Here is a 71,812-nt window from a genome sequence, read left to right on the forward strand (position 1 = left end):
TGGGCCCACTGAAACCGGAAGAAATTCAAGGCCATGGGCCAGCTACACCACGGAAACCCCACAGCCAGCCAAACGTTCTCATTGGCAAATCAAACCCAAAAGCTGTCACCAAATTCTGCTCCCCGGCAGTCCCAACCCAACAATGCACTGAGAGACAAAAGAAGTAGAAACCCAAGTGAAAATCACCAACGTGTTTTTTCGGGCAACCAGCAGATTGCACAGAGGGTCAGCACAGACACCAGCGGAGAAGAACATTCTCCTGGCAGGACTCCATCTCCAAATTAGGCACCACTTCAGAGGATCTCAGCCTCATACCTTATGGGATTTATTTTTTTAAAGATCTAACATTTGTTCTTAATTATTCTTAATAAAATTCTTTCTTAATGTAGCACCATTCATTCACTCACTCACTCATTTATTCACTCATTCAATTAAACCGTTGTCATCTATGCACCTGGCCCTGTCTCTGGCCGCATGTGATGATAAGAACTCTGGAAAGCAGATAAACCGTTTCACCAACACAAAGTAAAGATGAGGAAAACCAATTAAGTGCAGATACCTCCCATGGCTCATTAATGTCAGCACTTAGACTAAGACTCAGCTATTCTAACTCCTAATTCTGAGCAGTAGACCCTGGACAAATGATTATTGAGAAATACTGACTCTTACCTGGCATCTTATGGTGTTTTAGGACAAGGTTTGTGGTAGAGTTTTGTAACTCTCAAAATATTGTTTTGGAGTTTTGTAGTGATTTTGCAGGATGGCTTTGAGTTACCTCATGGTGTTACCAATCATCCCAAAATTCTCAAAACAAATCAATTTTAGTTGGCATTACAGTATATGTCATTTAGCCATATTCCCCCCAGGTAGGGGTGTGATGCTGTGTTAGAGAGCACCGTCTTGGCATCATGGGAACGCAAGTAGGGTCCACAGCTCCAAAGTTGGAGGCTCTGGGTCTGAACAAAAGGAAAAGCTAGATAACTTGAGGTGGACAGAGCTTGGAACTACCATAGCCGAGCTTATACCAGAGAAAAAGAGAAACTTGGATTAATAAAAAAAGGAAGGGATCCCAAGTGGGAAGAGTGGCCAGAGAAGGTTCCTGGGAATCTGAAGGAACCACCAGGTTGGAGGATGGTTTTCCCAATTTGGATAATTATCAGAATCACCTGGGGCTCTTTTTAGAGGATTCCTAGGCCTCCCTCCTTAAAGATTCTATTCAGTGGGTCTGGGTTGAGGCCCAGGAATCTGTATTTTTAGCAGAACCCCAGGTGATTTTTATAATCAGGAAAGATTTGGGCAAATTCTGGGTTTGAAGATGCTGTCTCTCAAAGTGAAGAAGCAACTTGACAAAGTTAGTCTAAGAGAGGGGCTTTGTGTCAAAAAGGCAGGAACAAAAACAACAGGAACCTTTAAAAAAATATGAATTGGCAAAGAGCAGTTGTAGCCTGTATTTAATAATTTCCCGTGACTTCCAGAAAAGAGCTGAGTCTGCAGACCCCTGTTTACGTCCAGGATGAATGGAGTCTGTGCTTCTGGGGATGTATCACAACACAGATTATCACCGAGGGGCTCCAATGCGCCATTCCTTACGAGCTCGCTGTTACCCAAGGTAACAGGTTGGATTTTCCTTGGATGCTCTCCCTTCTTCCTTCTCCCTTCTCGAAGACTGGCAGGCTACAAGGGCTGCTGCCTGCATGCCCTCCTTCTTTCATGAAAGCCTCAGCTCTACAACTTCCTCTGATCAAATGACTACATTTCCCACCTGAAGGCCTGGATCTGGGACTCCATTGGGAGGCCAGAGGCCTGAACTGTCTGGGATGACAGAAGCTTAATCTTCACCCCTGTCCTGACCACACCCCCAAACAGCTGATCCCTTTGTAGGTGTGAGGACCAGGGGCCTGTGAACAGTTTGGGGCTGGATCCCAGGAGGCCGTGAAAAATCCTGGGTTTGCTGCTGACCCATGTGCCCAAGAAGGGACCTGGCTGCTGTTGCAGGCAGCCAAGCCCGGACAATCCCAGAAGCAAACAGTGAAATGGCTGAGATCCTCGACGGTGATCACAAAGCAGCTACTGTTTATTAGGCTTTGCCTGTGCTATCCTTTCCATGGGTCTTATTTCATTCTTATTGCAGAGCAATCCTTTGAGGTAGTTATTATTATACCCATTTTACAGATGATGGAAGAACCTTAATATTAGGTAACTTGCCACTGTCACACAGCTAGCAAGCAAATAAATTTTCTAAGATTGGAGTATAATGTACACAAAGAAAGCTGTAGTGTGCTGTCTAATGGATTATCAATGTGAACACAGCTGTGCAACCATCACCTTAAAGCTAGAATAATACCAGCATCAGAGAAATCCCCCATGCCCTCTCCAACAATCACCTCTTCCCTGACGATAATCATTTTTGTCACCAAAGCTTAGATCGCTTGTTTGTGAATTTTATAAAAATGGAATTGTGTGTTATGCATTCTTTTTATCTGGCTTTTTTTCCACTCAGTATTATGTCTGTAAGGTTGAGATAATGTTGTTAAGGATGCCAGTAGCTTTCACATTTTTAATGCTGTAAAAATTCCCATGGTATAAATATAACACAATTTATTTATATATTCATCTGCTGCTGGCCTTTTGGGTAGATTTAATTTGGGCATTTTACAAATTATGCTGCTTGGAACACTGTTGTATATGTTTTTTGGTGTATACATTTCTGTGTGGTATACACCAGGGCATGGAATTGCTGGGTCATAGGGTATGCATACCTTCAGCTTTAGTAGATACTGCTGAAGAGTTTTGCAAAATGGCTGTACCAGTTCACACTCCTAACAAATAGTTATGAGAGTCCGGGCAGATCCACATCCTCACCAACACTTGATGTTGTTCGTCTTTTTTCAGTTTCGCCATTCTAGTGAATGTATTTTAGTTTGCATTTCCCTGATGACTAACGAAATTGAGCACTTTTTCAAATGTTATTGGTCATTTGGATATTTCTTGGCCTGTTTGGGTCTTTTGCCCATCTTTCCATTGGATTGACTGTCTTTCTTCATGATTTATAGGAGTTCTTTATATTTTCATATCTTCTTCTCTGTGGCTTCTCTTCTCACACTTAATGATTTTTTTTTCTTTTTCTTTCCATCTTCTTCTTCTTTTTTTTTTTTTGTGAAAAGAAGGTCCAAATTTTAATGTAGTTCAACTTACAAATGTTTTCTTTTTGGATTCTGCTTGTTGTTTCTGTTATATAAAAATACAATTGACTCTTATATATTGATTTTTTTATCCAACAATCTTGCTTGATTTAGTTATTAATTCTGATAGTTTTTCTACAAATTATTTTGTATTTTCTACATATGCAATCATGTAATCTGTAAATAATGTCAGTTTTACTTCTTTCTTTCCAATTCTTAAAATTTTATTTCTTTGTCTTGCTTTATTGCAATGGTTAAGACCTACAGGATGATAATGGATAGAAGAGGAGACAGGGAGCATCCTTCTGTTTTTCCCAATGTTGGGGGAAAGGTATCAATATTTGAACATTAAGTATAATATTTACCAGAGGTATTTTTGTAGCTACTCCATCATATTAAGGTATTTCCCTTCTATTGCTCATTTCCTAAGAGAGTTCTTTTTGCCTTTTATTATTGCTAGGGGTTTAATTTTATCAAATGCTTTTTCTGAATTTATTGAGTTGATCAATAATCTTCTTCATTATTCTGTTACTGTGGTAAATTACATTGACTGACTTTTGAACACTGAGACAATCTTGTATTCCTGGAATAAAAGCCATCTTGGTTGTGCTGTATTATCCTTTTTATGTTGTGATGGACATCCTGTCCAGCATGATAATATATTTTTTAGGATTAAGCATCCATGTTCAGGAGGAAGAAATGGCCTGCAACTTTCTTTCCCAGTCAGGTTTTGATATTAAGGTAATATAGCTCTCAAAAATGAGTTGAGAGGTCACTTGTTTTCTATTCTTTGCAAGGGTTTGTGTAAGATTAATGTAATTTCATCCTTAAGTATTTGGAAGAATTCACTGTTGAAGACGTCTGGTCCTGGAGTTTTCTTTGCAGAAAGATTTTTTTCATTATGGATTTCATTTATTTAATAGATATAAGACTATAAATTGTTTCAGAACAGCCTCTTATCTTATTTAATAGCTGTAGGCTATATTGTTATGTCTTCTCTTTCATTTCTGATATTGATTATTTTTGCCAAATCCTTTTTTTTTATTGCAGTAACATTGGTTTATAACATTATATAAATTTCAAGTGTACATCATTATATTTCGATTTCTGTGTAGATTACATCATGTTCACCACCCAAAGACTAATTACAATCCCTCACCATACACATGTGCCTAATCACCTCTTTCACACTCCTTCCTCCCCCCTTCCCTTCTGGTAACCACCAATCCAATCTCTGTCTCTATGTGTTTGTTTGTGGCTGTTGTTATCTTCTATTTTTGAGTAAGATCATACGGTATTTTACTTTCTCCCTCTGACTTATTTCACTTACCATAATACCCTCAAAGTCCGTCCATGTTGTCACAAATGGGCAGATTTCATCCTTTTTTTATGGCTGACTGGTATTCCGTTGTGTATATACACCACATCTTCTTTATCCATTTGTTCCTTGATGGGTACCTAGGTTGCTTCCAAGTCTTGGCTATTGTGAATAATGCTGCAATGAACATATTTGTGCACGTATCTTTACGCATTCGTGTTTTCATATTCTTTGGATAAATACCCAGCAGTGGAATAGCTGGATTGTATGGTATTTCTATTTTTAATTTATTGAGAAATCTCCATACTGTTTTCCATAATGGCTGCACCAGTTTGCACTCCCAACAGCAGTGTATGAGAGTTCTCTTCTCTCCACGTCCTCTCTAACACTTATTATTTCCTGTCTTGTTAATTATAGCCATTCTGAAGGGCGTGAGGTAACATCTCATTGTAGTTTTGATTTGCATTTCCCTGATAATTACTGATGTTGAACATCTTTTCATGTGCCTGTTGGCCATCTGTATATCTTCTTTGGAGAAATATCTCTTCAGATCTTTTGCCCATTTTTTGACTGGGTTGTTAGTTTTTTTGTTGTTGAGATGTATGAGTTCTTTATACATTTTAGATATTAACCCCTTATCAGATATATGGTTTGCGAAAATCTTCTCCCAATTGTTAGGTTGTCTTTTCATTCTGTTGATGGTTTTCTTTGCTGTGCAGAAGCTTTTTAGTTTGATGTTGAGGTGAAAGATCTGTACACTGAAAACTATAAAACATTGTTGAAAAAAATAGAAGACACAAAGAAATGGAAGGATATTGCATGCTCTTGGGTTGGAAGAATTAACATAGTTAAAATGTTCATACTTCCTAAAGAAATCATCAGATTCAATGCAATCCCTATCAAAGTTCCAGTGACATTTTTCACAGAAATAGAACAAAGAATCCTAAAATTTATATGGAACAACAGCAGACCCCGAATACCCAAAGGAATCCTGAGAAAAAAGAACAAATCACACTCCCTGATTTCAAAATATACTACCAATTGATAGCAATCAAAACAGCATGGAACTGGCAAAAAACAGACACACAGATCAATGGAACAGATTCAAGAGCCCAGAAATAAGCCCACACATCTATGGACAGCTAATTTTTGACAAGGGAGCCAAGAACATACAATGGAGAAAGGAAAGTCTCTTCAATAAATGTTGTTGGGGAAACTGGACAGCCACATGCAAAAGAATGAAAGTAGACCATTATCTTACACCATACACAAAAATTAACTCAAAATGGGTTAAAGACTTGAATGTAAGACCTGAAACCATGAAACTTTTCTAGAAGAAAACATAGGCAGTACGCTCTTCAACATCAGTCTTAGCAGCATATTTTCAAGTACCATGTCTGATCAGGCAAGGGAAACAATAGAAAAATTAAACAAATGGAACCACGTCAAATCTTTTTTAAAAGAAATCAGTCTTGGCAGGATCTTATCAATTTTATTAGTCTTTTTAAAAGACAATTTTTAGCTTTGTTGGTTTTCTTTGTCGTATTATTGTTTCCTACTTCACTGATTCCTGCTGTTTATTATTTCCATCCTTGCATTATCTTAGGGTTTAATTTGCTGTTCTTTTACCAAAATCTTAAGATGGAAACTGGGTTCATTGTTTCTTCAGCCTTTCCTCTTTTCTAATGACACATTTAAGGCTATAAATTTCTCCTAAGCATGCTTTGGCTGCATCCCATAAGTTTTGATATGTTTTATTATCTTTTCATTGAAATATTATCTAATTTCCATTGTGATTGCCTCATTGACTCATGGGTTGTTTAGAAATGTGTTGCTTCATTTTACATCACGTTAATCCAATCAAGGACTGAGCGCTTTAGAAATGATTCAAGCTTTCTGCAGGCTGATCTCTTTCTGGATTACCCCTTCGTGGGGAGTCTCAACTGAAAGCCTGAGGTATTTAACCTGACCTTTCTTCCTTGCTGGACCCTGAATTCCGTTTTTGTCGCCCCAGCCCCATAAGCCTCCTGGAAGCTCTGCTCAACTTCTCAGCTTCTCAGCTGCTGGTTGGGAATCGACAAGTGCCAAGGAGAAAAGTGGCTGAAACTCATGTCCCTGCTCACGCTCTGTTTCTGGGATCTTAACTCCTTACTTTCTCACTGCATTGGTAGTTTTTTGATGCCTTCAACTGGATTAAAAAAAATATCTTATCCATATTATCCAGTGTTCTTGGCAGGAAGGTAGTCTGAGATGAGCCAGTCTGCCGTTACCACCAGAGAAGATGCCCTGGAGGCAGGATGTACGCACAGGTCTGTGCATGCCCGCACCCCAGAGCCGAAGCTGGCTCGTGGCAGGTGGAGCCTTTGGAGTGGGGGGGGGGGGGTGGAGACCAATAGTGGAGTTGAAAGGAGTGTTAAGCCGTCCTTGCTGCCCAACTTTCTCTTTTATCTTCCTTATTAGTCTTGATCTAGTCCTTTGGATTAAGCATAGCCATTTATCTAACCTCAGTTTCAAAATGTGCTAAACACAGATTTTTAAATTTCTTAATAAATTTTATCTTTTTGGGCCACTTACTTTCTGATGGTTGTTCACAGGGCCTCTGCAACCCCTGCTACCTCTTTCCCAAGTTTATCCTTTGCTGGTCTGAAACCAATATGTGGGGGAAACAAAAGCAGAGTCAAACTGTCCTGTAATTCTTTCTCTCCCTTGGTAGACTTGGCCGGCCCCTGAGAGGAATCCTTTGCAGGGTTCACAAGGAGCTGTTCTTAAGGCTCTCCCACAGTGCCTTCTTTTCTGTCAATGTGAATGCCATGACTAGCCACATCTCCCTTTTTTCTTTGCCTGCCAGGAAGCCCAGAGTGTACAGCTAAATTTACAGTTCGAGCAACCATGTCAGTGCACAGAGACTGAACGTGACTTTTCCTCCCCGGCTGGACTTCTCCCTCTTATTTCTCTTTTACCTAGCTCTGAATTTTCTTTATTTTTATATTTTTTACCATTTTGTTGTCTCTCTCTGTGTGTCTTTATATGAAACGAGTTACTTTAATTCTGTCAATCTATGTAAACCTTGGAGTTTTTATTTGTGTTTAAAAATTTTCAACTATGGAGATAATTCAAAATGGATTAAAAACAACAGAATGGATCCTGGAGAAACAGAGATATGGGTAGTATTGCAATTTCTAGAATTTATTGTGAAATTGGATTTTTATGAATCTTTGCCATACGTATTCTGTTAAGATTTTTTCATAACTTGACTGCTTTATGTGAAAGACACTTTTCAAAATTAAAATCAAGAAACAGTGTTCTGTGATTAACCAGGAACAAAGGTAGATGGACAAATCTGGCTGCACTGTCCATGGAGCATGAAAATATGAAGATCAATTGTACAAAGTCATGGACAGATTAAAGAAGTTAAGTGTCAAAAACAGAAACTATAGTAGACCAATATGTAAATATAAGTGTTTTTCCTTTTTTTCCAAAAAACACATTAATGTAACTAAATATAATTAAAAGTACTAGTTCATTACATTTTTTTCATACTGTAATATTGTATCTTTTTTTTTAGATGGGCATGATCATCTATAGAAAGGTCAGAAAAAGAAAATTTTCACTATCTGCTTTTCTTTTCTATCCATTATTATTGTTGTTGCATTTTTGATTACACTTTTGATTACACAACACTAAAGATAGTGTTGTCCTACAGGAGCAGGGGTGATGAAATATCTTCTCTAGGGGTCAGTCCACCAGGATGCTACTGGGCACCCTGGAGGCGCTGAAGAAATATCTGCTAAGCTGAGTTCTGGTATCTTCCTGTTCTTTTCCTGCCACAGATGTCCTGCATTCTGCTTTCTCAAGGATAAGCCAGTTCTTTGCACACCTTTCCTCGGGCTGATGCTTTTAAATATCATCTGCGCTGGCCTTTGTTGTTGAGTCCAGTCTCCTGTGCGTGTCCCCTACAGGGCCTGGCCAGCGCGGGCTCTAGGCAAGCAGCTTTCTGTTTGTGATCTCCCGGGCCAAGGAGCTCCAGTCAGCTGCCTGGGCCCCATCTCAGCCCAGCCCCTTCTTACTGTGTGGTCTTAAAGCAGGTCACTTCACCTCTCAGTATCTCTCTCTCTGTAAAACCCAGATAATAATACTTCCCAAATAAAGAAAGGGTTTTCTTTAAGCCCTTTGAGCTCCTCAGATGGAGCGCACCACAGAAATGCCCATGCTGCACCGGGACGGGCGCTGCCGCCATGTGATCGGGTAACATGAGACGCGGCTCCTTCTGCTTTGTCTGGAATGAATGCGAGCCCCGCCACAAAGCACTGGGAACTCTCGGTGACATGGAAACCCCGCGGTAAGCTTGGATTGCCTTACACTCTAATAAAGCACACCAGAAAAGAGCAGTAGTTTTGACTAACCCAGTCCTCAGTTAACACTCTCATTTGCTTTCTTCTGCTGAGCACAAGACGTGTAAGACAGACCTGACCCAGTTACAGGTGGAGGCAGCACCACCAACACTTCCAGCCGACTGAGTTGGGGGAAGGGCAGCTTTCTCTGCGAAATGCCTAGCTCGGACTGCTGAGGAGGAGTTGGGCCCAGACGGGGCAGGGCTGGACCTATCGCTGTGCAGGGAGGGGAAAAATCAACAGCTACCATATACTGAGTTCCTACTAGGTGCCAAGAACTGTGCTAGGTATGTCTTTCTATTCTATACCATCAAGACAACTGTACTCAACTCTATTAATATTCTAAGAGCAAAAACAAACAAAAAACACCACCCACTAGACTTTATACATTTTTCACCGCAATGAAAGCCTACTCAGTTGGGTCCACAAGCCTAAGCCCAAAATTTTGGCCTGGGGCCTCCTCGCTGATCTGAGGCTTTAAGACCACACAGCACGGTGTTGCAAACGGCAAAGGGGAGGCTTCCTTTCCTCAGTCTGATCCAGACCTTCAGAGGTGGCCCTGCAGCTACATACAGACGCCTTCCTTATGAGGCCTCGGCCAAGTCTCACTTAACTTGACAAACTTTTACCCAGAACCCTCTGATCCTAGTTTGACTAACGAAATCAAAACCCCAGTGGGTTCACTCATCTGGCTGCTGTATCATGGCCAGTCAAAGGTAAGGTCCTGGTTGTGTTTTCCTTTGAGCGGGTTATGAACTGGGGTTGGGGTAGGACGGTCATAAGGAACCCTGGAATCAGAGAAGATGAGGGCAGGTGTCTTTTCGGCCTGGGGTTCCCTGGGCACATTGAGCCATGTATCGTATTGTGTGCATGGAGAGAAGAGTCTGGGGAACAGATTGCTGAAGAATTTCCCTTCGTGAGAGAAGAGGGAGGGTCCATGGAACTGGCTGCTTGTGCCACAGCCTCCAGTGGCCCCCTAGAGGCAGGGGCTTCTGGAGACCCCAGGTAAGGAGTCTTCTCTGCTCCCTTGTGAGGAGTCTATTGTGTTGATTGCTGGGAAACATGCTTTGTTGAACTGACACTATTGCCGTGTGTGTAACCTGTTGTTAGGGAAACCATGGAGAAAAGAGAAGCACAGGCTTTGGATGGGGGCTGCACTCCCTTGGAGTCTGGTGCCGAGTGCTGATTGGTGGGCCCTCCAGAGGAGGTTGCCTGTTATTCAGGGAACTGTTGTTCCCAGAGAGACTTGGGGGGACTTGCTCCCGTGGGAGCTGGTGTTTAGGGAAGGGTGAAAGCAGCTGGCTTATGGAGTCATCAAACAACATGAGCTGCAGAATCTGCCGAATCCCCAATGTTTCTTGCCACGTACCCTTTCTTCTAGATTTCGAACTCATCTGTGTTTCAAAAGCAATTCGTTCAATTGGCTTATTCCCCTTACTCCTGATCCACGGGAAGCTGTAACTTGCAGGCAGTAAAGAGGAGTCCCTGAGATTTATTCACCAAGTCTGCTGTGAGCCCGACATGGGGTGACACTGCACACCACCAAGGGCGTGGTAGACCAGAAGTCAGGCACCTGCGTTCTCAGGAGAGGGGCTGGTGCCCTGCAAGGAAACACAATGTGCGGGTATGTGGCTCTGCAATCCACTGGCCTGGGTCCCATGGCAGACAATTTTGCATCTTCCTATTCCTAACTGAGCAGCATTGTTTGTTACTTGGAACGAGTCATTAAAGTGCAGGGACAGGGACTGTGTCATGTGTTATCTTAACATCTCTTAGAAAGCTTTGAGGCCTCCCTCGGTCAATGCTTCTTGAATGAATGAATGAGCTCATTGTGTTGGCCGTTTGCAAATTCAGGAGCCTGGGGTGGGGGTGGGGGTTCCTCACAAAGATCTTGGTACTAGGGACATACTTACAATGTCTCCCTCCATCATCCTAGGTCTTGTCCAGACTCTAGGAATTCTGTGAGAGAGGAAAAGAAACACCAAAAAACTCAGGAAAAAAATCCATTGTAGGAAGATTCTGCTGCCTCCAGACATTAGGAAAACCACTGGTCTAATTCATTCGCTATGGCAACTTTTTAATCCATAGGACTGGCGCTGCCTGTGTAGTTCAGTCTGTGAAGGCTCCCTTTCAAGTAGACCAGCTGCTCGGCGTTCCGGACTCACAATGTGGAGGGCAGATGTGGCATCCTCTTGGAACACACTTGTTGGTGGGCAGCAAAATCCAAAGGCAAACCCCGACAAAATCTAACCAATGTGTTTTTTTTAACTTTCTAGATCTGAGTACCCATCTGGATACTTCATTGGGATCCTAAGACATCTGGGGACCAGCAATGGAAGAAACTTGCTTATGCTGAGTGCCAATTATATGCTTGCATTGTGCTAAACTCTTTCCCATATGTCATCTCTCATAATCCCCCCAAAAAGCCTGCCAGAATGGAATTATTATTTCCATTTTACAAATGAGAAAACAGAAATTCAGAGAGGCTGAGTTACTTGCCCAAGGTCATATTGATGGGAAGTTGTGGTTCCTGAATTTGAATCAAGATGGTGACATCATTAAGGGGTGGTTTGGGAGGCTTTCAATGCAGCCATCACCTCCTGTAGCCCTCTGCCCTCCAACCCCCACCCTACCCCAAATAAATGTAAAGTGTAAGTAAGAAGAGCATGCAGGGGACAAAATGAAGCTTCAACATATGTTCCCTTACCACCTCCCTTTCAATGAGATTGCTGCCCTAGCCCTGTCTACACAGACATCCTGGAGTCCACACTTAATCAAAAGTTGTTTGGCTCCAAAGACCATGTTCTTCCCAACAACCAGGATGCTTGTTCTCTTAGATTTCTAGCAAGAAGACCTTTGTTTCCTTAAAAATTTTACTCAGAAGAGCCAAATGATCAGCGTAGGATCACCCTAATGGAGCGTGGTGCCACAGGTTCCAAAATGTCACCAGCCTGCCCAAAGTCACCAGCCCATTAAATGCCCCACACTTCCTGGGGTACACTGGTGCACTGCATCTTGGTGGGTAAGCATCATTAGCATGAAGAAGCATGGGGCTAGTGGTGTGGATTAGAGTTTCAATTTACTTTGAAACATCCGCTAGCCGAGGTCCAGTTCATTTGGGGTTCCAACTAATTTTGTTTAGCCTCTAACTGTAGAGACCAGGAGTGTTTAGTGTGGCTGTCCTGACACAGGCTGTTCCCTCAGTGCCACTGCAACCTCCACCCTGGAAGTGTGAAATGGACCCAGGGTTGAGGTTAGCCATGGTCTTGTATTCCAAATGGGAATTAGTTTTCAGAGACTAAACGTTCACTAGTGAACATCTTGTCACGGGCTCACTGAAAAAGACAAAAACAAGCTAAGATTCCGGGAATTCAGAATTGTAAATAGGTATAAGCAACTTCCACCTTCTCCCCTCCTTCCTTCAGGAAGGTTACACCTACAATATTATAATAATTTACATTCACAGATCTCCTTATAATTGCAAAGCATTTCACACACAAGATTCTGTTTTGACTCACAAGTATTATTGTGCCATTTTATAGAAGAGGAATTGGAGACCCCGGGAGGTTAAGGGCTTTACCCAAAGTCGCAGAGCTGGTAAGTCATGACGATGACAGGCTCAGATCTGCGGATTTCACGCCCAGCGCTCTCTCCATCAGATCTGCAGTCATTTATTCCAGTACCTGCATTCTCCCTAAAAGGGCAAAGGGCGAATATGACTTTTGAGGAGCGTAGTTATTTCACTGTCCTGGAAAGTTGCCTTAGCCTGACAAGACCTGGTGCTTCAGAGTTTTGCTCAACGCTCTTTTGCAGCTGTGCGGCCGTCCTGTGCAGGCACCAACCTTAGTTCCAGGTGTGGGTGTGGCCTCTAGAGAAGAGGTGGCTTCTTCTGGTGAGTCACACGCCAGGTCATCTGAAGGTGCTTGGTTGGCCACCATGAGATGGGGGTGACTGAGGTGGGGAAGAGAGAGACAGTGTCTGGGCTGAGCGATGACCTCTGTCAGCTTCTGAATCACCAATATCCTCAAGGGTCCATCAGGCCAACAGGAGGCTGAGAAGGTGGCCTTCTCTGAGGTGGCCTTCCCAGCAAGCAGAAGGTCTCCCAGACCAGATCGTTTTCTGCTGAGGCTGTCTTGGGACTGCAGCTGTGGGCTGCCTGGAGCGCCATCTCAGGAGAGTGAGGCACATTGGTGCAGCAGGGGAGCTCCCTGAACCGCCCCGGGGGCTGCTCTCAGTTACGGACCCGCTGGCAGGGGTCCTGGGACAGGAGCTGAATTAGGCTGCGTGCTGGATGGGGCAGGCTTCGTCGTCCCCTTCCTGTATGCTGGTCCTGCCCAGGCCAGCTCAGGGGCTGCTCTGAGGACAGGGTGCAGTCGGCCATCTCAGGGGCTCACTGCAGGGAGCTACCTGCCCTGTGGGCAGAAGCAACCTGGCACCCCACGGATGTGGGAGGCCCCCAATTCCTGCACTTCTGGCTGCTTTGGCAGATGCCCCTGGAGGGCAGCAGCCCCTCTGGGCCTCTCCCCTGTCTACCCTTCACTCTGGGAGCTCTGCTCCTTGAGACAAGCACCTCGTCCTCCTTCAGCTAACGTGCTGCTCTTCTGATTTCAAAGTCCTTTCATTTCCAGGGATCAACATAGAGTGGGCCTCAAATATTCCACGAGTAGATGAACAAATGTCTCATGTCACACCCATATAGTTCTGTAGGGTAGGTATTCTTACCCTCATTTTTTGGGGATGAATGATGTGCCTCTGGTCTTGTGGCCTGCAAGTTGAAGAGCTGGGACTCAAACTAAGACTTCTGCTTTCTGTTCCCCCAAGTGGCCCCTCATCTACCCAGGTATCAGCTCAACGTATCACTGGGGCCCACAAGGCCCCAAAGGCATCCCTGTCTGTTCTGCCCCTGAGGTGCCCGTTGCCTCAAGTCAAGATACACAGCAGATTCCGAGAGGCTGGTGAAATGGCCCAGGACTGGCAGGAATTCCAGGGAATGCTCCCGGTGTGTTCCATGTGGGTAAACGTTGGCTTACCAAGTCAGGGCTGGGACAGAATGTCACCGGCTGAAGGGGCCACTGGTTGTAGCAACTGGTTGCAGCACTGGCTGCATGCTGGAGGACGCCCACTGAGGGGGCCCGGGAAACGCCCCTGGGCCTCTGCTCCGAACTGTTCCGGGGCTTAGAGGCCGGCTCTCAGGAAGTGCCCTGCTCTTCAGAGCGAGGTTCAGCTTCCGGAGCCAGCGTCACTCCTCGGTGCTCGCTTCCCTTCCCTGCTACTTGCCAGGCCTTCCCCCAGGTTGTCGCAGAGCCCTCTCAGCCCTGACCACACCTCCTCCTTCACAGAGGCAGCCCCACCCCCACCCCAGACTTCCAATCCTTCCAGAGACCCCGTCTGCATCGGGGTCTCCTACTCTCTTGAACATGGGATTGGTGAAATGTGCTCCATCCTGACGTGGTTTCCTCTTTTATTTGCAGTTGAAAACCATGACCATGAAAGTGACTTCCACAGCCCACTGTAATCGGCACTTGCATAATGAGGCTGGGGACTGCGTTTGGGGGAACAGGAGGGGGTGGCTCCGTTTTTTCAACACTTGTCAGATTCATCTTGGTGAAGTAAGAAAGTCTTAGCAAGTCCTCTCAGACTTGGAGAGAGGAAGGTGTTTCCTGCGAGGGAGGCCAGCTTATAAACCTGCCCTTTCTCATTCGCCTTGTGCTGCTTGCATCCCTTTCCCCTCTGCTGAGGGGAGAGTTTTGACATCTTTAGATTCCTCTTGCTGTGCTTTGCGAGATGTCCTGTATTTATCCAACTTAGTGTCAAGGTTAAGCACACAGACCCTGGAGTCAAATCCCAGTGGCGTCACTTACTGGCTTTGTAACCTTGGGCATGTTATTGACCCTGCCTCAATTTCCCCACTGTAAAGTGGGGGATATGGACAGTACTTACGTCCTAGGGTTGTTGTAAGGATTAGATGAGTTAATGCACGGAAAGCCTTTAAAACAGTGCCCAGCGCCTTACTTGCTATTGCTACTATCTACTTGGCTTCTCTTTCTTGGTCTTCACTTTGCACAATTATTTGCTGACATTTAAGACTGTCAAATTCTCAGTAGCCAGTCAGGCTGATTCACCTGTGTCATGTATGTACTGGGCCTTTTTCCCTTTCTGGAACTGAGCAACATCTCCCCAGCCTGTCCACCACAGGGGTGAGTGTAGTGTCTTAACCACTCCCGACAGAGAGGCATTTAGCAGAGACAGAGTACCGAGACCCTCGCAGCCACATGCGTTTGCAATTGCTCGCAGGGGTGGGTGTTGTCACTTGTTATTTATTGCAGGCTCAGATCCTGGTTCCCTTCAGCCATCCCTTCTGCTGCCTGGGTGAAAGATCAGTGTGCCAAGCACCCCTGGGTGGGAAGTGACTTGGTTTCCCTGGGAGACCTGGAGCTCACTGTCTTCCCCAGCCTGTCAGCTACCGTGTGCCAGCACTGCTGCCGAATCAATCCACGGAGCCCGCTGCTCAGCAAACCACAACGACTTCTGCAGGCCAGGGTGGGCTGTCCTTCTGAAAACAACCAAACCTGCATGTGTGTCTGGCCGGTGCTGGGGAAACAGGTGATTTGAATGACGTTAGGCAGCCAAAGCAATTGAAATGTGTCGAAGTGACTCAGTCAACACAGCCAGCTGGTGTTAAGCTATAAAATGTGGGGCCAGGTTATGTGCTGTGAGCATTTCATTCAAGCAGAGCAGTTGGAAGGAACTGCCTCCAGTGCATGCCCCCGGTGCCCATGGCAGCAGTGGTGGCAGCTGGCCTCTCGGCAGGTCGCAGCCGTGCGGGCGCTGACCTTGCGTGGAGTGGGCGCCTGTCCGCAGCACTCCGGCTCCGTGCTGTGACAGTGGACACGCTCTGCACGGCCCGCACGCTGCTTCTCCAGGAGTGTGAGGGGCACAAGAGAGAGGCTCGAGGAGGCACGAAGGCCACGGATACAGCTGTGCCCTCTGTCAAGGCCCGTGTGTCCAGGGACAAATGTGCTGGTCCCGAGGCCCGCGGGGCGTCCTAGACCTAACAGCAGTCTCTTGAGTAACACTCGATGCAGTCAGTCCCTTTGCCTTCTGGATTAGTCGGAATCGTATGAGGAGCATGAGGAGTCAAAAAGGGTCCTGGCCTATAGGACCCTCATGAAGAAGGCTGTCTTGATGATGACATTAATGACACTAAAAGCAACAGTAATAGTAGCGACCACTGTGGAGGTGCCAGAGTACCAGCTGTCATGCTGTCGTGTTCTAACAGCACAATTGTCTCTTCTCAGCATCTCCACGATGTGAGGCCTGCTGTTCATCTCCACTTTGCCCTTAGGGTAACTGAGGCTCAGCTAAGCTAAGTGCCTCGTCAGAGGGACACAGTAAGCAGCTGAGCTGTGATTCAGACCCAGGCCTGTCTGATGCCAGAGCGCATCCTTTCTCCACCATGACAGAAGGCCTCCTCCCCCTGCTCATGGTGCTCAAAGTTCTGGCGAGAATCAGGCAGATTTCTGGGTGAATCGCAAGAAGGCGACTATTCTAGTTACCTAATGGGAGAATTGGCTCTATCACGGGAACAGGCATCTCATGACTCAGAAGTCAGAACCAAGGCTTTCCTACAGCTTTGACATGAGGGTCCTTCTCTGCTCCTGCTTACTGCCCTCCTTGGAGAAGAACCATCTTTCTTCCCTCATAGCCGCTATTTTTCAAACATCAGTTTTAATTTGGGGCACCTTCTCTCTGGGAGGTTGCAAAAATTAAATCGTTTTTAAGCAACCAAACAACACTTCTGGGGTTTGTAATAAACTTGTGAAATTTGCAGAACTTGGCGGTTGAGGTTCTCTCAGTCCTACTTCCCCGGGGTCTGAGGAGCTTCAAGCTGGCTCTTCATTCTCTCTGGTTTAGAGCTCGTCTTGCCAACTGGGGCCTGGCCATTGCATCTTGCACTAAGGAGGCTATGAGTTCTGAAACAATCAGGAGCTCCAGGAGGCAGCCCCCAGTCTGGGCTTCCGGCCCTGCCTTCCCTCTGTCATTGCAGGAAAGTCAAGCCACCATTAGGTGGGTGGGTGGTCCCACCTGCAGAGGCCAGCCTTGTTCCTTTCCACAGGGCTAGACTGCTGAGGGGGGCACAAATGAGTAGCCAACTTCCTCTTGTGAGAATTCACTCTCTCTCCTTCAATCAAGTGACTCCAGGGTCCCCTGGAGCGTGGGACCACACTCCAATTTATGACACTCTGTTTCCTCTCCTCTGTGAAGTTTCCTTCCACTCACAGAAAACAGCAGCAAGACAATTTCCGTGCATCAGCTGTCACTGGGCTTGTATTGTCACTGGGCTTATACTGTCACAGTCTAAGCTGAGCACAAAAGGCAGGTGTGTTTCTGGCTCCTCCAAACTCAGCTGGAAACTCAATTTCACATGGTCAGGACTTGGATGGTGTCAAGGCCAGCAGGATGAACAGAACTTTATAACTCACCTGCCCTGCTGTGCAGGGCCGTTGACATGACAGAGGGAGCCCACTCTTTCCATAGGAGGAGTTACAGGGAAAGAGGGGCCAGGAAAGCTTCTTGTTCTTGCTATTTGGAAGGCGATGTCGCTATATTTACCTATTCATAGTAAAGGACCTGGAGTCTGGGTCAGAAGGCTGGATGCTAACCCTGTCTCTATCCTGCACCAGCCATGGACTTTCTCTGTACGTTTCCCTCATCTGTGTAGTGGAGCGAGTAACAGTATCTACCTCGTAGAACTGTCGTGAAGATTAAATACACATGAAATGCTTAGAATAGTGCCTGGCAGATAGTACATGTGTGTTATATCAATTACATTATTATAAATGAGAAACTGTGTCACGACCAGTGAGACTCACAGATAAAGGATACCACGGACCCTCACAGAATAATGGCCCTGAAAGTTACCATATCCTAATTCCAAGAACCTGGGAAGATGTTAGGCTGCATGGTGAAGGGGAATGAAGGTTGCAGAAGGAATTAAGGCTGCTAATCAGCTGACTTTAAGATTGGGAGATTATCCTGGATTCTCCAAGTGGACCCAGTGTAATCAAGTCCTTAAATGTGGATGAGGGAGGCAGAAGAGGAGCGTCAGAGAAGATGTGACTCCAGAAGAAAGGAACCCAGAGAGGAAACCTTGGTGGACTAAGGAGGCCATGAGCCAAAGAATGTAGGTGACTTCTAAAAGCTGGAAGAGTATGGGCACAGATTCTCCCTAGAGCACTCAGAAGGAACCCAGCCCTGCTGTCCCTTGATTTCAGCCCAGTGAGACCCGTGTCAGACTTCTATCCTACAGAACAGTAAGATGATAAATGTGTGTTGTTTTAGCTGCCGAGTTTGTAATAATTTGTTAACAACAGTGATAGGAGACAAATACACAGAGTTATCCTTTGTATGTGCTGCCTCTGTGACTGGTCCCAGATGCTTGGAACAGCCTGCAGTCCTGTACAATGCCATTCTGAGGAGTGCACATTTCTTGATAAACCCCTGCAAGAATGTGTGAGAACAGCTATCTGATCTCTTGTGGAGCTGCTTATTAGAACTCTAGGATTTTCTTCCATCTGCGAATTCTTTAGGTTCTCTTAGGATTGGGAGGTAGCTAGCATTTGTGAACAGAAGTACTGTGTAATATCTGGGATGCTTCTGTGGCTTACACAGCTCCCAGCCGGTCAGGGGTCTTACCACATGACTGGACTAAGAATGCTCAAGGCTGGGCTTCCATTTCCCAAATGACTCCATCTCTTTAAGAAAACTGTCAATAACAATAAAAACGTCAGAGCAAAATGGATTCTTGGATGAATCCACTGCTCTCCCATATTACCCACTGCTAATATCAGAGGCTGATGTTCTGGAAAGACTTCCCTCCACATAGAGGAAGCTGAAGTTTTCCACTCGGTGCTGAGTGAGGAGGCCAATTGGGCTGCCTCCCTCTGGGGGCTCACCACCTTCAGAAGCTCTGAGTGCCGGAGAGCCCTCGCATCCCACCTCGGGCCTCCTTCCTTTACCAAACAAGGTTAGGATTTGTAACTTCTTTCATGGCAACATCTGGCTCATTTCCCTCAAGTCCTTCTTTTTTTAGTCTTTCATTTAAAGTCATTTCATTTCAGTTCAATTCTGTGTCTTTTTTTTTTTTTTCCCTCTGTGTTCTTTTGGCCTTTGGAGACAGTGAAGCAGAGGGTAAGGACTCATTACCCACAGCTAATGACTTGGGTTAGAAGTGAAAGCGCTGGCAGGGAACTGACTTCTTTATTTCTTTTTGGCCACAGAGCCACAAGGCTGGGTCCCCAGCGGGCCGCCCGAGGACATCTTGTTGCACCATCTGCCTGCCCCTACCTCCCCTACCAACCGCCGGGCTCTGATTGTTGTTGTTGCTGATTTTTTTCTTAAATTTTGTTGGTTTTATAAATTTGCTAGCTCTGTACTTTTTAGACTCAGCTTGCTAGCAGAAAAGCAAGGCCAGGGCAAGGAGAACAGAAAGGGGCTGGCAGACGGCTGGGCCACACGTAGCAAGGCCGCTGAATGCGGGTGGGAGGGTTGCCGGCCAAGCGCCTTAAGAGGCATCTGAAAACTTCTCATGGCCTTGGGGTTTAAAATACCCACACTTCCTGCTCCTCGGAGAGGGTATGCACAGAATGTGAGTGACTCACCAGTGGTGGTTTTCAAATGTGTCTGTCATAAGGAGGTTTCATCAAAAGCCCATCCTGTCTCAGATGTCATCTTTTCCACTCTCAGCTATGCAGTGCTATAAAAGCGGAATGCTTAAAACCAGTGTTTGTTTTGAGTGCAGAAAGTGAAGGACGAATTAATTGTACTGCAGCAAGTAAAAACCGAACTCTTAAGGAAAAAAAAAACAACGTGTAAACAGTGTGGAGATTGAGTTTCAAAGCCCTTGTTTTTGAAAAGTTTAATTATATTTCAACTAAAGCCAAACTGTCAAAACATGGGAGGGTGATCTGCCTGCTTTGAAAATGCATTAGCCTTCTTATGGAAAAGCCCATAATTGATATCCAAGACGGAACTGGAGCTGTGCAGGGAGAAAGAGGATGGCCTCTCAGAACAGCTCTGACGGCACTTCCCTATCGACCACATGTGACTCTTCAGATCTCCGTTCGTGAAGTGGGAAATTGGAGAGGAGAACAAAGAGAAGGCACAGAATGCTCCAGAACGGAGAGGGTTGAAGATATCAGGCCTGGTATACGAAATATGTGGGCCCAGCTTATTGTTCATCATCATTTACGTAAGAGGAGACCTGGGGGAGACCCTCCCAATCTAAACAGCAACGTCATAAATAACAGCAGGCTGCACCTTCTTCCTCCTAAGAAACTGTCTGCTGTCTGTGCCGCCCTCAGGACTGAGGGTTAGCCTGGGGCCTCTCCACTCCAGGCAGACACTCCTGGCCTGGGCTGGTTTCCAGGTCACCTCTCTTCTCCCAGACTTGCCACCTCCTCCAGAAAAGGCTCCTGAGTGGTTGAGACTTTGCCCTCCTGTCTCAGCTCCCATTCCTGCCTCTCCTTCAGTGATCTTCTAGAACTTTCTAGTTTCCAGTGCAGAGATTCTTAATCTTATTCTTTTGATGTCTGAGAGTTCTCTATTTTCCTAAACCATTCTCAAATAAAACTAAATTTGAGCTAAATGAAAGTTAATGGTGTAAGCCATATACCACAGATTTGGGGTAGGGCTGGGGTATACATCAAAGCAGACCATGACAGGACTGGCAGATTCAGAAGGGCTGGGAATTACTGCTCTAAGACTTGGGTTCCCAAAGGTGGGCACCGTCCTCCCTCCTTCTCCTCTGTCAAGCTGCTGGCCTCTGGGCAGACCAAGCTCATTCGGCAGGCCGTTGGTCTGGGCCCACCTCTGTCATTTTCTCCTTGGATGCTGATATTTTAAAACAAGCTTAGGTACCTACAATGTGGATGCCTTTAGGATTTAAAACCCTCTCTCCTTTCTCTTCTTCTATCCTGGTGACACTAGACAGCCATCCTTCTCTTTCTTCCTCTTGGTTTTGCTGCTCTCCCTCAGCCGTGGTACATTCCACGTAACCCACTGTTGGGGAGAGTGGACTTGTTGGTTTATGGTCTGGGACTCTCGGTTGACCTCAGAAAAGAGCTGCCAGATAAAATACAGGACGCCCGGTTAATGTGAATTTCAGATCAACAACAAATCGTTTTCTGGTGCAAATATGTCCTAAATATTATATCAAAAAAAAGTATGTCCCAGGGCCGGCCTGGTGGCGTAGTGGTTAAGTTCATGTGCTCCACTTTGGAGGCCTGGGGTTCACCAGTTTGGATCCTGGGCGTGGACCTATGCACTGCTCATTAAGCCACGCTGTGGCAGCTTCCCATATAAAGTAGAGGAAGATGGGCATGGATATTAGCCCAGGGCCAATCTTCCTCCTCAAAAAAATAAATAAATAATTGCATGTCCTGTGCAATATTTAGGACCTATTTACACTAAAAAATTGTGTGTTGTTGATCTGAAGTTCACATTTAACTGGGCATCCTGTATTTTCATTTGCTAAATCTGGCAGCCCTTCCAGAGCCCCATGTGTCCTAAATGAATGTGGGCTCCACAAGCCATATGAGGGAGTGGGTTCTAATCCAGATCAGAGCCTGGTGGGGCTGTGTGCTCCCTGGAAGGCCCCAGTGAGTGCAACTCACTTGTTGCCTCCTCCTTAGTCCTGCTCTGTGTCCGGGGGTGCTCTGCCCACACCTCTGTTGGTCATAGCACTGGTGTTATTAGTCATGGTTCTAGACCTAAGAGCCTCTTCTGGCTCAGACCATGTTTGTTCATCTGTGGGCCTGGCATGCAGCAGGTGCTCAATACGTGCAAGCAGAACCGGTGGCGTGCAAAGGAGAAGGCGACACCAGGCTCCATGGGCCATGCCTGGACAGTGGAGCCATCCCATTGACAACACCCAAATGACTGGGACGCTGGCAGAAGCCACCATGCAGCTCACATAATGAGAGCTTTCTCCTTTCTTATTCCAGACAGTTTGGAATCTTGAAAAAATCACTTTTGGGAAGCAGTAGAGGGTGCGGGAAACTCAGAAACTGGCCGCCAATGGAAAACAGGAAAGGAGCGCCTCTAATTAGAAGCAGCTAGCTCACAGCTCCATCTGCAGTGCTCAGAATTCAGCTGAGAAGGGGCGGCTGCTCCCCTGGCTGGCTGGCGCTCTGGGCAGGCAGCCTGGGCAGACCCTGAGGAGGAGCACTCGCGGCCCCTCAAAGAGGAGGGTCAGGGTTTGTCAAGCCCTCTCCACAAGACGCCTTCCCCCTCAGACCTCTGCCAAGTTCGCTCCTCCCCCACCAAGGCTGGCTGGGCTCCACGCAGGGTGCTCAGATGCACGAGTATGCGTCAGCTTAGCACTGCTCAGAGCCATCTTCCATTTCTTTCATCACAGACAGAAAAGTCCCCTTTCAAGTTCTCCAAGAAATGCTCTCAGCACACGGCATTTACTGTTGAGCACCACTGTTGGACTCTGCATTTCCAAGATATTCACGCAATAATACATACATTGGAACACAGCCATGCTGTGTGACGGGTCGGCAGTATCATATTTATTTTATAGATCCAGGAGAAGGTCCAGGGATGGTGAATAATTGGCTCCTTGTCACACAGCAAGTCATTCATTCATATAATACATGAGTGTTAGGTACAACTGAGGTATTAGAGAAACCAAGATGAAAAAGATATAGTTTATGGTAAAATTGTAAGGAAAGCAGATACAGCTCAAGCCAACAGGAATACAGTGGGGAAAGGGACAGAACAGTGGCATGTGAGAGGTATGAATTACACCCAGAGGAGGGAGAAAGTAATTTTGCTGGGCAGTGGGGCATGAGGGAGCAGGGTCAGCCATGGCACTGAGGTTACAGGCCAAAGCCAGGGTGTCCGGTGCTGAGGTTAAGCATCTGGGTCATGGCTCTGAGACATCAGGCACATTGTGGTAGTCAAAGGGCCAGTGGCCTGTGGCCATGTAGTATAGACAGAGGAACAGAGGGTTAGTAGTCAGGAGGCCCAAGCCTGGTGTCGCCTCTGCTGTTCGCAAAGTTTGGTCACCAAGCCAGCCAGGGGAGCTGCCGCCCCTTCTCAGCTGGATTCCAAGTGCTGCAGATGGAGCTGGGAGCTAGCTGCTTCTAATTAGGTCATCTTACCTCTCAGGGCCCTCACCTGGGTTTCTCATCTGAAACTGAGGGGCCCTGGATTTGATGGTTTTTCAGATCTCTTTTACTTCTAACATTCCAGAATTCTCCGTGAAGTCCCAAGCTCTGGACCACGACCCACTGCATTGACTCAACCTTTTACCACTTTGGGCTCAGCATGGCCCATGGAGATGAGCATTCAATGCCTCGGCTGGTATTTCCTGAGCACCTACTGTGTGCTGGGCTGCCCTGCACATAGAAAACAAGCTGCAGAAAGTGCTGTTCTTGGAGCTAAGTTCTTGCTGGTCTCTGTACACTTGCTCACCATCACTTCTGCTCCCTGGGTGAGCACAAAGGGATTTCTGGGTAGTTGCAGACATAGAGCCTCAGCAAGTTCTCACTTTGAGCTCAGCAAAGTTGCGTTCTGCAGCTCCGGCGTGCTCAGCTCGTCCTCAGCGCGTGGGAGCTGAGTTTTAAACAGATCAGTGTAAGCAGTATGCTGCTGAAGAGATTTTTCCAAAGCCTGTGGTCGGGAACTTAGGGCAACACCAGTAGGGACAGGCTCCCCCATCAGACAGTCACCTCCCAGCTGGTGGGCGAGTGAAAGTGTACGTAGCACCCAGAAAAGGCCCTTCTCAACGGGAGTGCTCTGCAGCCCTGTGCTGATATTTGATGCAAAAGACTCAAAGGAGAATTTAGACCTTTAGGGAAAAGTTATTGATTAGACCCAGAGACACAGGAAAGGACCAGAGGGAGATGGGGGAGACCAATGGCAATGGTGAGGCTGTACCCTCCAGGAGGCTGGGACTTTCACTTCCTTACTAGGTGCGTTAAAATGCTAGATCACAAGTCAATTCTTCACGGGTAGAAGAGACGGCTAGGGGACCGTGCATCCTGTTCACCTGGACAGTCCCATCCCCACTGTAGTCCTAGCATAACTATGAATAGCTCCCCCTTTCATTCTCAAAAGCACATTTGTTTGAACAATATATTAATTATATGGTCACCCTTGAAGAGCCGAACCAAATGACTATTTTGAAAGCTCAAGGGACTACAATATTCTGAGAATAATGCCCAGCTTCCGCTACATGACCGAGCACTGGCACCTTTACTGCAGCAATTTCTTTCCAAGAAGCTCAAAGTGCTTCTCAGTTAGGACCATTTGTCACCAGGTCTTACCATGTCCTAGTGCCAGGTTTACACTAAAGTTCTGGCCCTTAGAACGAAGATTTTTTTCAAGCTCAAAATAACCAAGTAGCACTTTGGAAGCTGTTTTTGATTCTGCCTCTCCAGCCGCTGCCCCCTCCACCCCTCCTTAAGCGTCCATCTACTCCATTCCATGTCTTGTGATCTTAGGGCTCTGAAGAACACATTTTATCAGGAAAGTGCTGCACAGAGCTACCCTGGACCAATTGCATTCAAAGGGAGGTCAGGGGGCCCTCGGGAGGCAGCCTGATCTGGTGGAGAGGACATGGAGCCCAGAGCTCCAGCCCTGCTACTCTTGGCTGGATGACTGAAGGCCTGGGTTTCTCATGAGTTAAATGGGCATAAGTTCGGTGAGAAGACTAGACAAAGAAAAGAATTACTAATGGTAAAACAAGGTATGGTGATAGGTTAGTTTGTAGTGGAGCTCTTTGTGGGCCTGAGGCCTTCCTAAAAAATTAAAAATCATCTCTGTGTGCACTCTCTACTCTACTGATGGGCTGGCTCTGACCCCGTAGGTTAAGAGTAACTGAGCACAGGCTCTGGAAATCCTGTGTGTCACAGGAGTGGATTTCAGCACTTTCTCCTTTCCTCGTGTCCACAGAACTGAATTGGCCTGGAGACAGAGATGGGCTGATGCCCCTCATGATGGGAAGCGCTTTCTCCCCATTGAGTTCTAAGTTTGGTGCCTGGTGCTATTCCGTGCCCTAGGAGCACAGCAGCCATCAAAACCTCTCCCTGCCCTCACGGGGCATACACGCTGGAAGGAGGGACAGTCAGGTGACGTACCACAGTCAGGTAGTGCCGAGTGTGGGAAGGGGAGGGAAGTAGAACTAGGAGACTGGGAGATGGAGCTGCTGTCTTAGATGGGATTGTTGCAGGAGCCCTCTCAGAGGGGGTGGCATGTGGAACGAGCCGTGTGATGATTTGTGAGAAGCAGCTTCCAGGGCAAAGTCCCTGAGACAGGACCTGGTCGATGTTTGAGGAAGAGTCAGGGCCACTGGGGCAGATGTGCAGATGAGTAGCAGGATGGGAGGCCAGGTGATGGGCCGTCTCATACCCCGTGCTAATGACTTGGGGGTTTTTTTCTAATTATGATGAGAAGCCATTATCAGAGGAGTGAAGTAATCTGACTAAAATTTTAAATGGATCATTCTGGCAGCTGTATGAAAACTAAATGGTAGAAGGGCAAAAGTGAAGACGTTTTAGGAGGCTTTTGCAATCGTTGGGGTGAGAGGTATGGTGGGCTGGGTCCAGTGGTAGCATGGAGGTGGTGAGAAGGGATTTGGTTCTGGCTGTATTTTAAGAGTAGAGCTTACAGGACTTGCTGATGAGTTGGATGTGGAGAGTGAGAGAAAGAGGAGAGTCACTGATGATGCCAAGGGTTTTAGCCCTGGCCGCGTGGTGATTCCATTTATGGAGGTGGGGAGCAGTGGGGAGGAATAGGTTTGGAGGAAATCAAGACTTTGGTTTTGGATACTTTGACTTTGAGATGCTAACTAGACACCCAAGTGGAGATGTTAGCAGTTGTCTGTATTTTACAACAGGAATGATATTAAAAATATTCAGCAGTTCCTTAAAAAATTAAACATAGAATTACCATATGACCCAGCAATTCTATTTCTGGGCATATACCCAAACGAATGGAAAGCAGGGACTCAAACAGATATTTGTACACCTATGTTCATAGCAGCATTATTCACAATAGCCAAGGGGCAGAAACAACCCAAGTGCCCATCAATGGATGAATGGATAAACAAAATGTGGTAATATATACAATGGAATATTATTCAGCCTTAAAAAGGAAGGGAATTATGACATATGTTACTACATGGTTCTATCTTGAAGACATCATGCTAAGTGAAATAATCCAGTCACAAAAGGACAAATATTGTATGATCCCACTTATATGGGGTACCTAGAGGAGTCAACTTCATAGAGACAGAAAGTAGAATGGTGGTTGCCAGGTGCTGGTGGGAGAGGTAACGGAAGTTAGTGTTCAATGGGGACCAAGTCTCAGTTTGGGAAGATGAAAAAGTTCTGGGGACTCATAGTGGTGATGGTCACACAACGATGTGAATGTTATGTGATTTTTATGTTATGTATATTTTACCACAATAAAAAATAATTCAGCCATCACTGTGGCAGGAGTACTGTCCAGTCAGCAGGGGCACTGGCCGTAAAGAGCTGCTCCGATGGTAGCATGTGCTCCACCAACGCCAGCCCTGGATATCAAGTGTAGAGTTCGATCAGAGGCCTGGGCCCCTGTGCAAACCCAGAGTCAAAGCCAGAGCACTGGTCAGATCACCTGGGAAGAGGGTGTGGGTAGAGGGAGGCCAAAAGGTAAAGGAGGCACTCCATCCTCTCCATGACCAAAACTCAAGAACATGAAACTCTAAAATGAAGCTACTGGATGGCAAGTCTGAGATCCACTTTCCTCCAACTGGACACATCCACAATGAAGCACATTGATCTCCACACCGTGTGCTGCTCCTTAGCTAAACACACAAATATTCTTCTACCCATGTCCATCGGCATCCTCTTTGAAGTGTCCCTCCTTTTTGCCGTCTGCATACACTTAGAGGCCAAGTCAGCTTTCTCTCCACTTCGTCCCCTCCATGCTGTTCCCAAGGCTACCGCCCTCTGGAGGCTCTCTATTTCTTGCTGGAATGAAGCCACAGCCTCCTCTTGCCTCCTGGCAGAAAAAGTGCTGGTTGAGGTGAGGTCAGTTCAGGACAGTGCTCCTGAGAGTTGGCACCCTGAGAGCACCACGAGGGAGTGTGGGGGGCGGTTCCAGAAATCATGACCTCACAGGTAAAGCTGGGTTGCAGACACATCAGAGCAGCCAGGATTCAGAGAAAAGGGCCTATATCATGTCCAAGGGTGAACAGCGTCAGGGCTAGTGAGTCAGTGAGTGTGCGTTTCTGTCAAATGTCCTGTGGTTCCTTTCCCAAAGAATTCCAAAATGCAGCGCATAGCCACTGATGCCTCTGAGCTGGTCTCCCTGCCTCCCACCCGCCCATCCCAAATTCATTTTTCCAAAGTTTGGCTCTGAGAGGGGCAGACCCTGCCTTACGCCTTGGCTGTGCGATCTTCAAAGCTTCTTGCTGTACAGTTGACATCAAGATGTCTTACCTCAGCATTTGCAACCCTCTGTGATTTGCACTTGGCCTGCTTTCAGATCTGCATTCTCTTCTGCGCTACTTGCCCACAACTCTTCTGCCAAACAAACTTCTCCCTGCTGGCCCCACGGTCCCGAGCTCTGCACATCTTTGCTCAAGCTTTGCCTTTCAGCTGGAATACTTGATTTCCTTTATCTCTTTTATCAACAGTTGCCAAATCCTTTTCGCAGAGGTGGATTTAGCATAAGGTTAACAAAGTTGAAGCGTCAGGCCCCTCGCTTGCATCATCCCTTCCGTGGACCTGCAGGCGCCGTGGCAATCAGGTCACATGGGCATGTGTTTTGTACAATTTGCAAAAGCAAGATAAGTAGGTTAAGACTTTTGTCTCTTTCCATCCCAACTTTGCCTCTACATGCCTCACTAGTTTCTTGTGGTGTTGAAGTGGCTTTGAGCATTTTTGGGAAATGGCTAAGGGAAAATTAAATTGGAGAGATATTTAATTTGGATTTGGTGGGATATTTATGTAGTTTGCAGTCTCTTCAGTATGTATTATTACCAGCTGTTCTGGTGTAGAAATGGCTTCCAGGGATGTTCCTCCTGCCCCTGTGCTGGCTCGTGTGGCGGTGTCACGTGGAGGTACAGGGCCTGAGGTCATAATGCAGTATAAATAGATCCTGTGGCCTCCACGTCCAGAACCAGGTCAACAGGGAAGCAGAAACAGAATTTGCAATATGTGGGGCCGGAATCTGGCCTGTGGAGAGTTCTTTCAGTTATCAGATGTGTAAAATTATAAGGAGAAAATTCTGTTTTCATTGACACCTAGTCAAAAGGGAAGTTCTCTCCTGTGAGGAATATGCCCAGTAATGCAGCAAATGCAGTTATGAATGTGCAGAGCTGACTTACAGAGGCAAGGACGACATCAGGGGGCCTGTGGCTGATTGAGACATGATGGCTGTGGAGCCCTTAGAGGATTGTGGTTGTGTAGTGGGTGTGGGTGTGTGGGTCTCTGTGTTGAAACACATCATCCTAATGTATATATATGTTATATATTTTGCATATGTTATATATTTTGCTTATATATATAATAGTATAAATATGTATCTTTGTGCACTATACTATATATATATATTTCCCATATGTATAAATTAGGATATATATATATGTGTGTATGTATATATATATGTGTGTGTGTGTATATATATTTAATAAGTTTTATTCCACAACAATGAAGAAGTCAAGGAAGCCCAGTGGAATTTGGGATACTCAGTTCATTCCATTGACAGGCAGGGTTTTCCACACTCCCGTGAAGGTTTCAGGGATGGTTTGATCTTTCCTAGGTGTCAGGAAGGGGCTTAAAAGTGAGGGCGAGAGGGAGTCACTCTCGTTGACTGCCCCACATGACAGCCCTTCGCCTGCTCCAAGAAGGTCTGGGGAACAGTGAGGGTGGGAGACCAGAATGGGGTTTGCTCAGAGCTCTGTGAACGGGGTCACAGGAGAGAGGAGCAGGCAGCACCCCAAATACACATCGACTCAAAGGCAGATCTGCTGACAGGCTCAAGAGCATTTCACCCACCTGAGGGCTAAAAGTGAGTCAGGAAGCCACAGGAAATGGGGAGGGGCATGTATACAGGGACACAATCACATCGGAGCTCCAGAATCCCAAACCTCTCCTAGGAGGTAGGAGAAGACTGGAATGATTCTAGCTTTTGAAAACTGTAAATCTGCCCAAGTGTTGGTTTGGCTGACAGGCTGGAAAATTCTTAGGGTTAAAATTCAAATAAGAATAATAGCATTGGAGTCATGAGTATAGTTTTTATTTAAATTATGCCCCCAGATCTCTGTGAAGTCAATCCAAAACATAATTAATACTGTTTTGATTTTTTTTTTACTACAGAGGATAAGTTTTGATTGCAAGGGTATACACACACACCCCCACCCCCGAGTGCACACATAATACAGTATGTACACATATACTTGCCACGCAGAAGCAATGGGAAAGATGAAAGATATTCCCAAGTTGGCAGTAAATGTGGAGTGCAGGGGGCCAGCCCCGTGGCTTAGCGGTTAAGTGCGCGCGCTCCGATGCTGGCGGCCAGGGTTCGGATCCCGGGCGCGCACCGATTCTCCGGCCATGCTGAGGCCGCGTCCCACGTACAGCAACTAGAAGGATGTGCAACTATGGCATACAACTATCTACTGGGGCTTTGGGGGAAATAAATAAATAAATAAATAAATGTAAAAAAAAAATAAATAAATAACCAAAATGTTAAAAAAAAAAAAAAATGTGGAGTGCAGGAAGTTGGTGACTGTGCTGCAGGTGTGGGGAGCCTCTAAGCAGCCTGAGCTGCAGTGCCCTGGCCCCGGGGCACATGCAGAGCCCCCAGCCCTGCCTCTCCGCTGCCTTATAAACCCGCATGCCTCCTCCTCCCCTGCCTCCACGTTTCAGTGTCAAGCTCCAGCCCTGTAGTGTCCTTCTCCCCCTTCTCTCTCTCTGTCTCACCAATCCTCCTAGACATGTACCTGCCCTCCTGTTGGTTTTCAAAAATGGGTACCCAGCATCTACACCTGCTTCTCGTTTGGAAGGAAGGAAGGCACGTGGGAGAGGAGCCTGTTAAGATCTGGAATGGTGGTGGAGTAGGATCACAGCTACAAAGAGTGACACGGATGAGGCAGGAAGACAGAGAGCATGTTGGTGGTCTGAGCAGCTGGGACATCATAATCTCTGGGCATCCTGGAGAGCTGCAGGCCCCGGGGAGAGAGAGGGAGTTTGCTTTGGGGGCTGACTGCCTTCCATAGGCTTCTCGAGGGCCGCGGCCTCTCTGTCTACACTGCTCTGTCTAGCCCTGGGCACAGACTTGGCCGGAATTGTGTTTCTGATAAGGCTAATGCATGCAGCTCTGGACTGGACTCAGGGTGGAGCCTCAGGAAGGAGAACGCAGGGGCCCAATGGCCCTGGAATACCATGTGGGGCCTTAGTGTCCTGTAACAGTCTCTCCCCCACCCCCGGGTCTGGTATTCCTACTCTGAGCCGGGACAACTGTCTTCTCTCAGCTCTAGCTCTGTCCTTGGCGAGCTTCTCACATCACCCTCAGTAAATTAGAACCAAAAGTGGGTCACCCCCCCAGCCCGACTCCTCAACCACCCAATCAAGGGCTGAAGAGGGGCCATGGGGAGCGTCCCTGCAGGAGAACATGCTCTTAGAACACGACTTGTGGTTAGACGTGCAGTGTTTTTCTCATTCCTCCCCGGATCCATTTTCAGGGCTCATGAGCAGACAGTCCGCAGTTAACACAGTGGGCCCTTAGAAATGGTGCCTTCACATTTGGCCGTGGCACGTTTTTTCTTAAGCTTTTTGAAATGAAAAGCACGGCTTTCGGCCCTGATGGCCTATGGAGCTGCCATCTCGCTTCTCCGTGTTGGGAAGTCCAGCTTCTCCCAGCTGCATGAGCCCGGGCGCTTCCCTGGGCTGACTGCATTCCCAGGACGAGCAAGGGAGTACTGGGTCCAGAGCACAAGTTCAGACACCTTGGATGTCATCTAGCCAGAGGCTGCCAAACTTTTCTTGGCCACCGAATTCTTCCTACCATGAAATCCAATGAGGAACTCCAATACCTAAAGCAGATGAAAGAGGATTTGCTCTCCTTAAAGAACGGGCACTGTTCTCAGAGGTGGAGGGTGAACCCACACCCTGCCATGGGCTCCCACGGTGACTCTAGGGAACCCCGGGGCTCTTTGGAATATGGTTTGCAAACGCTTATACCCCTCTTGTCAGAGTTGCCCCAAACCAGCTGGAAAGGCTTGCAAGCTCAGTCCATTGGCAGAAAGAACCATCTTACTCATCCAGAGGAGGGTCCAAAAAACCAAACAAAACCACTACCACCCCTCCTTTCACAGTTGTTCTCCTCAGGTCATCTTCCAGTCTGCCGGAATCCTCCCAAGCTGGGCGCCTGGAAGTCCCTCACCTGGTCTACCTCCCAGTGTCTCAGCCTCATTCTGCTCCTTGTGGTTGACGTGGCAAGTCCCCTTCTCCTGGGTCATCCCAGGAGACAGGTGGCTGTCACTGTGATGTAGAACTTCCTGCCACCAATGATGAGGCTGAGGCTAGAGAGCCCTGGATGCAGCTGGGACCCGTGAGAAGCTGTGCCATCCAGCCCAGGCGAAACCTGTCCAGAGGTGAAGACTGCTAATTGAGGCAACTCCTTGCATTGTTGAATTAACTCATTGTCCTTCCCAGCAACGCCTGAGGAAGATGGAGCCTCAGGAGTTACCTTCCAATTCAAAATCTACAATTATTTTAGAAGATAGTTTAATTAAAATTTTCACCTGTTTACAGCACCTGTGTTCCGTCAGCAGCTAGATGTGTTTAGCACCCAGATAGCACAGTTTGTTAGTTACAAAAGGAAGGTGCCAGATGGTGGTCATGGTTAATCCTCCCTGTCCGTGATTCGCAACATTGCAGTAGTGACTGGAGGATCCAAGGGGTCAAAACTGCCATTATGGTCCACTGCCCAGAAAAGGAAAAGAAGTATAGAGGAGGAGAGAAGGAAGGAGAGAGCATAGGATAAAGACCCCGCATTTGCTGATCACCTGCTGTGTGCTAGCGCCTCACGCTCCTTTTGTACCATATTTAATTCACACAGCCCCTCTGAGGGGTAGGAATGACTCTGCTCATTTTAGGAACCAAATGAGGAAATAGCCAGAGAATGGTAAGTTTCTCAAGGTCACACAGCAGAGCCACGTCCTTCGGGAGGAGCAAAGGGAGGGGAATGAAGGAGGCAGACAGGAAAGATGGAAGAGAGAGAATGAGGCTCAAAGCATTTGCTGGAAACGTTTCAGAGAGGCAATCATGCTCCAGTCGGAGGAGAGTCATCAAATCCACAGCCCCTCTAGAGAGGAAGGCTGCTGTGATTCGCCTGCTCTCGGATGGGGCCGCCTGTGAGGGGCCGGTCCTGCTGAATGTTTTGAGGTTCTCGACCCTTTGCTGACGCCACCAGTTTCCTGTTTACTGTGTGTTTTCGTGCCTCTGTGTCTTCCAGGTTCACTCTGCCATAGAAGAGGCTTTTCTGTACTGTTATCTAGGACTGAATGCAGGAAAGACTTGGAACCTTCCAGAAAATGATATCTTTGTGTACAGTGGGGAGGATACAAGCAGAAGCTTTGGAATCAGACGGACTCAGTTAAGTCCCAGCTCTGCCACTGACTGACTGTGTGACTTCAGGCAAGTTACTTACCTTCTCTAAGCTTCAGTTTTCTCAGTTATAAAATGGGGATCATAATAGTATCTCCTTCATAGGGCTATGAGGTAATGTATGTAAAACACTTAGCACCAATTCTGGCATGTATTAAATGCTCCATGTCCTTTGGCTTTTGTTATTTTCAGTATGTCCCAATTATACACTCTTGATCTAAGGGGCACCACGTCAATAAAAGTTTCTAGAAAAGCAGCCCTGGTTTGGGATTATCTGGTCAACTGTGCCAAGATCTGCTGGGGTGGGTGTGGGGCCCTGTCCTTGGCCAGTCTCCATGTAAAACTGGTGGAGATGGGGGAGGGATGAGCTGGTTTGGGGGAAGCAGCAGGCCTGGCCCCAAGAGGAATCAGTACTTAAGCGGCCCCGTCTGAAAGTGCTGAGGGAACCAAGAGATTTTAGGCAACCGCACTTGGAGCTCTGTCCTTTTCCTGCAAATAAGCGCTTTACCTCCCTACCTGAGATGCTGCCTCAAATTCCATTGAGATACATTTGGGGTCTCAAAATCTTTTGTCGGCTTCAAAAAAGTCTGGAAAGAGTGCTGCCTTAAGCCATTGTCACCCTCTTCAGATAGCTGACATGTAGTTGCCCCTCGTCCTACAAAATATTTCGCTCAGTGGTTGAGAGGCAGGAAAGGGTTGGCGAGAGGGTCGGTGAATAGGCCTATTTAACCAACAGGGGCACAAATTCTGTCCATTTAAAAGCTTTTCCCAGAGTTAGCTCCGAAGGTCAGCGATCACCAGGGTGAAGGTCTCTGGAGCTCTCAAGTCCATGTAAAGGAGTGTTCTCAGTGCGTTCCTCCCTTTGATTATGGTTCCGATGTAGAGAAATTATTGTCTACTCAGTGGCTTTCAGGTAGAGAGACAAAGTGTACGTGGTGTGAAGGATGTGAAAATGGAGGGCCTGAAGTCGTGGGTCAGGTTTTGTGGTTGATTTCTCCCACGTATATAAACAGTGAGCAAATGTTTATAAACAGGAACTCTTCGTTTCAGTGATGAAAGCCTCTGATCCTCGCCCACTCTGATTGTTTGCACACACACACACGTGCATGCACACACTCGCACATCCTGTTTTTCTCACACACACAGCTGTGTGGAGCACGGAGCTGGAAAGGTGTTGAGAATCATTGACCAGGCTCATCTTCCCATCCCCACCAAACTCTCTCTTGTTAAGACCCGTCCAACCAGATGACATGCTGGCGAAATAAGCTGGTGTGTCAGCCCATCGTTTAGGCGGAAAATGCCACGGGAAGCGCTGGGAAAGGAGGGTCTCCAGCGGAAGTGGATGGATGGATTGCAGGGCTGGGGTAGGGACAGTCCCTATGGGTGCGGCCGTCCTTCTCCAGCCCTGGATTTGAGTCCCCTTCGGGGACAGTGCAGGTGGTGCCTGGGTGACTCACGCGGGCCGCCCTGCCCCAAACTTGCCCAGGCAGCGTCAACCTTGAATTGGGGGAATCAAAGTGAGTTCAAAGTGGGATTTGAGGACTTTTCATTTCTTGTATACATAGATAGAAACTGCTGCTGAGAGTCTTTCTTGCCTTCCTGTCTGGGTCTCTTAGCTTTTCTTACATTCCTTTGTCTTTTCCCCCATGCTCTGTGGGAAGGGTAGAATGGGACTTGCCAGGGGCATTCAAGCACACCCCTCTTCCTGAACAAGCTCTACCCCATCCTGTATCTTTCTCACATACTTAAGTGGCATTTTCTTATGGAACTGTTCAGATTTGCACACACGTTCCATATCCTGGACACATACATCTTTTGTGGCTGTATTAAGGCTTCACGTTCCTGGAGTGTTCGAGACTTGAGCTTTTCCAGAACGTCTTTGGACCCACCCTGTTCCCCTCATTTTTGATCTTTATCCTCAATGTTTTACCTGCAGTAACTGGGGTTTGTATCCTTTTTGTAAATAGGCATTTTCAGCCTAAAAGAATTTGTGGGTTTGTCAAGTGACTTTGTGTAGTGTCTGTGATTGTCCTGCTACCAGGTTTGCAGAAGATAAACAGAAAAGGAAAGAGACCTCTCCTTTACATTAAAAATAAGTACGATTTTCAATTTCTAAATTAAGAGCTCTTTCTTCTCTTTTTTGAAAATAAATGTACAATTGTCTTGACAACCCTCCCCAAAAATACTTGGTACCAATGTTCCCACTCTGTTAGGCTCCTTCCCAGAGCAAGGATCCCTAACCCAGAACCAATGAGCCAGTGTTTGTGAGTGGGCCTTGTGCATTTTCTAGGGGATGGGTCCCCTGATTTCATTTGAATGTCAAAGAGCTTCTGGGCTCAACAAAGATTGAGACCCACCACCCTGGGTCATCTTTGACACCTTCTCTCTTTTATCCCCCCAGACAATCCATCCACAAAGTTCTCTCTCTACAGTGCCCCTCAGACCCAGTCTCCCACCCTCCTTGTCCGGGTGACGCCTGCTCCATCATCTCTAATCCAGAGACATCCTGCCAACATCCCTGCTCCCAATCCCTCTCTCATCTGCTGTCCATTCTACTCATCACTGCTGGAACGTTGGTCCTCGAGCACCCAGGTCGGTAGCAGTTTCTCAGCCTCTGACTCCCGACCATGATCTTCCAGGCAAGGACCTCTCTTGCCAGCAATCCCAGCCAACTCTCTGCTCCTCTCTCAAACTTCTTATTGAAGTGGAAGGGGAAGACTGCCTTGGATTTTAATCCTGGTTCTGCCACGTGATAACTGTGTGGCCTTTGACAAATTACTTAACATCTCTGAGACTTGATTTTTTCATCTGAGAGGGGTAACATGTCTCTATGACCGGTTCTTGGTGAGGATCAAATGAGATAGTATGTGTAATAAAGCTGGCACATTGCTCATCAATTGCTTCATCAATGTTTCTCCCCTTCCCTTCCTTCCACCCCTACTGCCCAGTGCTGGGCTTTGCAGAGTGGCCTTTCCATAAGTGCCTTTGCCTGATGGTTTCCTACAACTCAATCAAAGTCACCTCAGAGGTCTGCAGCTAATCGTCCAAGCTTGTGGATTTGGGGTGAGTATTGGGAGGTGAACTCGGAAGGCATAGAGATCTGAGGGGAGGGAAATATTTCAGAGGTGGGGTGGGGCCTACAGTTGATTTAGGAGAGGTGCTCTGGGGACAGGTTCCCAGCCTCACCCTCCTTCTGAGCATCTGCTGAATCTGGAGCATCAACAGGTTCCATCTGGATCCCAGAGAGAAGCCCAAGGAAGGTCTATCAAGCAGGCAGTTATCCCTTTGCATTAATTGTTCAGGCCAATGAGCAGCCTTTTGTCACAGGGTCACTTGGGGTCAGAAATGTTCCAGACTGTGTCTAGACAGTGTTCAGGTACATGACCGGGAAAGGAGCCCTCTTGATCTCCTCGCTCACCCCATTCCCCTCGCTTCCCTCCTACTTGGCATTTTTATTCCTGTTTTAGGCCAGAAATAGATATTGTGTTTGCCAGTCAATTTGTGAAAATAACAGAACGATTATCCCCCACAGAGTAACTTCTTAAAACATGAGTCAATTTTTTTTTCCTATAAATTGTCTGTTGACAACTTTTCCTGTGTCTGTGAGGTGCTTTGAGCTCCTCAGAAGAAAGATGTTACCTCAACACACAGTATTATCATTTTTGTTATCATTATTTCATAAGACAAGACCCCTTTAAAATGGCAATAAGTGTGGAAAGCAATTATTTTGTTTGCTTTGGTTACATCTTATGATAGCGAGGTGTGACATCCAGAAAGCAAAGGCACAGGAGGAAAACAAAAGCACTACGTATCTGTATGCCTCCTGTCATCGGAGGGTTTTACAGCCTTCACAGATGTTAATTCATTAATCCCAAGGGGTTATAAAGAGATGACCACTATTGTCCCCAGTTTTAAAGACAGGGAAAAGTTGGCAGACGTGGAGTTACCAGAAGAAAGAACTCTAACCTTCAGGAGTTATTTGAAACCCCCTTAGGGATGTGCTGAAAATGCCCTTTCTGGTCACACAACAGGATCACTGAAAGCCAACATAATATACTGACCGGCAGCTGATGGAAGGGCAGGAGCATCTGTGTTTCTTCCCACCCCTTCTGCAAGGAGGGCCTCCTCCCACACCCTCCTCCAGACATACTGACAACCCATGGTGCCCCTAGACACTTAGCGGGCACGACGTGGCCAAGCTGATAACATCACGTGGAAACTGCCAGAACTAAACAACTAACCCAATGGGCACCCACCTCGTAGGTTGTGAGAAAGCTCGCGTCTCTCGAGGTTGGGCTTGGGGTTCTTGGCAGTCGTGGAGCTCTGTCTGGACACAGTACTGCTCACCCAGTCCTGCCAGAATTTGTGACTGGTGGGCCACCAGGGTCATCCATTCATACATAGCGGTATGGCAGGCAGATGTGCTGTACTGGGAGGCCAGCAGGTTTGGGACTCAGGTAGACCTCAGTTTAACTCCCAAGTCACCTCTTACTAGCTATGCAATTTGGGGCAAAGTATTTTCCAAGACTGTTTCCTCACTGGCAGAATGGGAACAATATTTTCCTTGTAGGGTTGTTGTGACAATTATTGCTAATACACGTATAACACCAGCCACAATCGGGGATGTGGCGGGAGTGGCTCCTGCTGTCAGGTGAGAGTGGATTGTGTGTTCAGTGAGGTCGTGTTGGTAGCTTGAAACTTGCCATGGCAAGTGTATTTCCTCCATGGAAATCAGCAAATGCTACAAAGCAAGGCTAATTTTTTCCCCTGAGTGCCGATTTATCAGCATACCACTGCATAGTAGGCACTCAATAAATGTAGCTATTATTAGTAAACTCAGGTAAAGCCCATGTTGATTCAACGTGTAGAAATAGAATACATCCATTATATGGAACACAAAATCACTGCTTGTTTTACAAGGAAAGTGAAATCACGTCTGCCCCAAATTGATCACACAGAAAGATGAATGGGTGGCCTCTCTTGGTACATGGAGCTTGTCATTTAGATCTATTGCTTTTGCTTATTGAACTTGGGAGCATATTTTGCGTTTCTTCTAGTAACTCTAGTAATTGTTTGGCTTATAAGAATGCACTGGCTAAAATCCAAACCGACAGGAAAAAAGAGAGTTTTGGAAATAATTTTCACTATTTCGAAACTGGAGAAACAGCTTGTCAATCAACAAACATCCAACATTGTGCTTGATTCTACAACTGGTATAAAAAATAAGCAAAATAATTCTTGCCTTCATGAAACCCACAGTATGCATGGGGTGGTGAGGGAGAAGGCGCCCATATTTGAAGTAATATAAAAAATAACTTTCGAAATCCATGATATGCTACAATATGCTTCCACAGAGAAGAAATTTAGGCACAGGGAAGTGAAGTAAATTTTGTCAGGTTACACAACTAGTAAGAAGCAAAGCTGGTATTTGAACTGAGGCTGTAGATCCAAGAGTCTTTCCAGAAATAATTAGGGAACAAGAGATGGCATTATACACGGAGATAAAAATGGGGTAAATTTTGTATATAGATACTTAGAGAATGGGCAAACTATAACAAGATGCTAATTATTTGGTCTTGGGCAACAAATGTAAGAAGATCAGAACAACTGAAAGGGGGCAGGAATCACCGTGGACTAACCACTAATGGGGGAAGCCCTGTGGAAAAATGTCATTTTTCCTGTAACTCAACAGATAGTTACACATTTTTGTGATATTTTGCTAAACAATGAACACAAACAGGTCTACGTATGTTTGCCCCAAATGCAATAAGCCATCTGATAAGACTGCCATGACCAAGATGGAAGGAGAGAGCCCCACAGAAGAGGGTGCAGAATGGCAGTAGACAAGGCCTCTCCTCCATGCTTGGACAACCCTGAAACATTAGGGAAGATTCCATCAAACCAATATTTTGGTAATATAGACCCAGTGTAGTTTTCTTATTATACAAATCTTCCTTGCTGTTTTCCTTCTTCCCCACCTTTCTTCTTGGTCTAATTTTTTTTTTTTTTTTTAACATCGATAGGCTTTTCTGACTGTAGCCAACCCAAATACGACTCCAAATAATAAATATTGGAGAAATGACGGTAAAGCCATTGCTTGGCTGGGGGGAAGCCATACTTCATTTCATACATCATTTACTACTGTGCTAGGCAGCAATTCCACAAAGCCAGGAAAGATTTAGAAAGTTAAGAAGGGAGGGAAAAAAACTCCAACATCACTACTCCATCTCCATTATCTTGTAAAGTTTATTGATGCACAAGAGGCAATTTATAATGGTACCCATGGCTGTTCTGATTTACACAAGTAAGGGCAAAATGGTGCTAAACAGTGTTTCTAAAGCATTTTGTATTTGTCACAGGCTTTATTGGAAAAGTAGTGATTTCTCTCTGTGACCCAAGTCTGGGTTTTCTAGAGCCTTGTTTTGAGTTGAAAGCAAATATCACACACATAATGCCGTGGAAGTTCAAGGTGGGCCCTGAGATGATTTGGGGTCTCCACGGCAGAAAAGTAATAGAAACTTGCCAATCAGCTTCAGCAACCACTATCCATCCTTGAGCTATGAACGAGCCAGAAAGGAAGAGACGGGGGAGCAGGAGGTAGGAGGTGCAAGAGACAGAAGAGGGGACTCCTCCTTCCCACCTGATCAGCAATGCTGAAGAATCCCTACATATCTTTCCACCCCCATTCCTCCTCTGAGAACACACAGGTGCTCCTAATGTCCTTCAATTCCCCCAACTTTACGCCCTACTCCCCCCATCAAATATCACAAGTCCACGTGGGTGACCCAGAGGTCACACCCATGTTGTCTGGGTCCCAGAGTCTTCTCTGCGCAGACTTTCAACCATCTATGGTACAGTTTCCTGACAATCTGCCACTCCCAGCAGCACGGAGGCCTGAGGTTTGCAGACCAGAGTGGTGGGCACTTGGAGGAGGTACTCCTGACACACCAAAACCTTCACCTCCTCCCTGCTGAGAGGTTGGCGACCTCAGGAGCGGCCTGAGTATTTAAAGTGTTATTGGGATGGAATTTTGGTTTCTTGTCCAAAAGAGGAAAGGGAAAAAGCCAGAAGTTTGGAAGCCTGGTCCCCAAGCAGTGTAGTGAGGGCATTGTGCTGGAGCCAGGCCACGCCCACTTCTCCCGGGCCCTTGAGCACGGCCTCTCAGCTCCGGGGGGCGCTTCAGAGCAGGTTCCACGGGTCTGCTCACCAGGAATCCTGCGGGTTCCTGCTCCTCCCCCACCTCCAGCTCTCTCAAGATAGGCCACAGAGCTGCCATCAGCCCACCTGGGCCCCTCCCAGGACCCTGGTTTCAGAAAGGTCGCTTTTATCTCTTTCCCCCAGTAGCTCCTGAGCAAACTCTTGTCCATTGAGTCCCACACACCTGTGCCAGGTGGCCTGTCCTACAGAATCACTTCCCTTCACTCTTCCTGAGAATTCAGCTGCAACATTCCTTTTCTACCCCTCCCCTCCAGGACCCCCGGCCTCCTCTAATTGTTCTCCTGGGAGTCAAATGCGCTCTTCAGGAGCTCTCAGCAGAAGGCTTTCCCTTTGGATGGCTTGAATTTGAAACCTGTGTGACCCCTCTGACAAGTTATTTAAGCCTTCAATTTCTCATCTGTAAAGTGGGGAGAAGAATACTGCCTATCCAGTGGTGTGCTGGTAAATGTTGAACAACTAGCTCTGAAGAAACCAACCAAACAAAAAGACACTTCTGCTTTTATAGCACTTGCCGGTTTCCATGGTGTCAATACTTCCATCATGGCCAGTTTCAAGCTAGCACCACGATGCCACTGAAGGTGGAGTTGGGAGGAGATGCACACATTGGGCGTTGGGAACTGGCTCCAGACACCCTGGCACCTGTCCAAGGAGGTTATCGGGGTGCTTGAACTAGATAATGTGTAGGCAGTGTTTAGTGCAGTGCCTGGAACGCAGTAGGTGTACTTACTATACCTGTGGCTCACACCAGCCAGGGCTCTCAGCCTGCAAGCCTCTTGCGCTTCAGAAGGCAGCTAATGAATCCCCTCTTCTAGGGGAAGCAAATTGCAAATGATTTTTAAGTACTATGAGGCTCTCTTTCCTGGCTTCTGATAAATTGCTCTGAGCACCTTCTTGGAAATAACCCAGGGCCAGTGCATGTGCATCAGGGTGGCATTGGAAAGGCAATCACTTGAAGTATCTCCTCCCTGCCACCCAGACAGCTGAAGCTCGCCTCGAGAGCCACACTAAGCTGCCGTGGCCAGCAGCACAGCACTTGCACCAACACGCAACATATAGAACATCATTTTACTTTAGGCTCGTTCTTCATGCATTTGTTCCTTTCCTAAGCAACAGCTATGCTGCTGGCCACATCCAACAAAGGAACAAAATCACGTTGTTCAAAGCAAACAACTCCAGTATCAGTTGGAACAAATACACAATCACACTCCCAGACCTCAATCTCCAAACCCAGCTGGACAAAGCAGAGGGAAAAGGCTCAAGGCCACAAGGCAGGAAAACACACCTTTATCTGCTTTCAAAAGGCCTTTATCAAGTGCAGTTTTCATGTGGGTTTTTCCCCCCCTGACTGTTACTAATATCCTTTTAGAAACCTGAAAATAGCATGTCTTTCCTTACTGATGGGTTCTGTTCCAGTGACTTTGATTGATTTATTTTTTCCCCCGCCACCCCCTGTGTTTAGAGGAGGACAAAAATGATTTCTTTCGCTTCTCAGTTCGTTTTTTAAGTTCCCCATAGTTAAGACTGTCCTTTCACCTTTGTAAACTCAGTCTCCCCATCTGTTGGACTTGATGATTATTTTAGATTCTTCTACCATTAGATATCCTCTGATTCTGTGAGCAATCACCCCTCTTCTGGTCTCCTGTCCCAAGGCAGTCAGGGCTCCTTGGCAGAAGGATTTACTTTATGGAAATTTACCACCTGCAATTTACTACTGCAGACAGGTATGCCTGACAGACGGTTCACAGCCCTCTGGGTTCTTGATGCTGGGCACACAGGGAATCTTCTAGAGAACTGCGCCTGAGGGTCATTGGCCGGCTGAGGGTCAGGAATGCACAGGATCCAGCCTTTCTGCAAATGTGGACAGTTGGAGGGACTGAGTATCCCACCAGGTAGCAGAGGTTGGAATGAAAATGAAACTAGACTGGCCCTTAGCCAGTCTTGAATGAGTGGTGTCGCCTTTTGTACACATTTAAAAAAATGATTCTATTTAGAAAAGTTACTGGTTACTTGGCAAGCCCCTAGGTAGGAACTGCTCACAGACACATGGGAGACTGCTAACCACAGTACGGTGGGAGAGCAACAGGGAAGCCCAATGAATTAGTCACTAAGGGAGACTGACCCAGGGAGAAATAACCCTGCCTGGAGGCACAGGAGGGGCAGGTCCTTAAAGACTCCAAGGAAGAGGAGCTGTGTCTTGAGGAATGAACAGGATTTCTCCAGGCACAGAAGGGGGAAGGAGGGAATTCTGGGCAGAGGGAACAGCTTAGGCAAAGGTGCAGAGACATGAAGTGTCCACAAACCTGTGTGCACGTGGCCCTGGCTTGGCATAGGTCTACACTTCCTGAACAGAGGGTGAAGGAACTTTCTTTTGAGCTCATTTATCTATTAAAAAAATTATTTGTTAAGTGCTTTCTGGGATTCTCGGTTGATGACAAGTGCTGTGGCCAATACCAAAGGAGCGTAAGATGTCCCCACCAGATGCACACTCTTCCTTCCCTTTATCATCCTCAAAGTTTTTCTCGAATCCCTGCTTTGAAGACCACCATGGCCTGAAGGGAAGGTGCCTTCCTTTGAAACTTCAAGGTAATTATTGTCTATATAATTAAATTTTACTATTAATCATGACTTGCTGTATTTCTTATATTGTTGCCTTGAACTGTTATTTACATTTTAAAGTACTATTTAGTTCTCTATTCATTTTTTTGTTTTTTTGTGAGAAAGATCAGCCCTCTGCTAACATCTGCCAATCCTCCTCTTTTTTTGCTGAAGAAGACTGGCCCTGGGATAACATCCATGCCCACTTTCCTCCACTTTATATGGGATGCCGCCACAGCATGGCTTGCCAAGCGGTGTGTCGGTGCGTGCCCGGGATCTGAACTGGCGAACCCCGGGCTGCCGCAGCAGAGCGCGCGCCCTTAATGGCTTGTGCCACCAGGCCAGCCCCAGTTCTCTATTCATTTTTAAATCAACTTAATTGAAGTCTAAATCTACATGCAATAAAATGCACAGAATTGAAGTGTACACAGTTTGATGACACATGTGTACACCCCAACAGAATAAAACATCCTATCACTTCAGAAGGTTCTGCCATGCCCTTTGCCTCCATCACTATTCCACCACCCATCCAGACAGCCCAGACAACCACTGATCAGACATCTATTATCATAGCTTAGTTTTTCCTCTTCTAGAATATCATACAAATGGAAGCGAATGGTAGATAGTCTTTTGTGTCTGGTTTCTTTTGCTCAACATAATATTTTTGTGATTCATCAATGCTGAGTCTATCCATAGCTTGTTAATTTTTATTGCTGAGGAGTAGTATATCTCATGAATGCAATAATTTTTCTTTTTTACCCCTTCCTCTATTAACAGACATTTGGGCTGTTTTCTCCATGCATTTCTTTTTTTTGTCTTGATTTTCTAACTAGGTTGTGAGCTTAAGGGCAGGATGTGTCTCATACTCTGTCCCTACCCGTGAAGCACCTTATTCAGAGCCGTGTCAGATTGGATCCTCAAATGTGTTGGTTAATTGAATTATATTTGTGGATGAGATGTGGTCCCTGCCTGTTAAGACCTTATAATCTAATTATGAAGGCAGCTACAAACAAAAATCAATGATTCCGAGGCAACACACTTATACATTCATTCAGCAAGTATTTAGTTTAGCGAAGAGAGAAGACATGCCCATGAACATCTAAAGCATAAAGCAGGAAGTGAAATGTGATGTAAAAGAAATTCAGAAGAGGAGCCACGGAAACCCTGAGAGTGAAGTGATGTCTTTTGCTGAGAAGCTCAGGGAAATCCACAAGGAGGAGGAGCAGATGCACAGGCCTCAGAAGCTGGGCAGGGTTTGGAAGTGGGGAGGCCACTATGGACCAGTAGTATAGGGTCCAACAGGAGGAAAGAGCTGAAAATGCAGGGGTAGAAAAGGGAAGGCATTCCCAGCAGTGGAAGGAAGGTGACCAAAGTCACAGAGGAAGCACTGGGCATGTAGGGAAGGATGTTGGTAGGTTTGAGCAGAGTGTGGGAAACGGCTGGAGTGACTGGGGGCTGGGAAGACAAGACAGGCTTAGATTACAGGGGGCCTTGAATGCCAAGCTAGGAAACCCATGAGAAAATTCAAACACATGTTACATGCCCATCAAACTCTCATGTGATGATTGTAATGCTATTATAATAATTGAGCATCTACCCTCTGCAAGGCAAAACCCCCACCATCTCTGAATCATTACATCGACATTACAGGGGAACCACGGAAACTCAGAGCGGGTAAGTCATTTGACTAGGTCCCACCAAAGGTGAACGTCAGAGTCAGGATTTAACCCCAATTTCTGATAACTGTGGTCTTTACCCACAACAGGTGGTAAATGCATGTGAGGTGTAAACAACCCAGAGTGTAAAGGTCACACATAGAGAGTCTTTTTTGTGAAAGTCATAGAAATAGAGTTTGATTGTTTGTTTTAAAGGGAGGAAAATGCAGTGAAATTATTATGATCAATAACGCTACATACTTTGAGGACTTTATACTTTTCCAGTAATTTCATATTCATTATGTCATGAGACCCTTTTGATAATCCTGACAGTTCAGCAAGTCAGGTATTATTACTATTATTATTATTATTATTACGACTATTATTCCAGATTGTTCAGAGGAAGAAACCAAGACCCCAAGGAGTTGAGAACCTTTCCAAAGGAACTTTACTTATTAGCCAGGACTTAAATCTGCATCTCTTGAATGAATTTCTACAACCTGTTATTGGAGAATAAGAAGGAAGGATTCTATTGGATAAAAGTGTCTAGAAGACCAGTGTTGCCAAACCAAGTCAACTGATCTCAAGCTCTCTCCTACCCCACCCCCAATGCACTACTGGCCTATGGGTAGTCTGAGAGGGGGCTTAGAATAAGTCAGGATAGGGATCTGATTCAGAGTTTTTACTGTGAACACATGTGAGTCAGATTTTTCTTCTGTAACAAGAGAGGGTTGAAGATGTAGATCTCTGAGCTTCCTGCCAGTGTAGACATTTGTCCTCCGATCCTCAGGGCCATGGTCAGAAAGGGAGTTGTCTGCACTAAGAGCTGGGAGAGACCCCTAAGTCACGTCTGCAAGGGTGTAGGACTTGCAGCTCTGGGCCTCCACTGGACCATGGACAGTCCCTCCACACTGGCCTCCCCATGCCCATTCACTCTCTTAGCCTAAAGCTTCTTTCTGCTGCCTGATGTGGCAAGCTCTCAGCCTGGGCTGGGCACTGCATAGACAGGCCTGGGCAAGCTGAGTACTGTGACCCAGGGTGGGGGGTGGGGGTGGGGCTAGCTGGGAACAAAGAGTATTTCAAGAGGGGATGGCCTGGAGGAGTTTACCTTTGTTGTCATTTTGCCTCAGGTGAATCCAGAACAACTAGGAACCAGAGAGGATGAGTCAATGACCAACTGTGAGAAACCACTGCCATAAAACAGAGCTTCTGAAGAACCATCTTAAGGGGGCTGAGGCTCCTACCCTGGAGGTCTCTTTTCCAGACCCCACTCCCAATTTGGGATCTCCCAAAAAGTGTGTTTGCTTTTGTGTGCACATGATCTCTAAGAGAGTTTGCTAAACTACTTGAAGGAATCACTTACTACTACCTCCATTTATTCACCACCCGCTTCCTCCTTAATCCATGACAACCTGACTTCCATCAGACCAGTCACCCAATCACCCAATACTGGATGCTCCAAATAGAAACAGTTATCTTCCTCACTTTGCATAGTCATGCTTCTCTTGAAATATACACATGTTGTGAAAGGACTCTAGAAATAAATCTTTGCTCGATAAAATTCTCTACACATGCATTAATTTTTCTCCTTCTAAACATCAGCCAGGCAGTTAGCAAATAATGACTGCCCTTGGTCATTGCTGGGAGAATAAAGTATATTAAAAAAGGGGGGCCAGTTGCTTGACAATTACGCTGTCTAGGTTGAGAGTGTAGAGAGGCTGGTCTGTCATTGCCTTCTGCCTCATAGGAAGACACTAATAGCAATCTTCGGCCATAATAATTGTCCAGTCCATTTTCTCCTGAACCAAGTTTGCTTAAGTTCTAAGCCTGAATATCAAAGAGAAACGAAATCTTACATATAAACGTGACCTTTCAATCACTTGAAAAAGGCATCCTCTCTCTCTCTCTCATAAACACAGCAGTCTTGCTTAGAGCAATCTTGAGCTCTGAGCTGTGAAGAATTGCTGTAGGTAGGAAGACACTTTAGCTCTGGAATTCAATTAACTGTCAGCACGGCTGTTGGAGTCAGGATGAGTCACTCCTCTTCAGCAAGCGGGCATGGGGGCTGTGAGCCTCCAAGATTAATGGTGATTGATAAGCTGCTGGAGGACCAGGACTCGAAGCCTCCCAGAATCCCTCCCTCACCCACACACGTTTTTACATGAAAATATAATAAAGAGATAGGGGGAGAGAACGTGTGAGTACATGGGAGATGCGGTCAAGAATTTGCTGTAGCCTCTTCTTTTATATTTGTAAGTTTTACTGGATTCTAAGCTACTAAACAGCAAGGACTGTGTTTTATATTTCTTCTCTCTCAGTTCAGGTCCAAATCAATGCTTAAGGGGAGAGGAAAGGATGCTCTCTGGTACCCTGTACGGTAGGTACTATTATTAGTCCCATCCTCTAGATGAGGGGAAGTAACTTGCTAATAAGAGAAGGAACTGGAGCTCAGTCCCAGAAGGGCTGCCAGGAGCACCTGCTCTCACCACTGCCCGCACCGCCTCTTGAAGGGGAGGTTATGCCACTTCTCTGTGTAACATGGAAGGTAAATGTGGGCCTGAAAAAGGTGAAGGCGTGTTTGTTCGTCCTGTCCAAGAGCACATGTGCAATCTAGACACAGTATACAATAGTTTCTACAACCTGCAGTGGGAGGTACGCGGCTTCACCCTGGTCCTTGGTCACTTGAATGGTTCAGGCCATGGCGGATTGGTTTTGTTGTTGGTGTGATTTGTTAGTTTCCCCAGCTCCACCATTCATTTTCCAGAATCCTCTGTCCCTCGCTTCATTTCATATTTGCAGAAACAATTCAAAGAGAAAAAAAAATTTTCGTGAAGGGTAGAAAAATGAACAAAAAACTGGTTAAACTTAAAATTCCTTCAAGAATTGAGGATAAACATTAAAACATAAGAATAAAAATTCAATGTAAATTTGTCCACAACGCTTAGAAGGGACATGTTGGAAATGTCACACACTTGTGAGAACCAAGTCAGGGTGGCCAAACAGGCAGATGGACAACATTCAAGGGGAGAAAAGGATGAAATGAGATACTCTAAACACACGAGAAATGCCAGCTGTGAGAGCACGGGCCCTTTCAGTCACACATTTTATAAACTTCAGGTGATAAGAGACAACAAGAGTAAGCAGAATACCCTCAGGATGATATCCTAATTCATATTAGAATTTGGATATCACCGCTTGAAGCTGCCGAAATTTTGGGTCTATTTTACGTTAGAACTCCCCAGTACATCCCAGGATCGCTTGTTTTTGCTTTCTTTCCCTTTGTCTTTGCTTTCTCTCCCTGTTTCCCTACAAAACCAAACATACTTGCTCTCCCAGCTTCACAAAGAGAAAACGATTCCAAGAGGAAATCACTTCACAGCAAGAGAGCCCTGGGAAGAATTCAAGACTGAGGAGCCCTTGTAATGAGATTAAGGGAAAAATGCTTTTGTGCATCCAACTCAGACCCGTCCTCAGGACGAAAAAGGAGCCAAAACAAACACGGGCATTGTTTTGGGAAGGAAAAGGTTAACAAGCTATGAAAACAAAATTAGAGATATTTCAAAGCATGACCCTCAGCAGAATGAGTAGGATGCAGTCTGCCAATGCAGCAGCATTCCCCTCCTCTCTGACATTTCTCCTGCAGCCGTGGCGATGATGTTCCAAACAGACGATGAGGGAGCTGCACTCTTCATGGCGGACTCGCTGCATCCATTGGGCAGAGGCAAAAAAGTCTGGGTCCAGGGGAAAAAGACACGTGGCTCCTTGGCCCTTTTTTAGAAATGAGCTTAGAAAAAATTCTTTGTGGATCATGTAGAACTTGGAGCACATGCTTCCGTCCACCCTCTGGCAAAAGCACTAGTCTGCAAATGGAAATTCTGAGCTTGTTTCCAGACATGGGTCTCATAATGACCTCGAGGACAAGACCAGCGCCTCAGTTTCCTCATTCAGTCAATTAAAGTTTATTGGGCACAAACTGTGTAGCAGGCTGAGGGCCTCCTGCTGTGGATATAAAGTTGAAAGGCTCCATCCTTGTCTTGAGGGGACTCAGAGTCTGGTGAGGAAGCAGATATGCAGATAGACAGTTATCATTGTAGGATGTGAAGCACATATATATAATGTTTATCAAATGGAACAGTTTTAATTGGCTTCCAAATATAGTAGTAAAGGGGGTAATATCAGTGGACATTCGATATTCAAGTGGAATGTTTTATGTTTGTGTGTGTGTGTGAGTGTGTCTGTGGTCTGACATTCATTACCCTCTGTCAGTAGTGCCCCCTGGTTTGTAAAGAGCCTGCAAACCCACTTCCATGTTCTAAGCCAGCTCACAGTGATGAAGGCTGTCACCCTTCAGTCCAGGGAAGCTACTGCGATGATGTGTGTGAAAGGGCCAAGATGAAGTAATAGGGGTGTTTCCTTGCCGTTCTTCATCCAAAAACGATTGCCAGTGCCCCCAAGGGCCGGGCTGTCTTTGACTCAGTGCACACAGATCCCAGCGCTTAATCATAAATGCTGTTGGCGATAATGATGAGAGGTTTTATAAACAGAATCAAGGGCTGAGAGGGAGAAAGAGATGAGAGCGTCTAGATGTCTGCAGTGGGTTCCATGACAAGGCACCAAGTTTTCTCCAACAAGGCTTAAATCTTGCTTGTCACATTGATGTCTCAGCTCTGCCTTGCCAAGAAGCACTATTCTTGGCATTTTATATGAACTTGTTGAACTTTGATCAGATTGGGATGGTGCCGCTTATTCTCAACGTCTCCATGATGATTTTATTCTCGAAACTTCACAGCCCTGGCTGGTGATTTCCCAAGATCTGAATTGATAAGATTCATTTCCATACATCAAAAAGTAGAGATATCTAAGGGCACATGGAACAGCTCAGGCTCAGATAGGAAAAGCACTACAGGCAGCGACTTATCTAAACTGGGGCTCCAATCATGGGATGACGACACTGTCCTTCTTCTGAGACTTGTGGTAATCAGCCCAGAAATCTGGTAATGCTTTAAAGTAAATTTGGTGTGGAGCAGGTAGAAGAACCATTATGCTGCCTGTTCCTTCTTAATTCAGGGGAAGAATTACCAATAATTCCCCTTTCGGCCCTCTGGTTAACTTCTGGTTAACTACTAGGTCACAAGAGTTTTGTTAACCTAATGCGAAGTTCATCGGGCTTTTTATTTCCAGATCTAAACATGAGATTTGAATGCTCTGTTCAGATAAAGTAGTTATTTCAAATTCATTTTATTCCTCAGACATAAGGTTTCTCTGAATGTATTCAGCCAGTTCTTGATTATCTGAAACAAAAATTACCATTCCTAGATCAGCTTCCTCTCATGCTTCTGGGTTACTTCTCCCCTTTCTTCCTGCTTACCTAGTTCAGGAATTGCTACTGTACTGACTACTATGGCGCTTGCTCCATGAGGTGTCTTAAGGGAAACAAGAAGTTTGATTTCTGTTTTTGTTCCCCTGATAAGTGAATCTTTTACCTGAAATCTTAAAAGTTATACTTATTTATAGATGTTCTAAAATATTTCCCACATTCAAAGTATACCCAAAGTCCTCTCGACATCTCTGCAAAGCTAATAGACATCTCAAACTCAACATGTCTAAAACTGAGCTCCTCATCCCCCCAGGCCTCCTCCTGCCCAACACCTGCTCCACCCACAGCCTTCCCATCTCAGCTAGTTTAGGCCCCAATCCTTGAAGTCATCTTTGACTTCTTTCCTTCTCTTATACTCTACGTCTGAACGGTCAGGAAATCCCACTTACTTCCTCCAAATATATCTAGAATCTGGCCACTGCTCATCAGCTCCATTGCTGTCACCTTGAGCCACCACCATCTCACCCTGGATTACGGTAGTGGCCTCCAAAAGGTGTCCTTGCTTCCATCCTTGACCCCTACACTGTACCTTCAACAAGCAGCTAGAGTGATCCTTTGAAAACATAAGGCTGGTAGTGCTACACCTGCTCAGAAGCTTGCTGAGGTTTGCGGCTCACACAGGAATAGCCAAAATCATCATACCCACCTCCACTATCTCCCCAACGGTATCTCCTACCACTAGCCATACCAGCCTGCTTCCTATTCCTCCAACAAGCCAGACAGGCTCCCCCTGTGGGGCCATTGCCCTACCTGCTCCTTCTGTCTGGAACTCCCTCCCTCTGACTGGGTGCTAGCTAAGTCCCTCACCGAGTGCTGGCTCAGATATCACCTGCTCAGTGGGCCCACCCTGACCTCTATTGAACTTGCTTGTATCACCAGCCCCACCTGCCTTGCCCCAGCACTCCTTGGCCCTCTTCTCCTACTCTGACTTTTGTTTTTTTTTTGTGTTTCTTTTCTGTTTTCCATAGCACTCCCCCTCACCTCCCACGAGGTCCAGGATCTTTATTTATGGATGTATCTCTAGCACCCAGAGAAGTGCCTGCCATAGTAGGTACTCAATAAATACTTGTCGATGTAATAAATGAATCGATGACTCAGGGAGTCAGTGCACAGTGTCGAAAAGAACATGTGTTTGAAACCAGGTGGACCAGGTTGAAGTCCTGCCACTTAGTATCTATGGGGCCTTGAACAAATCACTTTAACTTTGTGACCAGTTATATAAAATCATGACTGTAAAGCATCTAAGATAGTGTCTGAAACACTCAATAAATGGTAGTTAGTGGTTATTACTGTTGTATATGCCAATACCTGCTGTAACACAGCAATAACCTTGAAGGATAATCCATCTAAGGCCAGCTTCTCAAGTGGGACCATAAAGTAAGGACTAAGTGAATGGGCTCTGGCACCTGCCGTACTTCCTTCTTGCCTATCCTCGTTGTTCTTCTGTTTAGTAAGAGGGAGGTGGTGAGAAGGTATGTAATTGCCACGGCAATAATTTGCTCAGTGACGCTGAGCTCTAACCCACATCACTTAAACTGCAGCTCTGAGAGCAGGTCAGGGGCTGGCAGACAGAGTCAGGCTCCTTCTACCTTTCCTTCCCCCTCTAGCTGGTTCAGACTGGCTTCTTCATGATCATTATGACTCTAGGAGGCAGCGAGGGGCAGCAGAATGGTGTGGCTTTTGGAGTCAGAGACAATGGGGGTCTAATCTAAGCTCTACTACTTGCTCGGTGAGTGGCTTTGGGCATGTCCCCCTCTGAACCTCACTTTTCTCATCTGTAAAGTGGAGGTAATAATACCCTCCTCAATGGGATTCATGTGAGAAGTAAATGAAATGCAGGGCACCTTGCACTTGCTAGGTGTTCAATATATGATGAACTGATGGTACAGGCGGACAATCCCACCCATGAGATAAGCCACACTTCCAGCATTTTTTCAGAAGGAAATTGCGGAGTAATTGAATACCATCTTCTGAAGTATCGAGGTAACTATCCCCAGAGGTATTCAAGAAGAAATCAGACAACCACTTAAGAGATTGAATGACCAGTCTCTTACTTAGGCCTCTTCATGTCTAAAGTCTGTGACTACATGAGGTTGCCCTCCTCTTCTCAAGGCCCCACCCCTCCCCCCTATAGACTTGACCAGGCTCTTGGCATTGCAGAAGCAGAGCTCTGCCCTCTCACGGTTTGTTGCACTCTGGAGTAGTCACTGTAGGATGAAGACACAGAACAAAGAGCAGCGCTCAGAGGACTCATATGCAAGTATAAATGTGATAGACCCAGGGAATTTAGTCAATCTACATTATAGATGCAAAGTTAAATACAGCGATATTGAATATGCAAGTATAATAAAGTGCATTTGGAGGAAATATCCTACACCCTCCTGCTTTAGGCTTAGAGAGGCACTCTGAATGATGGAAAGATATAAGTATGGAAAAGAAAACGGGGAAAATATCTTCCATTTTGGAAAGTATGAGAGTTTTGGACCCACTCCACGACTGCTGAATATGCAGGGGTAGAGCAAGGGGTAAAAAATGCATCTGTACAAAGAATGCTTCCAGAAATACAGAAAGCCTAGCCCCAAACTCACATTGCTGTTTTTCGTGCTGTTTCCCTGTGATTCTTTGCACCCCCTCCCAAAGTGGTCCATAACCAGGGTGTGTTGCCATGGCAACAGGCTCAGTGGGGGAGCCACTCAGCATTACCCAATAATTCACATCTGTGCTTGTTTCTCTCCCTCTTTCTCCTCCCTCCCCTCTCTCTCTCTCTCTCTCTTTTTTTTTTGTGAGGAAGATCAGCCCTGAGCTAACATCCATGCCAATCCTCCTCTTTTTGCTGAGGAAGACCAGCCGTAAGCTAAGATCTATTGCCCATCTTCCTCTTTTTTTTCCCTTTTTCTCCCCAAAGCCCCAGTAGATAGTTGTATGTTATAGTTGCACATCCTTCTAGTTGCTGTATGTGGGATGCCGCCTCAGCATGGCCAGACAAGCGCTGCGTCGGTGAGTGCCCAGGATCCGAACCCGGACCGCCAGTAGCAGAGCTCCCGCACTTAACCACTAAGCCACGGGGCCGGCCCCTCCCCTCTTTTTTTATCTGTAACTGGAAAGCAGCTCACAAGTGACGCCACCTTGAAGCTGGCAGTTCCAGGAAGAAGGGAAGGGGAGACTTTCTTTCTGGGGGATATTTCCCCCCACAGAGTTCTTTTTTCCCCCTCCACAGGTTGTACTCTCTCACCCCAGGGTGGAAGGAGCTGCCATAGAGAGGCCCACAACTGAGGGTATGTGAGCCTCCAGGGAAGGCTGGGAACCAGCCATAACACCTGACCTTTGCTGCTGCAGGAGAGGTTCTTCTTAAAAGGTTAAGGAATGAGCCTGCAGGCTTTTTCAAGCTCCCTTTGACTTCAGGTGGGTTAGGCAGGTGAATGGGGGCCAGGCGAGGCAAGACCTAGCACTTCCAAACCCCACCGCTGAGTGTTTGAGCGGGGCTCCTTTGAGCCCCTGACTCCTTCTCTTCCCTCTCATGTTGTTCTTTGTTCTTTCTTTCCTTGTTTTTAAATTCTCTCCCTGCCTTCCATACCAAGGCCCAAAGCAATGGATGATTAAACAGGCCGGGTCAAGGATGGGGCCCATTCAAGGCTGATTTGGGGGAAGCCAGTTGGAGGAGCGATTGTTCTGCTCCTTTGTTCCCACCTCCTGCTCTGCTTTCGCTGAGTTCTGAGAAGTCACAAACAACAGTTCGGAGTCAACCCTCTCACCTCTTCTTTACCACTTTTCCTTCCTGTAAGGTTAACTATCCATTCATTCTGGTCTGTGCCTAATGGAGCATGATAAAGGACACAGCAACTCTTAAAGAGTTGACTCCTTGGAAAAGTTATTTGTAAATGCCACCAAAATCTGAATATGATGGGGTTATCATTGGGGTGGCATGTTTTCTTAGGAGAATCATTTGTTGGTATGGTCTAGAGCTTGGAATATTTCATATCTCTGTAGTTTTACTTTCCCTGTTTATGCTTTTTAAAAATTGTCTCTTTTTTCCTTAAATCAGCAATCTATTCATATTATCAAGATTTAAAATATTCCAAAGAATTTATTGTGAAATGTCTCCCTCCCACTCCTGTCCCCCAGGCACCAATTCCCCTTCCAAGAGCCAACCAATATTATCAGTTTGTATCAGAGATATTTAATGTGTTCACAAGCAAATGCATATTTTCTCTTCTCTTTTAATATTCGTTCCTAAAAAGTAGAGTTTCAGGATTTAGAAGATCCTACCCGGTGAACGTACCCTGACCTGTTTTGTATCCAACTTATTTTACTAATGAAGTCAAGTATTTGGACTAAGTAAACACATTCTTGTGTAATCACAGACCTCTTTTTCCTTTAAGAATCACCTTCCTCCCCCGTCATTTCTGAGAATGACAGAGAAGGGACACAGAGAGACAGGTTGTGTTTGTTCCTTTCTGCCTGGCAAGGAGCAGGTGTTCAAGAATATTTGTCAGAGGAAGATGGCAGGAAGGGTAGAAAATCACAAGCCTAGAGCCGGCTCACTTTGTGTGAGGATCCATCTGACGAATTCTGATGGCGGAGGGAGCACTGGCTGCCTTTCTGGGAGGAGCTGGGGTGCCTTCAGCCTCTTGTCCTCCCTCATGAAGGAAAGGACCGGTAGGAGAGGAGAATCAGCTATTTCCAGGCGTGACTTGGGACTGGGGGGTAGGGAGGGGCGTGGGGGGTGGGGGAGAGAATCGTTCAGACTGCTTATTTGGCTGTAACTGACTCTGTCCGTATTTCAGTCAAAGCTGCTCAAAACGGCTCATGTGGGCGGACAGGGCCTGAGTCAGCCAGTCAATAACGTTCATCGAGTGTTCCCTGGGTACAGAGCCGGGAGCTATGGAACTGGAAACAAGAAATACATGGTCCGGTCCTTCCCCTGAGGAGCTGAGAATCTGAGGGAAACAGAAAAGCAGATATGCCTGAAAAAGACTCGAAAGCCTATTAACACAAAAACACAGAAACCAGGACAAATGAACACACGGGGTTTGAGACTGACTGTGGTCCAGGCCAGGCCTGAGACAAGCTTCTTTCTCCAGGTTCTCTTCTGGAAAAGGGAGCAAAGACCCTCTGACATATCCCCACACGTCCACGCTACGTGGGCAATCATTTGATTGAGCTGCTGTAAGGGAGAGAATTCAGGCTTTGCAGAAACAGCCCTGGAATGGAATCTCACTCCACACGGCTAGATGCATTATCTTGACATGTTGCTCAAGGTGTCTGAAGCTCAATTTCTTCGTTTGTAATGTGGCGACAATCCGCACGCCTTACAATTGTGGTGAGATCAGAGGATGCAAAATGCCTGCCCAGTGCTGGCATAGAGTGAGCACTCAATGAGTGGCAGTATTTATTATTATTCTAACAATCATTCTAGAATCGCACCATCTTGATATCCATGTGGACAAGCATCTCACTCTTCTATTGCCTGCCTCTTTAGTGAGTCTCTTCCCTTCTTCCTAGTCTCATCTCTGAACCCAGTCTGCTGGTCTTTGGTCGGCGGGGCTGCCCACCTGTCAGGCCAGGCCTGGTGAGATGTGCCTGCGTGGATGGTGCCTAGTGGTGGCACCATCGAGCCAAGTCAAACAGGAAGGTCCTTACTGTACCTTCTGTCCCTAGAGCCACTGGGCTGAGGGAGAGATCTGAGATGAGAAGCTAGGAGATAGAGCCAAAGGTCAAACACCAGGAAGCAGCCAGGGTCTGCATATGGAGCTGGATGGGCCAGTGGCAGGTAGGACTGTGGAGTGGGGAGGACCGAGGACCAGAAAGCCAAGGAATGACCGTGTGGCGCATTCTGGGTTAAGTGAGGGAAGCTGTTGGCAAGGCATTTCTTTTCTGTGAGGTCAAAGACAGAAATGACTGAAGGGTTCTCAATGACTGGGTCTATCTTTGAAGATAACTTTTGATAACTAGAATGAAGTTGTCGTATCAGTTTGCTACCACTGCCATGACTGTCACCCTGTCTGACCATCATCACCCCTCCCCTGAATTACTGCAGCAGCCTCTTAACTGGCCTTTTGCCTTTGCCCCACAGCCTAGTCTCAACTCTGCAGCTTGCAGTGTCCATTTGGAACCTGAGTTGGATGTTATCCCTCTTTACAACCTTCCAGTGGCTCCCATCTTGCTCAGCGTGAAAGCCTCAGTCCTTACAATGGCCTACAAGGCCCTTGGCAAGCTGGACCCGGTCAGCAGCCCCCACATCATCTTCTATTTGCCACTCCCCACTCCTCCAGCCCTAGGGCCTTCCTTGCTGGCCCTCAGACACTCCGGGTGCTCTCCTGCTCAGGGCTGTGTGCTGGCTGTGCTCTCTGTCCTCAATGCTTGTCCCCCAGAGATCCACACAGCTCACTCCCTCACCTCCTTGAAGTTTTTGCTCAACTGTCACCTTTACCAAGAAGCCCACTCTAACCACCCTGCTCCTCCTTCCTCCACCCCAGTGCTCCAGTCCCCTTTACTCGGCTCCATTTTTTTTCATAGCAACGATCACCTTTTAACAAACTACAGTCATGCGTTACTTAAAGACAAGGATACGTTCTGAGAAATGTGTCATTAGGTGATTTCGTGTTGTGCAAACATCATAGAATGTACCTACACAAACCTAGATGGTATAGCCTACTACACACCTAGGCCATATGGTACTAATCTCATGGGACCACTATCCTGTATGTGGTCCATCGTTGACAGAAATGTCATTATGCAGTGCTTAACTGTATTTAATTGACTTTTTTTTTTAAAAAAAAAGGTTATGCCTTTGTGTGTCTTCCTTTCTAGAACATAAGCTCCACAGGGCAGGGATTTTGGTTTATTTTGTGCTCTGATGTATCTCAGGCACCTAGAACAATACTTGGCACACAAGAGGCACTCGATAAATATTTGTTGAATGAATGAGTATTATTTTATTACTACAACTACCGCCACTGCCATGAAGACAATTTTGATTGCCTACGACATGCCAGGCTCTGTGCTGGGAAATTTAACATATGAGTTCACACATAGCTCTGTGAGGCAATTATTATCCTTGTTTTACATACGAGGAAACTGAGGCTCAGGCAAGTTCAGCCACTTGACCAGGACCATTGTGTTAGAAAGTGGCTAAGACGGGGCCTGAACCCAGGTCTGCCTGGCTTTAGGGTCTGTTGTCTTTCCATTAGAGTGTCTCTGTCTTCCGCTGGATTTAGTCAAGCTCTGTGGTAGGAGAGCTCACGAGGATGGCATGTGGGGGAAGACACTGCCTGGATCAATGATGAGGATCCCTCGTGGACCACAAACCAAATGAATGGGACATTGCCAAGGGTCCTGCTGGAGGCCCTTGCGGCAGCAATGGTGCCGGTGGAGGACACTGTCAGAACCCTCTCCTTCCCCTTTGATGGGACCCCAGAATGCACCTCCTACCCAGTCTTCCTGCCTCCCCCCTGGCTACCCCTTAGAGATCTTCACACAACAATCAAAATGATATCTACAAATTGTAAAACAGACCTGTCACTGTCCTTCTTAAAGCTGTCTACCTGTTGCTTTCTCATCCTGTTCAGAACATATATTGAAAGTCCTACAGGTTCCCCACCTGCCTCCCCCATCACTCTTGTTCTTTCTCACACACACCAGCCTCATTCCTGCCCTGAGGCCTTGGACCAGCTGTTCCCTCCTCCTGGAATGCTGCTCCCCAGACCTTGCAGGGCTGGCTCCTTCTTCCATTTAAACTTAAGGTCACCTCTCCAGAGAGGCCTTTGCTGACTGCCCAGATGCTCTCTGCTGTCCTATTCCGGTTCTCTGCAGAGCAGTTATTACTGTGCATTACTTCCTAGTTTACGTGCATGGTTATTTATTTATTCTCCGTCTCTGCCCGCTAGACCGGGAGCTCCCTGGGAGCAGGCAGTTTGTGTTCTGTGCTGTCTCTCCAAGTCATGGGGAGGGCCCGGCAGAAGGTGGGTGCTAAATAATACTTGTCAAGCGAAAGATGCCTCCCTACTTGAGGAGCTGCGGCCCTGGGCACTCTGGGCATGGGGGAGAGTTGGGTTCTCAGGGAGGTTATCCTTGGGGTAGCCTGGAACAGGGACAGCATCATGTCTACCATGTCCCATATCCGAGGGCACAGTCAAAGAAACCAGATTTCCACGAGGAAGCCTGGAAATGGGAGAGAAAGCCTGAGAGATCAGGAACCGGAAAGATGCAGGAACACAGTGGATGGGGACAAGCCAGGGTAGAGAGAAGAACAAAGCAGGAGGGCCCGAGAGCGACACCGCCAACCAGGCCCCAGGCCTGGTGCTGCCAGCCTTCTGCACATGGATGGGTGGGCTGGTGGCTTAGAGTTCAGATCAGAGTCCCCTCCTGTCCCAACACCTTCAACACACACATACCCTCTGCCATCTCAAGAGGCATAGAGGGAATGTTTTTCCATCGGAAATTTGAAATTACCATCTACAATGCTGTTCTTCTAACTTTGTGACTGTTGATTCTAATTCCCAGTTGAGTGTTTAAATATTTTTGTGAGTTCTAATGAATCATGTAGATGTACATATATACAAATAGACCAGTGCTTGCATTTATTCACCAGTGAGGATGCCAGAAAAAGCAATGGTTAGATTTTCATTTTTTGCCTCCAGTGAAGGCTACAGGCCCGGGTCCCTATAAAAGCTTGACTCAGCACCGAGAAACACTGTGCTGGTTTTTCCTAATCGCTCTTGTTCTTTTAGTCTTTTTCTGCTTCTGCTGGTCTTACCGCATTTCTCTTTGACGGTGAAAGAATCAGATCAACGAAGGTGTCAGAGGATTGACCTGGCAGGATCTTCTTTTTTTCATCATTCCCAGTGTCAGAGTTGAGTCTGATGAGAGAAGCTGGAGGATAGATGGATGCCTCGTTTGTTTCTGGCGGATCCTTTTGTTTTATCTTCACGTTTCTGGCCATTTGGTTTTGAACGTCAGGAATGGTGTGTGGTGAGAATGTGTCCTTCCTTCTACTGAGATCATAGCTCTGAGAGCGTTTTGGAAATTGTAAAGCGCACACGTTGTAAGAGTTTTGTTGGGGGTGGTTCCTTCCTCCAGGCAGTTGCCTGGGCTGCACTGTTCCATTCCTTCTCTGCATTATAAAAATGCCAGGCTCCCCTCACTGTCCACTCCGGGAGAAGCAAGTCTGGGGCTTCCCCTACTCTTGCTGGGAAGGAAGCCTGTGCGCTCTCTGAGGCTATGCACAGGGCTCTCAGGGGCCTGCGGTCTGGTGAGCCTACATCATCAGGAAGGCTGCCCTAGAGGGAGCAGACAGGCCCAAGTTTACCTCTGAGTGACAAGTCCTCAGCTCAGAAGCCCACTTTCTCTGGTCTGCAGAAGGCCACAGTGCAGGACGGGCTTTCCCACCTTTAGGTTGGATCCAGTTCCCAGATCTCACTTGGCTAATCCACAAATTTCTGTGAATTAACCTCAAGTATGGCCTAAAATGCAGCTGTAGCTTGCTTCCTGGGAGTTGGGTGGACTATCTCTGGGTTTGGGTGTGCCATGGAGATCCCCTCCCCCTAGCCCACTGCTGCCTTGGAGAAATTGAGCCTCAGACGGGCGGAGTCTGTCCTGGGACCAGGCAGAACAGGGTTGCCGTGGATTGTTGTGCAGGGTGGGTGTGCAATAAATGTCTCTGGGGGCGCTGTTGACAAGAACATGGCCCTGCCCAACTATACCTGGCGGGTTTGCACAGGAATCCCCACCTGGAGACTAGGTGCCATTCTCCTTAATCACGGGCCATACTTACAAATCAGAATTCTCCCAAAGAATCAAGGCACAGTGTCTCCATCACTTTTCTTGACTACTACTCAATTGTGACCTCCTTAAGGTGACAATTCCCTTCATGTGGACTTGCACATGGGTAATGCACAATAAGTGCGCATGAATTGGACAAAATCCAGGCAGCCAAAGCCAGCTTGTGACTTTTGCTGTATCACTTCACCTGCCTGACCTAAACTCTAGCAGATGTGACACAGACGCTAAGGAAACAGGAGCCCAGCCCAGCACTGACGAGGTGCAGGGGCAGGGTGTGTGTTTCTCAGCTTGCCCATCCTAATCTGCGGAAGGGTGTTCCCGGAGCAGGCAGGGGAGGAGCCAGAGGCTGAATAGACTGCTTGTATTCCTTTTGCTTGGTACTTCCTGCAGTTTTACGTTATCTCCTGCTGTTACGAGGAGATGTAGATAATCTACATGTTTGCCTTTTCCTGATTATATACAGTATCGCTTGGCTAAAAATCTACACCAGCCACAAGGATACATTCTGGCTGAATAGTAGAGACTTTTCTCATTATCTTTAAAAACAAAAAGGCAAGAACCAGCCTCTCCACTGTTACTGCACATAAAGTGGTGTAAATGTGCGTGCCACTGCAATAAAAGCCACAGTTAGAGAATTAAATGCTCCAGATTTGGGCCATAACCAAACAGCATGACTGAGTGGGTCATTTTCTGGTCTGCTCGCAGGCCTCTTCCTCGCTGGGATGGTGGACGGCTAGGTGAGCCATTGGATCACAACTGCTTGGGTGGGTCCACGTGGCCCTGAGACCACCTGTGTTTTCAGCCATCTCGAAGGCTAAGCTTGATTTGTCTGAGGAGCTGGAATTTGGTGCCTATTACAGGGACTTCTCTGAGTCCAGACTGTGCAGCTAAGGCCACAGAGTTGCATTCCTTCTCTCAATGTTCAGCCTACCAAGAAGAAATTTTTGGTACTTCAACAAGGCCTTGTGTCCTGCTAGGTTCTACAGAGGACACAGGGAACCCTGAAATGCAGCCTCGGCCCTCAAAGAGCTCACACTGGGTGGAAAGCAAGACACACAGAGGCCAGCACACACATTCGAGAACCAGCACTTATGTAACTGATCATACATCCTTACGTAGCTTGATTGTAACTCTGCACATGTGTGGAACACATGGAACCTGAGCCCTCGGTCCCCGGCCTTGAGAGACCAGCCCACTCACTGGCAGAGTTAATAAGAATTTTCCCTCCTCCTCCAAATGCTGATGGCATCTGCCATCTTCGCTATTCATTCAGCACTGCCGTACACTGCCATGAGTGATGAGTTATTTCTTAAGTTTATCTCCCATAGCTCTCATTTGATTGTGGAATCATCAAATACTTTAGAGATGTCATCTACCAAAATGGGAAAATTGAGATAATCAGAGAAGTATGTGACTCGCCCAAGGTCACCAGGTTCCCCGTTCATCCAGGGCCTTGAGAAGCCAGCCCTCAGCTAGAGGGAAAAGCAGCCTGGCCCTGGCACCCAACCAGAGGCCCTGATACCATGGGAGGTTCACTTAGTGACCCCACAACTGGTCCTGTAAAGCCCTGTGGCCTTTCTCTGCAGACAAGCAAGGGAAACGTCCCTCTTTTGCTTAGGGTCCTGTCCCAGCTTTGTCACAAACAGGCAGATGGAAGGACTGTGTGTGACATCAGCGTGGATTTATGCATCAGGACTCACTCTGTGGCAGGAAAGAACATTCCTGGTTTTAACAGATGCCTTCTTGTGTAAATATAAAAGGAACAGGAAGCAATCTGAGAGTCAGTGCCCGGCTTGCGGTCACATAAGATATTTCTACTGGCAATCTGGGTTGGGCTTCTTCACGGAAGGAGCCGGGGCCTGGTCCCCTGTTGGTCTTCACTCAGGCCCACCTCAGAGGTGGCCCCAGGGCCTGCAGGACTCTGGAGACCCACCACTGCCACTCATTAGCTCTGTGGCCCTGGTCCTGTCAACTTGAATGGCTAGTCCTCATCTCGAGGTGGGAATGACAGCAGCTGTCCCTGTGGCCTTCTGGGATGTTGCAAGGGTCACACACCGATAGGAGTGCATATGGCCTGACACACAAAGCTGGTGGAGCTCTTCCCCCCTCCGCCTTGCAGTGGGAGGCCTTGTAGAGAGAGAAATCGATGAACCTGTTGACTAATCCCAGAAGTGTCTAGGTGGCACAGTTCTAAATATGGCTACCCAAAGATCCATCTACGTGTGTGTCAGCTGATCCACCTCGTGACCACCTGTATCAGGAAGAAGCAAGATTTCGTACATTATATCATGAATGTTCAAATGTTAGTGCAAACCCTAAGTCCCTTTTAAAAATTCTTAAAACCAGTTTCCTCGGGGCTGGCTCCATGGTGTAGCAGTTAAGTGCGCGGCTCCGCTGCTGGGGGTCCGGGTTCGGATCCCGGGCGCACACCGACGCACGGCTTGTCAGTCCATGCTGTGGCGGCATCCCACGTAAAGTGGAGGAAGATGCGCACGAATGTTAGCCCAGGGCCAGTCTTCCTCAGCAAAAAAAGGAGGATTGGCAGATGTTAGCTCAGGGCTGATCTTCCTCACACACACAAAAAAAACAGTTTCCTCAGTGGCAGTTTTTCTGATCACTCCTGCTAGAAGCAGGTGGAGCAGGATTTTTAGGGCCCAGCTGATTTTGTGATCTTCAAAACACTGATTTGGGGACTGATATTGCAAGTACCTCACACCACCCGGATCAGTCTTCAAACTCTCCAAACCCGTCCAGGTGGAGCTATAAAGACATTTATGCAAATGGCCAGTCTTTCCCTCCCCATGCAAACAGCCCATGCTAGACCCCCGGAGTCCTCAGATTGCAGGGAGAGCTGTCTGCAGAAAATGGGGGTGAGACAGCTGTGTAGATAGGGTGCAGGGCACTGGGGCTGGCAATGCCTGCCCAAGGTTCTCTTTGTGCCCTCTCTCATTTAGGCTTGAGCTCCAGGTAATAAAAAAGAATCCTGTGCCCATTAAAGCAGCAGCAGTACTTCGGAGACCGGCTTCTGAAGTTAGAGCATTTTATTATGGTGACCATCCTAGCATCCTTCATTTGGTCAGTAAACAGGCCCTTGACTCCATGTAATCCATGGTAGAGCCTTAGCTGAATTTCCGATCCTAGACTTTCGCTAACATACAAAGGCTTCTCTCCAGCTACAAGGCTAGTGACGAGTTTTACTTGTCTGTCTACAAAGAGAAGTATTTTAAATGCCTCCTATTTATGGCTGCAAAGTCTTGCAATGACCAAAGGCAAAGACGGAATCTCTCTGTATGTTGATTCTTAGTGCAGGCTTAATGTCTGTATGTAATTATTTTTACCATGCAAGTGATGCAGAAATTAAATTGGGCTTCTTAATGAGGGCAAAAATCCAGCACCAGAAATGGGAGATCACAGGAGAACACAAGCAGGTAAGCTGTTTGCAAGCACTGTGCTTCTTTAGGTCTCTGTTGCGGCTGAAAGTACACTGACCATCCCCACCCACACACACAGCCCTGTAAAGATCTGGTTTTGCTTTCTCTTGGTTTCTCAGGAAAGAAAAATCCCCCAGGATCCTCCTTTTCTGTCTGCCTGACAAATCTAATAGGAAACCTACATTAATCTCTAAGTGAGAGTAATGGTTTTTCTGCTGTTTCATGTGTGCCACGTCAAATTCAGGGATCCTGAGGAAAGGGAAGCCCCTGGAGGAACCAGATTCCCCTCTGCCGGGTCAGGTGACCTGCATGCATGAGGCTGGAGGAGGCGCACAGGAGCTGTCCCTTCCCCCAGGAAACAGCCTGTCCCCCCCCCCCCCCCCCCCCCCGGCGCCCTTCTCCACTTACAGACTGTAGGAGAGAAGCCGGACCTCTGGAAACAAGGCCCAGGAATCAGATTTCCACCCTCAGAGGTGGGAAGGGCAGGTTCAGACATCCCCGCCAGAGGTTGGTTTTCCAGGCAGAACCTGGGGACACAAGCTGAGCACACAAGTGGAGGCCTCGGGGTTTCACAGGCTCAGACACACTGTGACGCCAGGTCTGTGATGTGCCAAAATGGACACGAAGACGTCTGACTCAGTGTTGCTTCTAGAAAGTCACCAGTGAGTGTTTCCTTCCCCTGAGTCAGCTCAGGGGACAGGGACGTGGCTCAGCCAGGCCCTGAGCGGTGTCAGCTCCCTTCGGAGGCTTCCTCACTCAGGGTAGCTGCTCTGGCGACTTCGGAGCTCACCCAGCTCTGAGGTGAGACACCCGCTTGCCCCTGGTTTTGAGTCACCACTTAGGGAGAGGGGACAACTTCGAGGTTCCACTCCCAAAGCCAAGCCGCCTATTCCTTTCCTAATTCTTCAGAAACCGAAGTTCCTCTTTGAATCAATTCTACCGAGCAGCAAGTTTTTATTTTCTCTGTCTTCCCGACCTGAGGCGAGAGTGTGTCTCTTGCTGGCCTCCAGCTCCCACCTCCTGGGCTCTGCTGTCCTCTCGGGACCACAAGTCTGTGGGGGCTGTTTGGACAGAAAGCCACCTCCTCATTCCAGCTCTCCACGGCCACGTCCTCAGCACAGGTGACAGCCGGGGTGTGTGGAGGCCTGAGGGCTGTGGGTCCAGGGAGGCAGTGAGGTGCTGGGGATTCGGCCCAGGAGGGATGCGCGAGGGGACTGGCACTGCTCCGCTTGGGAACATCCCCAAAGAAGTCAATGACTTCCACCACCAGTGGAGCCGTAGACTTCCTGAGAAAGGCAGCCTGGGCCTGGGATAAAAGCGGAAGGAGCAGGAACAGAGACTGCTGGGATCCATCTCCTGCTTGCCAACTTTTCCCTCCATGACCTTGAGCTGTTTCCTTCTTGGCACCTCCATTTCTATCCCTGAACATGGGAGGCGATCACACAAACTCTTGAAAGGCCAAGGAGGCCACTTTCCGAGAACCAGTTGTGGTCCACCTGAAGCTAACAATCAGCTGATTTGTTTTGCACAGGCCTTGTTAGAGCAGCCTCTGCTCTGGCCTTTCCGTCTTCCAACTGAACGGGCCAGGAAACAGCCAAGTCAGCCCCTGCCGCAGCAACTTTTAGAACCAGAAGAGGCCTTTCTGAGAATTTCGCTGAACCCTGAGGTGAGGAGTGTCAGATTTTGCAGTGGGGGAAGCTGGCAGCCGAGCCTCCACTTCTAAGTAACCTTTGCCTCGGAAACCCGCCAGCTATCTGCCTGGAGACTTGCCTTTGATCACGGCTTGTCACCTCCCAGGAGATGTTCCACTTTCCAAGCAGGTGAAAAACAAACCCGATTAAAAATAGTAGACTGGACTCTTCACAGAGTCTTCTTGTAAAGCGAAACTACCGGTGCTCCTCCAAGTGGCAAAAAGGACAGCCCCTGCCCCTCGGGTTCCAGGACTCTGTGAGCCAGTCAGGTTCCCGCTGCACCGAAAACCCCAGAGTGCTCCTATGCTGCACCCCAGAACCCCAGCACAGCCTAGAACCCCAGGATCATCACTTGGTTGTGCTCCAGCAGTCAGCAGAGCCCTTTGGCCATGGCCACAGGCCAGCTCTTGCTCACCGAGTTCACCTTGGTGACCAGGGGCCACTGTGACTGTCCATGCCCTCTCCCTTCCTTCCTGTTCCCTTTAGGGCTTTATGGACCTGGGTTTCTGGAGCTTTCTCAAAACCGTGGACACATTCCCAGTGGAAATCATGACATTTTCCGTTTCACATTACGCACTCCACAATGCCTCAGGAAAAGAGAGAGAGAGAAGGAAAACAAGGCCTGGGAGCCAGCCCCCTCTCCCTGTAAACAGCCCGGGCCAGGCTGTGTCTCTGCCGCAGTCCTCTCTGTTTATCCTGGTGTCACCTCCCTGAGCTCGACAGCTAGTGCTCCAGTGTTTTCTTCTTTAGTCAAAGGCCTGATGAGTAGGTTAACTGCCTTTTCTCTCTGCTCATGTGGCGCATCTGGATGAAGGCGTGCCTCTCTACTTCGTTGTGTTTTTTTTAAACTTTACTTTCGACTGCCATGGTAACTGCTGCATGTTTGGCAAAGGGAAAGAGGAGGAAAAAAAAGGCTCGGAGAGAAGAAAAGGAGCTCTCAGCGCGGGGCTGGCGGCCATCCAGGGTAATCATGCCGCAGAGCCGAAATGAGGCCTCTGGCGGGCAGCCAAGTTACAAAGAACAAAGCTGTCAGTTCCTAATGTTGGCGGCAAAGCTTGTTTGGCACCCTTATATGGTTTCCCAGAACTCCCTGCCTTGGCCGCCTTCCATTCCCTTCAGGGCAGCAAACAGGATTAGCACAGCTCGAGTTGTTTTTCTCTTCTCTCCTCCAACTGTTCCAATGACATCATCCCTGCCGCATTCATTTGCCAGCAGGGTGGTTTTTTCTCTCTCCACCTCCCTCCCTCCCTCTCTCCCTCCATCTCTCTCTCTCTCAACACACACACACACACACACACACACACACCCCTCCACTCCCACTTCCTTCCTGTAGCCGCCCCCTCTCCTCTGACTGTCTTTAAATGCAATGTTTTAGGTCATTCTTCTCGTCCAGCATCTCTGTTAAATTAAAAACGCCCTGGTGCTTGTACATTTAGCTGAATCAAGCCAGACGTTGTATTTTATTTTTATAACTGAATTCCTGTGAGATAAAAATCTCATTTTCCTTAGCAGGCTGTAATCAGCACTTGCAGGGCTGTGGTTTCCAACTGCCCCATCTCGTGCTTCCTTATGAAGCTCCGCTGAGAAATGAACTTGGCTCCTGTTCAGGTTTAAAGGGCCCGAAGCCGATCACACGTTGCTCGTTCTCACACACACACGCACATACACACGAATGATGTGCACACAAAGACCATTATACAGGCACATGCACATCCACGCACAGCCACAGCTACACAAAAGGCATGAAGATACCCACCCAGACAGACGGACGCACAATCAGTACACACTGTCATTCTGTCCCTTTCAAGAAGAAAAATAGGTGAATCAGTAGAAGCCAAAAGCTGCTTCCGAAAAGACTGGTTTAAACCAGCAGGCAGGAGAGCGTTATGCAACTAATGGCTGGGTTCGTGAAAGGAATGGAGGTTCGCTGACTGCACAAATGTTCCCCCGCCCCCGCCCCAACCCCCCACCCCACCTCACTCTGATTCATGAACTAGTTTTCAGATTCATGAATCACTTGGGAGCCAGCAAGAGAAAAATGAGTAGTATTGATCTCATTTCAATTGCAACTGGCTCATTATGGCCATGCTGGCTGCAGACTGCTGTCCATGACCAGGCGCTCGCCAGCATCCAAGGTCTGTAGGCAGGCGCCCCCAACCGTGGGTGGGACAGAAATCCTCGGGTGAAGCCTTCTGCAGAGGGTTCCCCTTCTTATTATTATTACATGAGCATAATAAAATCTACTGGTCCGGGGACTGTGGCTGGACTCCACTGTCCTCCTTGGGCAGGTCTGCTGCCTTCTTTTAGTGTTCTCCATCTTTTTTATTTTTTTTTCACTGTCAATGAAGTCTTCTAAGAAGTGTCTCAGTGCAAATTCTTTTCTGGATTTCTGGTGACTTCTCAAGGACTACCTAAAGCAGAAATTCACCTTCTGCTAGGTGAATTCAACTTAAAATCCAACTAGGATGTCTTGGGTTTGTTTCTTTGTTTGTTTTAAGGCAAACAAGTAGCTTTTACCCTTTTCACCTTCTTCACTCTCGTCAGCAAAGAAGGAGTGGGGAATATGAACCCTCAGTTCAGATTTGGGGCAATCTGAGTTATGTACTGAAAGATTATCCACCCACTGGGTGACTGCCATCGCATGGATAGGGGGCTCTGGGATTTTTATAAAACCCTTTTTTTCCTTCCCAAATGAATTGGTGCTCCTCTCACCAATCATCAAGGAAGTGGGCACTGAGCCTTGGTCCAGTGGCACCACACAGACAGAGGCCTTAGGTCCCTGGGCAGGTTTATCAGGGGCTGCCCACCAAGGACACACTTCCCTCCAACTGCCTTTCCCCTCTCCTCTGGAGTTCCAACTCAACCATCTTCCCTCTTGACATGGGCCCCCCCAACCCCAACCCAGCCCAATATGGTAGACTCATCCTCAGGACTGGGAAAGCTTTCTCTCTTCCTCTTTATACCATCGCTGTCTGGGCTGTTGTGTGTAAGTAGATCATGATAGGCCATTGGCCTTGATTTGCAGCTTGGAAATGGTATTTTGTGTGGTCTCTGCTCCCAGGTCTCCTCACTCACCTCTACCCTCCCGGCCTTGGGAGATTTAAAACGATTAACTGCACATATGCATTTCAGAAACCCCACAAAATTTGGCAACCATCCTCAGAAAAGGATTCCTAATCTGCATAATTTTGGATCCAAGAGTTTAGAAATGAGATTCTTATCCTTTGACTTCAGACACAGAGTCGTGCCGTCAGATGCATTTCACTTGGCAGGGATTCGACTACGTGACCTTACTCCTTTCTATTCCTGCAGTGCCCAGAGAAAATGGGAGTGGCCCAAAGAAGGGGAAAGATGTGTTTGTGTGAATTTCAATAAGCAATTGGTTCAGAGGCAAAAAGAGCTGCTTTGCGTTCCGTGAGGTCTACGTGAGGGTGTCTTTCAGCTCTGAGCTGCCCAGACATTCTTGGGCTGAACCTGTAGCCGACTGGAGGCCTGGGCCTGCTGGGGCGCCGTGGGTTAAAATCACTCCCACGAATTTGCTGGCTGGCCTCAGAGCAAATGGGGATAGTGGGTTGGCTCATGTTTTGCATTAACTCGTTTGCTTTTTTTCCACTGCAGCCTCACATTCTGTGATAAACCTGAGTTGCTAGGAAAGCTTTATGTAACACCCACCAGCCCTGGCTTCTCAGAGAAGCAAGTGTTCTGTTTCCAGAGTTCCCCATAAACCTGGCAGCACATCAAAACCTCTGTTTCATAACAGACCAGAAATAGGATTTTCTAATAACATTCCGAGGACTGGACTTATCGTGCAGGGGTCTGGACTTTTATGAATTGTTAATGGTTAACTAAACAGAGACCCCCACAACACCCAACCTGCTATCTCTGGGGTCAAGGAGGGAAGGGAAGTCGGAAGAATGTGGTTTCTACATCCATGATCTGTTTGGTAGTGACCCAGGGCTTCTTTCAGAGAATTTGCTAAATAATCTCAAACATATTGAGGATCTTACTCATGTTTTAAAAAAAGAAAAAGAGAAAACTACCTTCCTCCTGGTTCTTCCTTCATTCATGGAGAGCGTGGTTTCCTTTTATTTTGTTGCCAGACACACTGACAGTTACGGATTTCACCCCTAGCTTTCCTGAAGAGAGGGCAGCTCTCTTCAATGGACAGACCTAGTTTGGGGGACCCAAGCATCCTCATGCAGTAGACAACCCCTACTTTTAAAACCCAACTCCATGAATCGTGGGTTGATAGAGTGACTACAGAGAGGAAGAAAGGAGCATGAGCGGCCTCACCCTCCTCCCCCACTCCCATGTGTTACCTCCCCAGCAGGCCACTCCGCCTAGTCCAGTCCTAGATTAGGTTATGACAGGCAAGGGAGTTCTCCAAAAGGCCATTTGCAGCCTATTTAGATGTCACTCAGGAAACTTCTTCCTGGGGTTCCAACTATGTATCCCTTTGTTCCATTTCATCAGCTGTGCCTTCCTTCCTTCCAGTTCTGCCTGGAACATTGTTATCCTGCCCTCCTTATGCAGTTAGCACTGGGCATCACTTCAAAACAAAAGAAGCCCTAGGTGGAGTGTGACTGTTGAGGGCAGGGCTCAGCACTGGCCAGGCTCACCTTTGGGGAGAACCTGATGTGATTTGTGCCATGGCTGCATCCAGCCATAAGGAGCCGCCATAAGAAGATGTTGCTCCATGGCCTCCCCCTCATCCCTTCTTGCGTCCCTGTCATCTCCCTGCTATTCTTCCCTAGGTGAGCTCTCAGGGCTCACCTGAACAACCCAGGGTGGGGGCCTTGTCTCCCTGACTGTACCTAACCTTTGGCCCAACCAGAGCTGCGCTGCCGCTTGCCCTCAGAGCCCTTTGCCTGCGCTCCTGTGTGGTTTTGCTGTTTTAAGCTTAATTGTTGTCTTTCTGTCCTCAATCTCCTCAAACAATTCCTGCATTGCAAATCTCTTCTACCTTCTCATTTTGGAATATTGACCCCTAGATGTACCCACTCGGGGCTTTCCAGAACAATTCTCACTTGGTTGTTTCTTCCACGGCCTTCGACATAATTTCTCCACTAATGTTGGCAACACCTTCCTGTTAGTTTCATGTGAGTTTAATTTACCTGCTATTTACCCTTTCTTCTGGATCGTTAGTAAGAATGATAAAGAAAAGGCTCATCTCCCATCATGGCTGTCCATATGCCAAGCTGGGCCCTAGGGAAGCCCCACCATGTCTCCTGAACGCACCCACCAGCCGTCAATGCGAAATGGCTCCAAGGAAACTGCCGTCAAAGTGGGCTTCCCTCACCAGGCTGAGATTTAATATCCTTGAGATCCATTTAGTGTCTGGACACCTGGTTGCTATGGAGATGGTTGTCATAAAAACACACTGATCTGTAGAGAGATATAAAACCGATCCCTGTGGTACACAATCGGACACATTAGCTCAGAGAAATGGTGTGCTGCTTATCACTTCCCTTTGTTGACACAGTGCCTCTGCCTTTCAAATTCAACCTGGGTGACCTTCTCAGAACCAGGCCAACACAAATCCATTTTCAGTTAATATTTCGTAACGGACAATCAAGGACTTCACCAAATGCCAGATGCCCCCTGTCTTCCTATCCCAAGCTGAGTCAGCCTAGAAGAAGAGGACATTCTTCTTTGGCACAGTTTGTTCTTTGCTGACTGTCATTGATCCATCAGCACAGCAGAGCAGGCAGAATAAAAACACTGACCCTAACAACGCTTCAGATCAGGTGACTGGGAACGAGTAACAGGTGTGAGCAGGGAAGCCTGGGACGCACTGCTCAGTTTGGAGGGGCTGAAGCTGGAGCGGCCCCCAGAGACCGATCTGGGATGTAGTGTAGGCCTGTATCTGTTGTCTGCCAGCTCAGGACTAGGTGATTCAGCAAGAGATACTTATAAGGCATGTAGGGGCTTCCACTAACCACCTTTACTTCCTTGTCACCTAAATTCTCAAAACCTGCATTCAGTTATCACTTGCTGAAGGTCAATGTCTCCCTTTGTCTGGTCTATGTGCAGAAACCAGTAAAACATTTCACTCCTCTCTCTTGACTATGCAGCTCTGGCAGGGTAAAGCGGCAGGCACAGATTTATTTTACAATTCACAAAGGATAGTCCTTCTGAAATTTGTTTGGGGTAGGGCGTGAAAGAATGATTTGGTGTTCAGATTTTTAGCCCTGCCGTTGGCTGAGTGTATCTCAGAGTAGGAAAAAACCAGCTACTGCAGTGGTCACATTATGAATGCAGACGAGTTCCACTTCCAAAATGGCTCCCAGTGCTAGTGACTCCAGCTAAAATGGGAGACACCCACCCCCTTCCCCAGTGGCAAGCCTGCTTTAACACCTGAGACCCAGGTCACCTTCTGTGCTCTTTCTGATTTTGGAAGATGTCTGAATTCTAGAAAATGGGTCATAACTTTTTCACTGACTTGGCAGTTGATCTTCAACAATTCCTTTGATTACCCAATGCCTCAGTTTCCTTCTTTTTTATTGAGAGATGTATTTCTGTTTCTATTTAATACCAAAAAGCATTTGAACACCTTTTGCTTTAGTCAGTCCTATCACATTGCTACTGAGGAGGAGGTAAAGACGAGACCTAGATTAATATGTATGACTCTGAGAATAATTAATGCATTTATCATGCATGATATTAATATGAGATATGATATAATGTTAAGACACCCGTTCTTAGTACCCCCCATATACTACTGGATAATATTAAAAAATAGTTACCTCTGTGGTGTTGCAAATCCTTTAGCTAGTTCCACTAAATACGCTGGCATGGGTGTTATTTCAACCTCTCATTTGCATGTCTTCTATTTCTCTAAATACTCGCTTAACCCCTCCTTATCAATAGTTTATTGACAACATCTTCATTATTTCCCAATTGTCCTTATCCGTTATCTTTATTTTTCTAGTTTAAGATAATTTTTTTAAAGCAATTTAAAAGCTCAACTAATGTGGAGTCAGCTTTCAAATCTCTCCTCATTCATTAAATGGGCCTGTTTTTTCTTTTTCCACACTCCTCCCCCTGAACAAAAAAAAAAAGCAAACATGTTTATAAAAACACACCCTATTCCCTTAGTTCTTTGGCTGGCATTAAATCATTCTGCCTTTTTTTTCTCCCACCCTCATGTTTTTCCTGAAAACTTTAACTTAGTTCTGGTGTGTTCTTTCTCATTTTCCTCCCGGTGTCTCTATTTCTTGAACAAGTTCAAGAGGGAGTTGCTCTTTTGATTTTTTTTTTCCTCCTGGCCCAGCTGAAAGCACATGGAACACTTCTTTCTTGCTATTTTTTGTCCTGTTTTCATGGGACCTGTAGTGTTGGCCCTGCAATTATGGCGTCTTTCATGTTATCTTTCTCCCAAGGCAACAGCTCACATCCTGGCAAACCAGACAATGGTAGTGTGTGTCTTTACTTAGCTTTTATACCTTTTGTTTCAGAATGCAGGATTTCCTTATGGTTTGTTTGGGCTTTACAAAAAGCTTATT

The 71,812-nt window shown here is 46.9% G+C and overlaps 1 long non-coding RNA gene across 4 annotated transcripts; it reads left to right on the forward strand.

Annotated features, from left to right (window-relative positions):
* Positions 1-34,964: 34,964 nt before the first annotated feature.
* Positions 34,965-45,596, forward strand: LOC131407015 (uncharacterized). 4 transcript variants are annotated; one of them, XR_009220432.1, is made up of 4 exons: positions 34,965-35,152; positions 35,509-35,623; positions 42,185-42,361; positions 45,159-45,596. It is a non-coding gene; the product is annotated as an uncharacterized LOC131407015 (long non-coding RNA). The 4 variants fall into 4 exon arrangements; XR_009220431.1 differs by having other exon boundaries at positions 34,965-35,623; XR_009220433.1 differs by lacking the exon at positions 45,159-45,596 and adding an exon at positions 42,548-42,799 and having other exon boundaries at positions 34,965-35,623.
* Positions 45,597-71,812: the final 26,216 nt, after the last annotated feature.

The sequence above is a fragment of the Diceros bicornis genome, chromosome 6, assembly GCF_020826845.1.
Source record: "Diceros bicornis minor isolate mBicDic1 chromosome 6, mDicBic1.mat.cur, whole genome shotgun sequence".
NCBI lineage: Eukaryota > Metazoa > Chordata > Mammalia > Perissodactyla > Rhinocerotidae > Diceros > Diceros bicornis.